The 70,664-nt window shown below is 31.9% G+C and overlaps 2 protein-coding genes and 1 long non-coding RNA gene across 4 annotated transcripts; 1 reads left to right on the top strand and 2 right to left on the bottom strand.

The window, feature by feature from the left end:
- Positions 1-13,787: 13,787 nt before the first annotated feature.
- On the bottom strand, positions 13,788-37,807 carry LOC127716445 (protein cramped-like). The gene is made up of 20 exons (XM_052222635.1): positions 37,431-37,807; positions 36,878-37,107; positions 36,199-36,299; positions 35,355-35,508; positions 34,561-34,629; positions 33,904-33,952; positions 32,617-32,652; positions 32,128-32,183; positions 30,914-31,110; positions 30,120-30,276; positions 29,147-29,775; positions 28,025-28,201; positions 27,124-27,258; positions 26,357-26,543; positions 25,154-25,473; positions 24,189-24,360; positions 23,538-23,594; positions 21,379-21,494; positions 20,460-20,594; positions 13,788-19,214 (listed from the first exon to the last, which is right to left on the bottom strand). Exons 1-20 carry the CDS (start codon positions 37,502-37,504, stop codon positions 19,089-19,091), a joined length of 3,177 nt encoding a protein of 1,058 aa, XP_052078595.1. The 5' UTR covers positions 37,505-37,807; the 3' UTR covers positions 13,788-19,088.
- Positions 37,808-42,586: 4,779 nt separating this feature from the next.
- On the top strand, positions 42,587-66,128 carry LOC127716221 (jupiter microtubule associated homolog 1-like). Of its 2 annotated transcripts, XM_052222334.1 has the most exons (8): positions 42,587-42,737; positions 48,384-48,649; positions 51,477-51,518; positions 53,662-53,736; positions 57,756-57,971; positions 62,344-62,356; positions 62,716-62,756; positions 63,483-63,590. In XM_052222334.1, exons 1-7 carry the CDS (start codon positions 42,682-42,684, stop codon positions 62,723-62,725), a joined length of 678 nt encoding a protein of 225 aa, XP_052078294.1. In that variant the 5' UTR covers positions 42,587-42,681; the 3' UTR covers positions 62,726-62,756; positions 63,483-63,590. The 2 variants fall into 2 exon arrangements, with proteins under 2 accessions (XP_052078294.1, XP_052078293.1); XM_052222333.1 differs by lacking the exon at positions 62,344-62,356 and having other exon boundaries at positions 63,483-66,128.
- Positions 53,746-57,749, bottom strand: LOC127716222 (uncharacterized). Its single transcript, XR_007988816.1, has 3 exons — positions 56,675-57,749; positions 54,722-54,881; positions 53,746-54,553 (listed from the first exon to the last, which is right to left on the bottom strand). It is a non-coding gene; the product is annotated as an uncharacterized LOC127716222 (long non-coding RNA).
- Positions 66,129-70,664: the final 4,536 nt, after the last annotated feature.

Genomic DNA, 70,664 nt, shown 5'->3' with positions numbered 1-70,664 from the left:
TATTCCTTGTTATTATTACTTTTTTCAGTTATATTTTCTATCTTTTCTGGCTTTCTTCATAGAAGGGCTGACAATCCTTATATGAACCACAGGTACAATTTTAAAACATTTTTGTAAAAGTAAACGACAGATTAAGTTACATGTAGATACAAGACATGATTACTATCAACATTTCATTTGAGGCTGTCAGCTATTTAATTTTGTGAATTATACTTCAAATTTGAACTGTCTTTAAACTGTTACAGGTTTATGAGTGCTTTTGTGATCGTACTGATCACATGTTTATCATTTATTTAAATGTCAATGTGTATGTATTCTTTATAGTAGCAGTCCATTTTGAAATGTTTTTTTTTCAACTTTTTTAGCAGATTGTTGCATTGTTCTCAAGCTCTCTTTGATCATAAGCAGTACATAGTTTAGAAACCTTAACACACGAATATAGATATTGAACATGTATATCAAGTGTGATACTATATTCCTCTATCTCAGAAATTAGACTTTAAAATCAATTACAAACAGGCGGGAAAGTTGGAAAGTTCACCAGATTAAGGCATATAGCTCTATAAGAATAAGAAGATGTGATATAATTGCCAATGAGACAAATATCCATCAAAGTGGATGGTAGCAATTATAGACAACCGTACGGTCTTCAACAATGAGAAAAACAATATTGAATAGACGACTATAAAAGGCTCCGATATACACTGTTATAGTGAAACAAGAGTTTGTTGGGTAATTATCCCATTTCGTGTACTCTGTCAACTTTATCTGTAATGTTTGTTGTTTAATTCATCCCTAGTAGTGTTTCCTTTTGAGTTATCTGCTGGTGGAAATTTCCCCAGTCTATTGATTTCTTTTCGGTTATCAACTATGTGGGGAAATGTCCCCAGTTTATTGATTTCTTTTCGGTTATCAACTATGTGGGGAAACTTCCCCAGTTTATTGATTTCTTTTTGGTTATCATCTTTGTGGTAAAATTTCTTGGTCTATTGACTTCTTTTTGGTTATCAACTGTGTGGGAAAATTTCCCCGATACTTGTTAACAAATAATATCTATGTTTGTTGAACAACTAAATAAAGAAGTGTTCATGTTCAATTTTGTTTTTATATTTGATGTCATCATCATAAAAATTTGTTGCCATTAGAATGCGGCTGCTAACTTCACATACATATTAAGATGTTTTGTTTCAATATTTTAGTCACACAAATGGAAAACATCGAAAAAAGATAATAGACTGCATTATATTTTTGTGTAATAACGTCAGTTTTGGTTGATTCATTCCATTTTTAACAGTCTTTGCTCGCAACCCCTGATCCAGAACATTTTTATGTCGTTGGCACCTTTCGGTTACAGAACATTTTGGATGGTAGGTTATAGTAAATGCTTTCCAAAAGCTTTAATGTAAAAATAAATTCAACATCAGGAAACGGAGAGAGAGAGAGAGAGAGAGTAAACCTACCGTTTCTTTTGTATGATATTTCATGCTGTATAAATTAATCCTAGTAACAACAACTTAATGCATAAAGTTTTCAATCTTTTCGACTTACTGTCAATCAATCAACTAAATGAGATCAAAAGGTATTCCGATTTCAGTTAAGAATAATAAAACTTTTTCCCGCTTGATTTTTTCTAACATGTATGACAAAATATGTAATAATAAAGGCAACAATAGTTTACCGATATTCAAATCTTGTAAATTGACTAGGAAGAGTCAAAGCAAGGTAACAAACAGCAACTGAAGACATCGCATGAACTTACTTAGTGTCAATTTCAGTCACTCTTTCTCATAACTCTGTTGGAGCAGTTTTCATGTAAGGAGCACACACTTGTTAATGAAGTCTGTATAGTGTGAACATGAACGAGCATAACGTATTCATTGAGATGTGTGAAAATATGCGCACATGTGTATGTTTTTGCAAAAGACAGCAAGAAAACCTCAATGTCTGGCCAACGGAATCACAAATATGTCTATTTTATGTGTATTCTTAGAAAAAAAGATAAATGCAAGATTGTGGATGCGAAAAATTGCACAATCTGCATTTCCACTTCATATCTGCATAGTTAACTTCATATAGAAACAGATGGGTGACTTCAAAAGAGGGACGAAAGATACCAGAGGGACAGTCAAACTCATAGATCGAAAACAAACTGACAACGCCATGGCCAAAATAAAAAGACAAACAGACAAATAATAGTACAGATGACACAACATAGAAAACTAACGACTAAGCAACACGAACCCCACCAAAAACTGGGGGTGATCTCAGGTGCTCCGGAAGGGTGAGCAGATCCTGCTCCACATGTGGCACCCGTCGTGTTGCTTATGTTATTACAAATCTGGTAAATAGTCTAATTCGGTAGGTCACATTCGTGAAAGGGGAAGGGTATTGTAGTTACGACATAAGGAACATATCCGATATCATCTGTGAAACGGTTATTCCATAACGGTCAACCAGCTCGTGACGGCGTCCGTAAAATTTACGAAGGGATGATTTCAACTTCACCATTTGGAACTAGGATCAATAGAGCAATATAAAGAAAAGAAAGCTTTCCAATTTTCAATTCTCCCATTATTACTTGTATCATTCATTGTAAACCAAAAGATGATAAACCAAGATAGTGGGGCGGCTTAGTACCGAAATTTGACAAAATCATGCAAATGGTGATACAAGCATAGGATTTGGCACAGATGTTCTTGAGGGTGTACTTTATCATATTAGAGGGGTAGCCAACATGCTTTTGATTTTTTCACGGCAGCCATCTTGAATTAAAAGTTGACACCATTTTGCTCAATAGTGGAGATTGAAAAAAATATCCTAACCATTTTCAACGTGACATAGGTCAAGACAACTATTTGAAATACAATAAAATGACATGAAAATATGTCAAACAGACAGCAATTGTAAAAATAAATCACCCCTTCCGGTTAGGGTCGTAAAAGTTCATACACTCGAGTGAAATAATAGTGGTAAGGATATGCGATAAACATGTCCGTTTGATATATCGGAAATTATGTAAGACATGCTGGAGGATTGATCAATGTAATAATCTACCATATTTTCCGATGTATTCCGTTTTATCAGCTACAGGAACACAATGTTGTACAAGTCAAGCCAGCTTTGTAACACTTACATCTACCAGAACAAGTTTTCTTGCAGCCACATTTTTGTAACTCCTGGCAAGATGCAGCAATCGCTGCTAATTGTGTCCAATGAGGAATTCACAACCCATCTGCGTCCCCCTTAACCCATCCCCAATCACCAGTACTAGGTAGATGTTGTTCAGGTGTGACTGCCTGTCCCCATACATGGCCACCTTGGTATGCAGCTCGTTTGGTATGCTCAATCAGTGCAGCTCTAGTGGGTGGAATTGTTTCATACTGTCTTTGTTTGCGTGCAAACACTTCAAGCCTGGATTCGTTGATGTCAAATGTTGTTGTAGTTCTGTCGTACATAACCACAACAAATGCCTCTATCAACTCCATATCAGCTTAACTGACCAATACAGGTTTCTTACTCAATCGCCCAAACACCTCGGTTACATCATTAAATATTTCCCACGTCTGCCATGCCGATTTCTTTCCCTTTCCATGAAAAGCGGAGACAGTGTCACATCCAGTGAAAGCATGAAAAAATGGCAAAGCTTCTGATTTAGGACCAAGAGTATGATTAATTTCGTGAATCGGAAGCCATCGCAGGTCTTTTCCTTTTCCAAATGCAACCCAAAGTTTTTCTACTTGTAGTGTTTTGAAAAGAGACACCGCCAAAACCACTACATCAGTGTCTGAGCTGATTATCAGTGAAGACTTACATCACTTTTCAAATACCATTGTGTCTGCTTCCTCGTGATTACAAGGACTGATATCATTATGGTCATCATAAGAATTTGTCATAACATTTTCGCCTTTTGTCACAAAAATCATTTTGTCAGAATGAATCGAGCAAATTTTGTCGGCAAGGAAATGAAACAATTCCGTCTTGTTTTCGTCCACTCGAAGGAAGCTTGACCAAGCTTTCGGAGTCTTACTGGTGCCGACAACTTTCCGCATGGTTCCAGCACCCCTCGCTGTAGGTGTTTGTGCTTTAAGACTGTTTTCTATGTAAATATCATAGATAACGTCTACTCTTGAATGTTTTGAAGTAAGTTGGATAATGTACGGCAAAATCACATCTTTTGCGTATTCATCAAAAGTGTATGTTCCACGCGGTGGTCTCGAATTGACCATAGCCGCACCATCAACTACTACCATGTCTGTCTGAGATTCCTCCCTTGATAAATCTCCCTTAGCTTCTAGAACTTCCATAAGCTGTGACTTAACGCCAATATTGATTTTTCCACTTTGAGACAAAGAAGGAGGAAATTTCTGATTTTCGTGACTGAAAAACTCTTCCAAGTCACATTGTCTGCTTTGACAGGATATGAAAAGCCTTGAAAACAGACTGCAATCTTCTCGGGCGAGGTCAAGCTTGCTTTTTGTTTCACATGAACTTTTCTTTGGTTGGCAACTGAACAACAGAAACTTGTTTTTCTTGATAGGTTCATAAATGCTTGCCGTGTTCTACATTCGGTTCTGTAGTCAGCATACTAATTGCATCCAGTTTGATTAATTTGTGACAGTTTCCCTGTGCCTGCTGCTGCTGTTTCAATATCTTGTAGATATCTTCAGAATCCTCAAGAAATGGATTTCCATAATCATTCATGACAGTCTTAAGACTTCTCGCTTTGTCAATGAAATCTTGTTGCATAGACATAGAATTGTCATAATGCCTGTCAGACAAGAAAAACTGTCGACCAATAAGTCTATTGAATAACACATATAAACTAGCATAAAGCTGTATACTAAAGCGTATAAAATCTGTTTACTCATTATGATAAACAACAATCGGACAAGTTTTATTTCTTGTAGATATATTGAAGAAAATAATCGTGGCATTTGTGATATTTTATTTTTTACAGAATAAATGATTACGAGAAAGACTTCATATCATACTACTGTACTAAACTTTGGCAACTTTTCACCCTCTATCAAACATTGTATTCGGACTTTTTACACAAATATTAGTTTCTCAAAACTGTTTTCTTAATTCTCTTTTTTTGTTCACTTTTAGGTGTTATATGTACGAGCACAGTGTTGTCTACATATGGAGTTGTTAATGAAGATATGACGACATATGGTTGGTCATATTTTTTAGCACTGGGTAGTTTTGAATGCCGAATACTAGCTAGTATGTTTTTGTTTTGTCAAATATTGCAAAATTAAAATTCTTTATATTTCTGGATTTTACCGCATGTGAAAATATACAAGCTGATGATACAGAAATTCGTATTTTTCTACAATGTTTTCTTCTATAAAGCTCATATATTTAGCTAATATGCATATACAATTACAAATAATAAGTTTCTAAGTCTTAATTCCTAACGAATATGTCAAACTATAAGTTCTCTCATGAAAAATAAATATATCCTGAAGGCAGCCAGTTTCTGTTACACTATTAATGTACTTTTCTAACTTCAGCTGCTCGGTCATGCATTCAGAAGCACATAGAAAATCATCGTGTACTAATGGCACATGGACATCTGACATTTCAAAACAACTTGCGGTTGTGGGTGCTTTAGTCTTTCTATGCGACAAGTATGTTGTTGTTCAGGCAGTCAATATATACATACTTCAACCAACATTGTTTAAAGTCATTCTTCAAAATCAATAAAAAAAGATGAAAATATTTTAAATACTTGAATGGATAAGTAATATTTTCTTTTCATTATTTCATCAAAATCTTCAGAAAATGTACTGCTATCAGATAATTGTCTTGACCAACAGCTTTGCCGTATACAGTGACTTTAAGCGTGATTCCTTTCGTTCGGAATCCGGCAGTTGCACAGCGCAAGTGCGAAGAGGAAAACCGTAAAAAAAAAGTAAGCAAATGGGAACTCTCTATCATCTGACTTATTATTCGCGTGATCAATGCTTTTGAGTTGTTTGTTTATCTCGGTATTTTGTAAACAGCTGTTAAACTTGTTATTTGAAAAATACACCCATTTGTTTAATGTCTTACCTTGGTTATTTATCGAGAAAAATTGCGTTCATTTAGACGATTATTAACAATATCAATATTTGCTACATTTCGATATAATATCGCCGGACTTTTACTTTTAATCTGAAATATTGCCATCTCATCGGTTGCCAAACAATAATTTCAAACAAAGAACAGTGAATTTAATTTATTGATATTCAAAGCCTTGTGCACGTTGAACTTGAGAATCGGGAAATTTTGGTTGACTAAATAACAAAATATTTTATGAAAATAACATACTTTGATATTCAGTTCATATAAAGTAGACATTTGTGGACCGTCTCTTTAACATTTTCAAAATATGGAGTATAACACTAGAAGTTTACGTTGTTGACGAATGACATTAACCATAAATTTCATTTCTAATATCCCTTGGTTGAAAGAAGAAAGAAAATAACAAGGATGCACTCTCACACCATAGCCGAAGAAACACAGATAACACCATAACTAAAGCGAAAAGGTAGGACAGACAAACAAAAGTCCTCAAAACACTACATCGAAATGTACGAACCCCACCTAAAACCGTGGTGATCGCCGTTTTTTTTTTTCAGGAAGTGGATTCAATCTTCCACAATAATTGATTTTCAGTCATATTTGATAAAACAACTAATATAGTATGTAATTATGTGATAACATAAAAAATAGCCGGATTTGTAAATGAAAAGCGCGTGGTGCAAACAGTATTCATTCAAATATTGAACGAGAATAAACTGTTTGGTATTACTATAAATTTTCACTTCGTACTATGAACATCAAAATTATTTATTTTGTAAAAATATTTCCTTTCTCTATTTGAACTCTACACGTATACCTAACAACAAAATTATTTTCATTTACCTGTGTTTTAAGTTATTGCAAATGGCTGATACTTTTGTTCGAGCATATTGTTTTTCTTAAATTGTTTAACATTTCATAGCGGTATAACATGTTACTTTTATTATTCTTCCCTTAGTTTATTTATTTTCTATTTACATTGTATCATAGGTCAAATTTATTTGTTCAGTGTATGTTCACTGGTGTTAATATGTCCTTTGATTGAGTTAAGCCATTTCAGTTGATATTTTATAGTGTGTCTTTCTATGTTGTGATGTTACACTATTGTTTCAGAAAAAGGGTGAAGGTTTGAAATCATTAAAACGTTTAAACCCGCTGCAATTGTTTGCACCTGTCCTGAGTCAGGAATCTGATGTTCAGTAGTTGTTGTTTGTTGATGTGGTTCATAAGTGTTTCTCGTTTCTCGTTTTTTATATTGATTAGACCGTTGGTTTTCCCGTTTGAATGGTTTTACACTAGTAATTTTGGGGGCCCTTTATAGCTTGCTGTTCGGTGTGAGCCAAGGCTCCGTGTTGAAGACCGTACTTTGACCTATATTGGTTTACTTTTATAAATTTTGACTTGGATGGGGAATTGTCTCATTGGCACTCATACCACATCTTCTGATATCTATTGTTAACGTGTCCTCCACTTTTATTCCAGCTGATTCGTGCATATTTTCAGAAGAATTGTGGGTTTGATGATAAACGCATGAAACTTTGCACAATAGTAGATATATATTTGATAGTCAATCTAAGCTATGAACCCACTCTGAATAATCCAATATTCAAGATGTCTGCCAATCAGTCTAAATTTCACAACCATGTCTAATTAAAAGCAAATAATATTCAAACCAAATCTTTTAAAAACATATAACATGTAATCCAACGTTTCTAGTAAGTCATGTCGTTATATTAGACTTTTAATTTTTTTTTTAAATTTCGGAAAATTTCAAAATGGCCGCCAAAAAGTGAAAATGAACAAAACTAAGACAAGGCTTTGCTTATATTCTATCGAATTGCATTTAGCAGTTCATATAATTTTCTAGGGATTGTATTTCCATGATACATGGATGCTGCTTGCAAGATAATTTAATCAGAGATCCTGTAAATGGAAACATTCGAACGTTTAGGTACCATCTGTGTCACAAATTATAATAAATATGTTTTACTTCTTGTCACAATCCGTTCTTTTTCCTCGATTGTGGTAACATCAAGATGAACAATAAAAACGACTTATGACCAAATTTCTACTTGTAAACAGTAATCATGGTAGCATCACAAGTGCTTCCAGTCTGCAAGAAACTACACACCCTTCCGGAACTCCTACAAATACCCCTAGTTTTAATGAAAAGGGACTTGTGTTGTTTATGCTTTCAATGTTGTGTTATTTGCTCTTTATTTTTCAATATCTGTGTTGTCAAACTGTGAAAGTCTTGTTAATCCATCGTACAGGCATGGTAAACCTTATTCCATTTCAAACGTTCACATTCGGTCAAGTTTTGTATAATTTACATGTAACAATAGTTTTTACATGTTTGAATTTTGTGATTCTGAGGGTTAGAAAGGAGACATTTATAAATCTACTATTACATGATATATGCCTAATTACTGGATATAACTCATTAATCTATTTAAACAAGAGCACCATTCAGGTGTCACTTGTTGAACAGGAACTGCTGGCCCTTCCTGAGCACCTGTAAACATCCCCGGATTTTAGTTGAGCTGGTGTTGCCCAAGGTTTAGATTTTTGTGTAGTGATTTCTTGACTGCTGTTAGTCCTCTTTACGTTTTTATCCATTTTCTTATCTGGTTTTGTTTTACTAATTATTTTTGAGTGCCTAAGTATCTTCTCCGTCTTTTTTATCATCTAAACAACAACATATTTTCAATGTAGTGTTCAAAATGTTTCTTAAGGACAGCCCATTTAGTATTTACATAACACAATTGTCCTCGCGCAACTTTATCTACCGTGACATTCGTTTTATATCTGTCAACCATATTTTATTAGCTCATTACAAAATGCTGATACCTTTGTGATAAGTGTCGATATGCCATTCACAGTCACTCTAAGTAGCACTATGGGAGAAAGGGCGAAACATTCCACGCCTTAAGCTTTCGCATGCTTTGAGAACGTTGTGTTTGCTTTCAAAAACGTTCCTGATGTAGAACATCATGTGGTTTACCTCACGTTAAATGATTTTAAAGGTGGACTGAAACTTGTTAATAACTATGGCCATTTCGAGACAAAACACCATTAAATGCTGTAGTTGTGCGATGTTTATTGTCAATCTGATTGCCCCACCTTCTCTTTTTACAGGTGTGTAATTCTACGCATGGGCTTAATCGACATTTCCATTTTCAAACTACGTTTGTAACATTTAAACTGTATAGTTAAATGACATAATATAGCACTCGGGTACTGGAAGCCATAACTGGAAGGCAAAATGCAACGATTCAATGAATAAGCAGTATAAGGAAATCTTTATGCACCAAGATTGAACATTCTCTTTATGATCTCACATCAACATGTCTAGTTCAATCTTTAATGTTACAGACCAGTTGTGGTTAAGTGGATTCTCAATTTCCCTCTTGTTACTCCATTCTTTGAATGTTACACAGTTCTCATCAGAGTCTCGTTCGTCGGTAAAAATTATGTCAGGATATTTTCATAAGAATGAGAAGTACACCTACTGTAACCTCATGGAAATGTCTTGTTCATGATGCATGAAAGCCCTAAAACAGAATCTGCTGTTCATGAAGTATTTTGTTCCCTTGATTGAACACTTGTTCAACCACTGTTTTCTAACCAATCACATAAAATTCTCAACGATACAATTTTTATATCAAGACCTAAAACAAAAACATTCTTTGTTCTGCTAGAAATATGTTTGCCGATTCCACTGTTTCGCTTTTGTAAAAAAAAAAACGATTGCTGACAAGTGATAATTGATACATGTCTCGGAAAAAAATAATACATTGTTGAATTGTATTCATGGAATGTCGAATCGTTGTGATAGATTTGATCTCTTCCTGAAACTTTGGTCAATGCGGACTGATATATAAAGGCGGATGACCATTTGTTTTGGCTCTACATTCGTGGACTGATGTCCTGACATATCTAATGTTTTCATTATCATCTGCTCCAGGTCATCTGTGTTATCTTTTTGTTAACTTATTCATACCATTTAAGGATAGATTGACTAATTGTACCAGGTTGGCATACATGTATTTCTGGTTAGACAATTGACAGACTGCATGTGAATAAAAAACAGTAATTATAAGATGTAAGTATGAAACGCATGGTTATATTTGGTTAGTATTAAGGATATTCATTGTATCTAATTCTATAGTAATATATGTATATTATAAACCAAGTTAGGGCAATAATACGAACAGTTGTGCTGGCGCATAATATATAGGTGAAAGTACCAGAGATTATAAGGGAAATGCATGTATTTTAAAGCATAAGGTTATGATGAATTTGCCAAGGTAGACTAAGAAGATGCTGAATGTAACGATTCTTTAGTCGTAGTGGAACTCTTGTTGTTGTCAATATTGTCCACGGCTGCTATAGTAAAACAACCAGGATTTGAGGGAGGAACCACATATTCGATGTTGAATGTTTCAAAGATGGAATCTTCTAGTACTGTAGATACATTGATAATTGGGTCATTTATAAACGATAAACGTAAACTACATTTTGGTCATTTAGTACCTCCTTTTCTGGTCCTAGCATTCATAAGAAGGCCTATTTACATTGAGATGGGTTTAGTTCAGTTGAATGTAATATTAAAGAAAAATAGAGAAAAACACACAGAAGTAACTTTGAAATGGATAGCGTCGTATTTGCCTCAATAGAATAACTCGACGGCATCTGAATATTTGGCTGAACGATTATCAACTAATGTTTTAATGACTGTGGAAAAAACTTTTGCCTACATCATGTCTTTTTGAACTACCAGCATGTGCAGCTTTTTTCAAATACCATTGTCATACAAACAGATTGTTGCGGTTACTTATTTAAATGCAACACCAAAATAATGATAACCAAGCACATGCCTTGTTAATGGCCTGGCAAGCCTGAGATTACTGCATTTTTTTTCAGATCATTACTATGTCCTCTTCCAATTGACCATAAAGAAAACTGTTCGAATCGAGAAGTATACATTCTAGTTAAGTCTAGCTTAAATATTGGAATAACGCCAGTGTCTATACGTGATCCCTCGTTGTTGACTACTGTTCTGCAAGAATGGTACCGTAGTTGCGATTCTCTACACTTTCCACACAAATGTTTTGATGGATGTCTTTAGTATATAAATGTGGCATGCACTTGGTATTATATGGCACTTAGTTTTACTGCAGGTACATCAAAATAAAACACTTTGTAACCTTCTATAAGGGATATTTGTTGATTTCGATATCTTATAGCAGCCATCTTGGAAAAGGCCGCAATATTGAAATTTCAATTTGAGTCCATAGCTTATGTTGTTTGAAGCACCTAGCACTCATAAAATGACAAATTTGAACTAATATAAGGGATATTTGTTGATTTTGATATTTTGTGGCGGCCATTTTGGAAGAAAGCCGCAATAATAATTTCAATAGTTATCAAAGGTACTAGGATTATAATTTAATACGCCAGACGCGCATTTCGTATACATAAGACTCATCAGTGACGCTCAGATCAAAATAGTAATAAAGCCAAACAAGTACAAAGTTGAAGAGCATTGAGGACCCAAAATTCCAAAAAGTTGTGCCAAATACGGTTGAGGTAATCTATTCCTGGGATAAGAAAATCCTTAGTTTTCCGAAAAATTCAAAGGTTTGTAACAGGAAATTTATAAAAATGACCATATAATTGATATTCATGTAAACACCGAAGTGCTGACTACTGGGCAGGTGATACCCTCGGGGACGAAACGTCCACCAGCAGCGGCATCGACCCAGTGGTGTAAATAGTTATCAAAGGTACCAGGATTATAATTCAAGGTGACCTTATATAAGTGATTTATGTTGATTTTGATATTGTATGGCGGCCATCTTGGAGATAGTCGCCATATTGAAATTGCAAGGTGGGTCCATAGCTTATATTGCTTGAAACACCAAAAACTACTACCATACCAAATTTGGTGCTTTTATCTTCAAACACACATTTTTTTCACCAATCTACCGGACTATTTCTAAGTTTTACTCTTTAATCCATTTTTGGTTATTTATACATAACCATTGGGTAATTGTGCTATGGTCATTTTTGTATTCTTGTCTTTCATTTTCGCTTATGTACTTCGTCTATAGAGTGTCTACATGCCATTAGTTATTAGTTCTTAGTTATTTGTTTTTATAGTGATTTAGATTATAACACAATGTTAACTGCTGTACCCCAATTTTTGACATTTGTACCTATTAAGTCTGTTTGTTTTGCTCACACATTGTTTTAAATATAATGGAATTCTACATGACTGTCATACAAGTGAGAGGTTTAGCTAGCTATAAAACCAGGTTTAATCCATCATTTTCTACATAAGGAAATGCCTGTACCAAGTCAGGAATATGACAGTTGTTTTCCATTCCTTTGATGTGTTTGAGCTTTTGATTTTGCCACTTGAATAAGGACTTTCCTTGGAGTTCGGTATTTTTGTTATTTTACTTTTTTCGACATCGAAAAATCATATTATTTACTGTATATACCTTGTATATTCCTTAATAAAATTGAGAATGGAAATAGGGAATGTGTCAAAGAGACAACAACCCGACCAAAGTGCAGAAAACAGCTCAAGGCCACCAATGAAAATCCCGCACCTGGAGGCAGGCTTCAGCTGGCCCCTAAACAAAAATATGTACTAGTTCAGAGGAAATGGACGTCTCACTAAACTCCGAAACATATAGATGAACCAAAATTATAAAAAGATACAGATGAACCAAAATTATAAAAAGAACATGCAAGACTTACAAAGGCCAGAGGTTCCTGACTTGGGACAGGCGCAAAAATGCGGCGGGGTTAAACATGTTTTGTGAGATCTCAAACCTCCCCCTATACCTCTAGCTGTAGAATAAACAAACACATAGCAATACGCACAGTAAAACTCGGTTTAAAGGAAGTCCGAGTCCGATGTTAGAATAGGTAACAGAAGAAACTAAGCAAAATGACAATGATAACACAAATTAACAAAGGACTTCTAGCAGTTACTGACATGCCAGCTCCAGACCTCAATTAAACTGATTGAAAGATTATGTCTTCATCAAATGAAAATCAAGCACAATCCCTCCCGTTAGGGGTTTAGTATCATACCATCATAAAATATATGAGAAGAACACAACCGGTATCATTTTGGCAAAGTATAAGAAAATTCTATCCAAGGAAATATATACAGATGATCCACCTTAAACTGTGAGCACAGTGATAACTCCTGTAAAATGATCAAATCAAATGATGGTATAATATGGTCAACTGCATATGGTGGCAAACAATCCTGCCAAGTATGAGAGCATTCTCTCAAATGGTCTCAGAAATTATCAAATGTCCATGAGGTACAATACTCCTGAAAAAAAGTTCGATCAAAAATTGACAATAAAATATGGTAAAACACCCATGATGGCCAACAATCCTACCAAGTATGCCAATTTTCTGCTAAACAGTCTCAGAGCTGTTGCGTTCACAAGGTGTCATTGTAACAATACTTATTTTTTTTAAATCTCATTTCTCCTACTAAATTGTCAAATCAAACTGAGTCTACATAGAATGGTCAAGTATTAAAACACAATGCTACCAAGTATGCAAGCTTTCTGTCAAAGAGTCTGGGAGCATTGATGTGTTTTGGACAGACTAAAGGATGCAAAGACAGGCAAATAATATTACCATATCAACTGTGGCGTGGGACATTAACAACAAACAGATCAATCAGTAAAACACTGTCTGTCTTCAAACAAACCTTTTATTATTGGTTTTTAAATAAAGCATAACATTTTCTTCTTGCTACTTATAAAAACACAAACAGATCTTCAAAAATACACTCGGTTTAAAGTTTTGTCAAATTACAGTATTTTCTTGTGTAAAACAGAGGATTAAACTTTGTCATAAAGTTAAACCAAAACTTTATTATCAAAGAAAACAACTTTTAGTTTGAGGCACTAACCATATTTTAACATTACTGGTATCTGGTAAGTTCTACAAATATTACAGCTGGTATCTATAATACACTGTCTTGCAAAATAAATGGGAAAAAATCTAATAACTTAACAGTATACAAAGTAAAAGATGTAATTTTTTTATTAAGCTGTTTTAAACTTTCCTACAAAACTTGAATCACTGTTGAAATTAAGCTTTACTCCATACCCGGATTCTAACCAAGTTGAATCATTACAATGACAAATCGTCTGACTATTGAAGTCTTTGATGACTAATACACCATATTAGTGTGCAAATTCAGAACGACTAATCGGAAACAACAGAATTTTAACTTAAACTTTTTTTGGCTAAAAGAAAAGTTTAAATTCATTTTAATTTTAAAGTCTGGGGCTTTTTTCACAAAACATTTTAGGGCTAAAACTGATCATAAGTTATACTGAAATGTTCAGGACTTGATAGTATTTATACATTTTTTGTGTAATGAGCCGCTGGCTACTTTCATAATGTATAGAGACAGATTTGTTTGTGTAACTTAAAACTTTGCATAGCACTTGATAAACAAAAAAAAAAGTATTTTTACACCACTTAACTGCTAACACAAAATGAAATCCTGTATTACTTCATACTCATATTAAAAAAAATGTCTTTCTTAAAAGTTACTAAATCAGCTGCCAACATTTTAATTTCCTGCAAAAATATCCACCATCTTCACATTCTTGTAATTACCATGTATTGTTTGACTTGATATATTTCTATATTTCTCATGGCTCTTTCATTAAAGAAGGAATATATTTTCTTCTTTTTATACAGTCTAACAAAATAAAATTTTCAAATTTCTACATGGTTTTTAAAAGATAGAAGAAAATTATATAATGCCAAACATAGGCTTTAACTTGCATTGTTCACCTTCAAGATTGAAGTCGTCTAATTCATAAAATAAATCACAGCTACAAAAATCTCAAGTTCAAATATTGATTCGCCAGATATTATCCAAATGAAATAATCCTCTACTGGATGTTAAAATAATATTGCAAAATATACATATTATGATGTCTGATCAGTATTGGGTTATTCCATTGATGTGAAAGGTAGGAAGGGAAATTCTAATAAGGGTGGGTCATTTATGGATTTAAGTGCATTTGGTGTAGTATGCATAATTCCTGAAAGAAAGTATGTTGGTTGTGAGAGGATTTTGCAAGTCCTTTCCCAACTTCCCTTTCATTATAATGGAATATCCCTTATACAGCAGAAAACTTTTCACTTTTTTGCAAGTGGTCAATGCTATCAAGATTGTAGAAGAAACCTTAAAACACTCCTTTGAAGCAGAAATGGAACAGATGAATGAAACAAAATGCTTAATTCTGGTATTTTTTTCTGGTTTTCCACCTCATTGATTCTTATCAATTGATTGTTGTTTGCTTGACTTCCAGGGCAACTGTTACATGAATATTCAGGAACATTACCAATGCTGATTGCAAACGCTATCCCCCCCCCCCCCCCCTCCCCCCTTCTCTTTTCTTTTTAAAGCTCTCTAAAACAATTTAGGTAGAATTGACCACTTGAAACAAATAAGTCCATATAAGTGCTTCTGCTGTATAGATGTAAATAATGACATTTATACAACATACAAAACTAAGTTACTGATGCCATTAAATTTGATTTTAAATCAGCCATTTTAGAAAATGATGAACATGTATATATTTAACAACAAACCTACTTGAAAAGCTGCCTTAATGTCAGGAATATTATCCCTGCAATGAACAACGGAAGTAACTATACGTAAATAATTAATAATGTGTATTGTAAAATATACTGCCTACCATCAAATAATTTGATAAATAATTCGTATTTTACTTGATAAAAAGTAAATAAATTTTAACTCTGGAAAAATCATCAAACTCAAGTAATCTAAATCGTTCATGTATGATTTTATACTGTGGACTCTTAATAATATAATCCTGTTATTTCTGTAAAACTTCAAGACACAATCTCTTCTATGTGAAAAAATTTCCAGTTTTTCAAATTTTTTTAAAATAGTACGCTTCTGAACTTGCAAATTAAATTTTCAAAAGAATCTGTAACAGAAATTCTGATCTTTTTCATGTGTAAATACTCATTAATGGTGGGCAGTACACATCTATTTGGTTACAATTATGGATTTAAAATGAGGAATATAGCAATGGTGGTATCGATATATAAATCTATACATTGTATGAAAATGATTGGTTCATAAATATACATCATTTATAGAACATAATGAACATTTAAATGTGTGATTTGCTCGTGTAACTTTAAAATTTACCATGCATTATATACTATATCGACATAGTCTGTGTGCAATCTTTAAACTTGTATCTTGTATAGATTAATGGACGTATGTAAAAGTATGTGACATGACCCCCTTTAAAAAAAGATGCTTTAGTGTAGTAGTAAGAATTAATATATCACACATGAATGAAGAGTTTATTACCAATATGTTTTTACGTCTAATTTCAAATAAACACTACTACTATTGCATGTAGGAAGACCCTGGTTTCAAATTACTTATAATTTTGACTCACAATGAGCATTGAATAATCAAAAACATGGGATATTCAAATACATATTGACATGGTTTGCTTTCAATGAGAGCTAACATATAAATGCAGTTTGCTATAGTAAAACTATTAAATAGTTAACTTTTTTCACACTTTTTATGAATGTCTCACATACAGTTAAAATGAAACGTAGAATTTTTGGCAAGATTTATTTATAAAATTACAAAAACCTGCAGTTCTAAAAGCATGCTGAATGTCTTAAAAATTGATCAAAGACTTTAACTTGCTAAGATTGTTTCTTAAACAATGAAGAATAGTCTATAATGATCATAAAAGTACATAGAAGTATAAATGGAAAAATATCTTTAAACCACTACATATTTATATATTTATATTGGGAGGTTTACTACTACAATAGGTGTTCAAACTTGCTATGAAGTTTCAAGGATTCGAGTTTAAAACTGCAAGAGGAGTTATCTACACAAAATTAGTACCGTCTTCTGAAAATTTGCTAAAAAATGACTAAGTTCCTAAGTCTGGAAATATGGGGAAATTTTCTTCAAATAAGTATATAAAAGCAGGTAGACTGTAATCTTTGTGTAAAGTATTAAGGATGATGATTGAAAACTGTAAGATTAGTTGATTACACAAAATCTGGTGTATTCAAAGCTCTATCAATATGCTTTAAAGAAGTGAACAGAATAATAAAAATGTTTAGTTCTGGGATGAAAGTTTGATGTATAACAGTATTTCATTTTTTATACTTAAATTATACCAAACTGATATGAAATCAACATGCATATAGATTTTATATTTGTGTACAATCTACAAAAATAATATTAAAGAGCAGGGAATATATTGTATGAATTGTATGGATCAAAAGTCAAGTTAGAAAAAGAAAAATAACAAGAATTGACATATTGACTTCAAGCCTGCTGCCATATATTTAAAAAGTGAATGAACCCTGAATCTAAGGTGAAAGTCAAAGGAAACCTGTTGACTTATAATGAATAAACAAATACAATGCTGTAAGCCTAGCATGGAAACCAATCCAAGAAGGTCATGACAAATACCACACAGAAATATTCAATGTAATGTAATTGATATTTGAAGAGTAATTCCCAGTCTCACCATTCACATCTTTCCATGCAAGCAAGACAAAAACTCTAGTTATATATCAATATATGTTTAGTAATTCAATTTAAATAAAAATTGTAACATAGATGAAAACACAAGTTTCACTGGTATCATACTTAAATACAATCAACACCTATTATGCAACATATCTAATGAACACAGTCTTTTTTTTTCTCACAAGGTAGTCCTATGAATAGACATACCTGTTACCAGCAAAAACTTTATAAATTTCACAAATTACTTGTATATCGGTCAAAAATAACAATTCATAGTCAGGTTTTAAACACAACCATAATCAAGACTATCTTAAATTAGATCCATTAGTTAAAACAAAAAAGTAAAATTTTGGCTGATAATACTTCCAAGTTCATTTTTTGTGTAGTAGAAATCATGAACACCTTGGCATAATTGTTGTCCTTTTAGCAACTCACAACTAAAGAAGATCACTCATATTTGCTCTGAACTAATGACCACACAAATATTATAAGCACTATGGGAAAACAGGGACTGTATCTGAAATATAACCATGATGAAGACAGCAATGTACTAGGATACACAAGTGGAGACATATATTCAAACATACATTCATGAGTCAGATATAAATCCACATTATGCATACTGTGACAAACAAATAAACAAACTTCTCTAAAAATCATATGGGGATATATATTGTTTTCTTGTAGGAACTAAATTCTTTATGAATTATACTCAAATATGCTATTGCCAATTAATGTCAGCACGAAACACATTAATACATTTTAAAGTCAGGATTTTCAAAATGGAAGACATGTTTTTGTAAACTTTCAATATTTATCTTCAAATTTATTCCATATAACGCAGATATTTTCATCCTTTTACTTCCATATCAAATAAAATTAAAATATATATTTTTGCAGCAAATACATGTATTTCAAAATAATCTTTTCTATCAAAGTATTTCATTGATTGATTGGTGTTTAATGCCACTTTCAACACTATTGTGCTATTTGTGGCCGTCAGTTTTTAATTGGTGGTGGAAGCCAGGGTACCTAGAGAGTACCAACGACCTTCGGTAGGAAAAGTCAAAGTACTTCATTTTTCATTAATTTTGAACAGAATATTATAGGTAACAACATATTTTAAAATAAAAGAAATCTCTACCATAAAAACTTGTGAATATGCACTTAAGCTTTTACAAATGGTTAAAAAAGTGGGTTCCTTAATTTTAGATTCACCAACTACATTCTGGGTCCATTGTTTGGTCATCTCTATTCATTAGCATCATGCATTAAAACTAAAAATACTTCAGACAGAAAATAAATAAATAATGAAGCACTTTCAGAGGCTGGGTAAAAAACATGTTTTGTATTGAGTGGACAGAAAGTAGATAAAAATGTAAAAAAACAGCATAAAACAAAGTCATCCATTTGAGATGGTCTTCTTAGAGTTGGTAAGGTCTGCCATAGGATCTTCTTGTGTTAAAGCCTGGAGGTCAGCAAACTTGGCAACAAAATCTAAACTACTTTCATTCATCAATGTATCTACCTACAAATATACATTGTAATAACAAGTTTATAAACATAGGCAAATAAATATCATAAAAAATTAAGCTATTCCTATTTGGTAGTCTTAAAGTCATGTTTCACATCTCTTTATACTTTTTTAACTTGAGCAGGCCGACCCATTTTGACATTTACCAAATAATTATGTATTTGCCTGTAATTTAATTACACACTTGACAACTATAATTATCTTCTTTTGATTGTTTGGTCGATTATTATCACTTTATACACAAATAAAACAAAACTTACGGCATAAATTTCATCGGTGGAAGAAACTCTTACACCTACCAAAAAGAACCACACTTTACAAAGTAATCCAAGAAAACTACCACATATCACTAGATACTATACACCTTTCCATTTTTTCTAATAACTTAAACAAGTTTCTCTAATTTCATGCTTTTTTTCACATTTGTGGACCAGTGTGAGAAAAATATTTCTCATCTCTAGAGAAAACTGTTTTCTCTGCAAATGATCGGACGAAATTTAATTATGACATCAAATTTTCTTGGTTTCTTATGAATTTCCTATTGTGACGTCATGAAAAAAAGGTGACCATGTCTAATGATGTCACATATAAGGAACACAACTTTCTGAAAATCTTTGAAAAGGATAAACTTTGTTCAGATATCGTAAAAATTTCTAGAGAAAGAGATTCCACCACTATAACTTGTGTAATAGGATATTTCTCCACTCTCAATAGTTAAATTTTAATTATCGAAAAAGTTCGGCAAGCCTTGCGCTTTAAATATTAAAATTTAACTGTCTCGAGGAGAAATATTGTGTAACACACTTGATGCAGTGGTAGAATCAATATATTATATCCTTGCTATTGCACTGATTGTCTTAATTGATCTTTACAGATTGATATTGAATACCTTATCAATTCAGATGAAACCCATCAACTGCATACAAAACACACATAGTGATCTAAATTCAAAACAAGGATAAACAAAGCCAGCATGAAATGTAAGATAGCGAGGAAAAATGAAAAAGGACTGTATTTTACAATTTCACAAATCTGACAATAGAAGTGGTAAAATATCAATCATATACAACAATACATGTCTATCATTCTACCATTGTGTGAAGCATAACCATGATAACCAGCTTTCAAAGAGCATAAAATGTAGGTCACAGTGACAAATGTGAGCAATTTCTTTATTCTATATATAAGAGACCTGTAACAGTAGTGTATCAATGATGTACCAATGAAAATCATACTTACATCAAACTTCCCCATAATCGATGAATCTCGAGAATTCTCAAAGAAAAATGTCTGTGGTTGTAAGGTTGCTGTAGATACTATAGGGTCTGGTTTGGCTGTCTCATTCAGTAACGACATAAAAGAAATATCACCAACCTGTAAATCCAACAAATATCATCAAAAAAAAATTCCTATCATAAAGTGTGAAGAAAAATAGATGCAAGAAACAAAGAAACTAAATACAAGGAGAGCAGAAATCATCTACAAATAAAATAATTTCAACTAAAATGCAGTAGTGACTAGATAATTGTTAAATTAGAATTGTAACATGAAATTAATAGCTTTATTGGTCTGTTCTTTTGCATGACTGATGTGACTGTGTCATTAATTTCCAAGGAAATGAGATGTGCCATTGCTAATATAACTTCCTATCAAATATCATTGACTTACTATCAGTGGTTCCCCTTATTCTGACCTAATAAAAAACTTAAACAACTTTGGCAAAATTTTGAAAAAGAAAGAAAATGAAAATGTACACCAACTAATTTATAGACTATAAGACTATAGATGTGTGTTTTTTTGTTTTTGTTGTTGCTTGGTTGGTTGTCACCTTCAAAAGTCCCTGTTAAGCAACCAACAATCAATCAATCAATTAAAAGCCCCCCCCCCCCCTCAACACACTTTTCAGTCTATTCCTATGCTGCTTTAGTGGTTCCTCTTAAAGTAACAATTGTTGATGTATCCACTGCCACCAGAAATAGCAAGCCAAAGTTTCACCTCTGTGACTTTGTTGCAGTATATCGCTTTACCATATTAAAATCGACATTAATAAATTTCTCAACTTTGATTTCAACAAGAATATTAAAACACATGAAATTAAAACCAGGGAATTGATTTTATCTGACAATGCACAATTTAAAACACCTTTAAAATTATTTACCTCTCCGTTCATCCACGATGATGTACACACAGGACTTCTAAAAATAGCTTTCACAGGTTCAGATTTAAGTGTCCTATCTTGTGCTGTCTCTTTATTTGCACTTTCGTCTAACAAAGCTGAAATAATAGAAAAATGATTATAGGTCAATTAATTCATGAGAACTTAACTAGAACAAACTAGAGGCTCTAAAGAGCCTGTGTCGCTCACCTTGGTCTATGTGCATATTAAACAAAGGACACAGATGGATTCATGACAAAATTGTGTTTTGGTGATGGTGATGTGTTTGTAGATCTTACTTTACTTAACATTCTTGATGCTTACAATTATCTCTATCTATAATGAACTTGGCCCAGTAGTTTCAGTGAAAATTATTTTGTAAAAATTTACAAAATTTATGAAAATTGTTAAAAATTGATTATAAAGGGCAATAACTCCTTAAGGGGTCAATTGACCATTTTGGTCATGTTGACTTATTTGTAGGTCTTACTTTGCTGTACATTATTGCTGTTTACAGTTTATCTCTATCTATAATAATATTCAAGATAATAACCAAAAGCTGAAAAAATTTCTGAAAATTACCAATTCAGGGGCAGCAACCCAACAACTGGTTGCCTGAATGGTCTGAAAATTTAAGGGCAAATAGATCTTGACCTAATGAACAATTTTGTTTTGAAAGATTTGCTTGAAATGCTTTGGGTTTAGATATATGAGCCAAAAACAGCATTTTACCCTATGTACTATTATTAGCCATGTCGGCCATCTTGGTTCGCGGGCAGGGTCATCAGACACAATTTTAAAACTACATACCCTAATGATTATTGTTTACAACTTTGGTTAAATTCATCTTAGTAGTTTCAGAGAAGATTTTTGTAAAAGATAACAAAAATTTACGAAAAATTGTTAAAAATTGACTATAAAAGGGCAATAACTCCTTAAGGGGTCAACTGACCATTTTGGTCATGTTGACTTATTTGTAGAACTTACTTTGCTGAACATTATTGCTGTTTACAGTTTATCTCTATCTATAATAATATTCAAGATAATAACCAAATACGGCAAAATTTCCTTAAAATGACTAATTCAGGGGCAGCAACCTAACAACGGGTTATCTGATTCATCTGAAAATTTCAGGGCAGATAGATCTTGACCTGATAAACATTTTTACCCCATGTCAGATTTGCTCTCAATGCTTTGGTTTCAGAGATATAAGCCAAAATCTACATTTTACCCCTATGTTCTATTTCTAGCAATGGCGGCCATCTTGGTTGGTTGGCAGGGTCACCGGACACATTTTTTAAACTAGATACCCTAATGATGATTGTGGCCAAGTTTGGTTAAATTTGGCCCAGTAGTTTCAGAGGAGAAGATCTTTGTAAAAGTTTACGGACGACGGATGCGGGACGAAGGACGCCAAGTGATGAGAAGAGCTAAAAATACTGTTATAGGAGTTGGAAGCTTAAAACGTTATCAAAGCCATTCAACCATAAAATGAGTCATGCCACTTTTACCTTATAGAGGAATGTAGGTCTGTCCAAGATGCCTCCGCCGCATATTTTAATTATTTTTTTACAGACCAAAACTTTAAAAAAAACTATGCATAGTCAGTATAATTTTGACAAACATGGTTTGAAAACTATTCAAAGTAAGAGAAAATGTTAATACACAAAGTAATGCAGAATTTCACTATTTCAGAGGTGACCAGTAAATCTATTGTCAGTGTGCATTCAGTGTGAAGGAAAATCTTGCTTCAAATTATTTTGAAAAGATTGCCCTGTAAATAAGTGCATCTTCTGCAGATTTCCATATGTATAATGCATTAATGTGCATCTAGAAGTCTTTTGATTATTTGTATTTTAGGCTGTTGTTTTATCTAAATGAATGTATACCCTACAATATCTTTTATTCATGTCATAACATAAAACATTTCAGAAATTCTTAATGGTAGCAAAATTTTCTGCTGGTCTGTATTAGTATGATCCATTTCATAACAAAATCTTGCTGCATATGACCTGTCATTTCATTACATTTCAATATCTATACATTCAAATGATAGTATTAATTCAAGTATTAATACAGGCTAAGCTTGTACAGTTATCATAAACCCAATGGTCACATCATAAACAATAATCATGATAGCATAAATGCACAAACATACATACGTTCAAATGAAGATCCATTTTCTAGAGCCATCTCAAATAATTTTTCACCATCACTCCCTGAAATAATATAGAATTAGTATTTATAACGTTACAAATAAAACCTTCTATTATCTTTAACATATTCAATTACAACTGGTCAATTAAATTTGACTTTAATCTACAGCTATTTTTTCACCTGTCAAGTTTTAGGATCAGCATTGTTAGGTTATGCATGTCTTTTCTGTTGTTGACTTGACCATGTTTACTGGAGTTCTTTCCCCCGAGTTTTTTTACCTTGTTTGCATTGCCTTTCACAATCCATATTCCATTTTTCACAAGATGAGTTTATGTTTATCATTGAAGACAATTGTCTGTTTCACTTGTTTCGTTTTTCACTCTGTATATGTTAGATATTAACCCAAATATTTTCATTTTGATATTACAAATGAGTTTCAAATTTTCCTTTTTCTTTTGGTATTTATTTTGTCCTTACATCGTTAGAAGAAAAAGGAAATAGAATTATTTTTAAATTTATTTAACGAATTTCATCAATCATAATAAGAAAATTCATGGTGCATCATTTCTACACACAAAACAACTCATTCTATTTCAAGATATAAAAAATGTTGCTTTTTACAGCTAATGGTCTAAATAAAGACATGATTAAAGTACCTGGTGTCCCAAAACCTGAGAAAGACATGTCCAGCAGATTTGAAATACTTGGCGGTGACAAAGAACCCTGCACTGTTGACGATGTAGTGACAACATCATTGTGACTTGTAGCTGCTGATGTATAAATGTTTACTGTGGTACCCGCTGTTATCTCTAATGAACTTGCTGTAATCTTAAAAAATAATAGAGCATATAACATCATTAATAATGCATGACTTTGAACACTGCTGCTTTGTTTATACTGACAAATACTTACAAACAGGCCATTAAAGCATATATGTTTAAAACTTTACACAAGCAAGAAAAAATTATACATCTTCTAGGCATGAAAAGACTGAATCTGGTATATGTATGCCAACAATACGCCAAATCTTTGGTAAGTTAATTCAGTTGAATTTGAGAACTAAAATGTTTCCCTCCAGATAAAACCATTGTAGCTATCTACATGTGCCATCTGCTCTCCCACTGTTGTTATTTACATGATTCGTGTTATCCTCTTTGCGTATTATTAACAAGTACATGTTGTTACTATTAGTTTACAAAAAATGTATTACTCTGTCCTGGGATTCACAACTTAATGATAAAAAAGTCACTTTTAAGTTATGCCTAATCATAAGTTCAAACCAAGGACTTGAAAATTTGTTTTTGATGCTTCTCAGCTAAGCTTTCAGCATGTAGGAACAAAGACTGGTCAGCCCAGAGTCAAAACATGTTCTCATCATGATAAGCATGTTAAATTTGCCACTGCACTTTAAACACCATTTCCTCACCATCATCATCATCACTATGTAAATTAATGAATAATTTAGTACAACTTAAGATTATGTATTTTGTTTTGGTTTTGCTGAGGCATACATAAGAGTCTGTTATACTGGTCTGAAGCAAATAAAAAATTAATTTTTCAATCTTTACGCTACAATATAAACCATAGCATTGTAATCTCCTTCTTTCCAACTTTCACTTACCTCAGTGGAATTCACATGGTTGATTTTCACTGGTAAATGTCCAGGGCCCATCATAATAGTCTGTAATGGTCCTGGATTCTGTACATTCAGCTGATTTGGTCCTGGATTTCGTATATTAACCTGCCCTGGTCCAGGATTGTGTACATTAAGCTGACCTGGTCCAAGATTTTGTACATTTAATTGACTTGACCCATGGTTCTGTACATGTATCTGACTAGGAGTAAGCTGGGACTGTACTTCTAACTGACTAGGATTTAAAGTAAGTGTAGTTTGGGAATGGGACTGAACATCTAACTGTACAGTTTTCACTGTTGTACATGCTACAAAGAACAAACAATAGTATTATTGATTGTTGAATAAGTTGAATCACTACCATGATTCATCAACTAAATCAAACTTAAGATAGCTTTTTAAGAATTGAAAAATCCTGGTGAAAAAGAAGTCAATCTTCAATATTTATTCATACATGTATATAAAGAAAATAGTTGAATATTGGTAACAGTAAATTGCCAATGTTTGAAGTTGATGCAACTTACACCTGTTGTTATGCACTTTGTATTATATATTTACATGGCATTCAGTTTAGGTTTAAAAAATGTTAATACACATACATGTAGTTCCCTCTTTTGATCGATACATGAAAAGTGTTGTGATTACAGAAATTAAGAGTTTGGAGCTTTGTCTATATAATATGAAAATTATTATACAAGTTCAAATATATCTGTTAGTATTTTGGTAATTTTAACAGCTGTTGATTTAATTTTTTTAATCAGCCTATAATTACAATAGTGCAAGACAAAAAACTTCTAAATAAGATTTCAATTGCCTACAACGTGGACTACAAGCTTCTATGAAATCTAATCCTTTTGTGTCGGAGGTTTTTGTGTCATGCAATCTCACCAATGTGAAGATTGTAATGATCTGAAGGTTAGACAATCTCAGTTATACTCTTTACAGTATTGTGTGACATTACAACTACAAATTACGAAATTTTTGAGACCATTTATTTTTGCAATTTTTAACAATGGGCGAAAATGTGAGATTGGAAATTGGGTTCAGGAAGCTGAATACAAATAATGCAATCAAAATTAAAAATACAGGTGGTTTTTTTTTGCAACAAATAATCTAGTCACAATTTTCCCAATATTAAAAACATCACAAATATTCCTGAATTTTGTGTATTCCTCATTATAGGAGACTTACCAGGAGGTGCAGTACTAACATTGGATAAAATAGGTATAGAGTTTGGCACATTTATCACAGTTTTTAAGTTTTGTCCGTTAGGTTGGACGAGAAAATAATTTGGTGCTTTAGGCAGTATTGTTCTCTGTACAACCATTGGCTTTCTGTTAATCTGTCTTATTTTCCTTCCACTTTTGTAGCCAGGTCCCTACAATCATAAATACTCATTCTGTAAATATGGACTACAAATCTTAATACTGATTAAATTAAAAATACTGAGAAGAGGTAATAAATTAATACCCAAAATCATTATTTGAATCTAAATGGCAAATTTCATGTTTTACTAACTCTCAAATTATAGTCCAAAAAGAAAATAGGAAGTGTACAATACAACATGGAACTGGTAATTTTGATGAAGATTCCTTGAAATCTAGTCATTCATTTAAAATAAATTGTAACTAAAAAGGACAGCCAGACTAATATATGAACCAATTATAGTTTTAATAATCCCTATAAATATTGTTTCACTAGGATTTTAGGGCTATTCCAGAAAGAAGATGAATGCAGCGCTTTGACAACAGTTTTTTATATCCATCCACTCATATTTTTTTCTTGTATTTGTACCATAATTGCATTTGTTTCCATCCTAATTACCCAAAGAAAATAATATCATGAGGTGTTATAACCTCGCATACAGCATGTGCAAATTTTCCTTGAATAGCCCTTAAAAAGAAAGGAAAAAATAGTCTGATAATACAATTCAGATTCTTAAAGTGTGTAATACTTACAAGAACATTAAAGGCTTGATTAAGTGACCTACTGGCAGGCACAGATCCAGGTGGCAGTGTATTTCTCTGTAGAAATGCTGTCCCTGCTACTGGTACTTTAAACACAGCCTCTTTACCTTGACTAGAATTTATTGGCTGAAAGAAATTATTAAAAATATTTACTTAAATGGCATATAAGTTTCTTCTCTTCCCCTTAATGTCAATTTACAGTAAATGGGCTATGTCACAGATTTTGGTACAATTTTGCATACAACCTTGGCTCGTTGAGCTTAAACTGAAAATAAAAAAAATGAATATTTTTAATTTTCTAAAACATTACTGTCAGAATGAATTCTTTCAAAATAGGTGAACCTTTGTATAGAAAGCACATCTATTTGCATAGTGTTGCCCAAAATATTTTTTGTCTGTGAATCGGTTTACTAAAAACACTCTTCCTGAGTGAACATCTTTTTGAACAAGGGTTGTCCTCTATATCATTTCTCAACATGCAAGAATGGAGCAGCATTTTACTGAACTTACGGTTATTATTTTTACCCATGAAAAGGATTAAAGTACATAAATTTAACATTTAACTCTGCAAATTTTAGAAATTCTGAAATGCATTGGATTTCAGGGTCAATTTGATACACAAATTTTTCTCCTTTTTTTAAAAACATGTCATTGCATGTTAAATTTAAATATCTAAAGCTAAAATTTACCAATTTAAAATAATAAAGATTACTTTAATGTCTCTCACTGGCACTAATTCTAAAGCCTGGACAAAAGAGATTAAAACTTAAAATTTTGATTGGCAGGTCCAAGTGACATGTACATACTTGGATATTGTAAACAGGCTTACGTAAAAATATTTTAAGTGGTTCACAAAGAAGGTATAAATTTAACTGTAATCTGAACTACTTACCTCTGCAAGTTTAAATGTTGTCTGTGTCCCAGCATCAACCAATCCATCACCCGAGCCAGACCGGGAAGACAATGGGTTTTTACCAACTGCCCTTTGACCTTTGACACCACAACCTTTTGTTGCTTTTGCTCTAACAGCACCACATGTATGACAAGGAGATGAGGATGATGAACTGCCCTGCAAGAAAAAATATGTCTTTAAAATTTGTTCATGTTAAAAATTTTGAAATAGATAAAAAGTTAAAATTTTGCAAATCCTTTGATTTTAACTTTTTATCCTTCACACAAGGGGATACAGTTAAAAATCCTTTTGTTAGTGTTGAAAACATGTTGAAGAAATCTTCAAAGGCAATAATGATATGTCCTACTTCATATTTTTTTTGTACATATGAAAATAAGAAATATAAACATGATAAACATGATAAAAATGATAAAGTATTTTTTGTATCATCTCTGCAATTAACCATTCAAATTATTGTTTCCATATTTTGAGCAAAAAAAAAATCTGAAAAAAGAGACATCATTCAAATATACATATTTGTCCACCACATTCTGTGTGTGCCTGTCCCAAGTCAGGAGCCTGTAGTTTAGTGGTTGTCTTTTGTTACTGTATATCATCTTTGTTTTTCGTTTGTATTTACATAAATCAGGCTGTTGGTTTTCTCATTTGAATTGTTTTGCATTTTGTTGTGTCATCGCCTTTTATAGCTTGCTTTGCAGTATGGGTTTTTCTCATTGATTAAGCGGTACCACAACCTAAGTTCCTAACATCTATGTCATTTGGTCTCTGGTGGATAGTTGTCTCATTCGCAATAACATGATCATACCACATTTCTATGTCACATTTCTGAATTTTGTAATTTTATATTTAATATTTTAGACAATATCAAAACATAACTGATTCCAATCTTCTACTTCCATCAAACATTCCATACAATTTAAGCGATTCCTTAAAATCTTTCCTTCAGAAAGAAAATAATCTAAAATAGCAAGAACATTATCATAATTTAAACTTGTCTTTCCATACATATACAATGGAAATCAACCAATTCTTGCCAACCAAACAGGTTATTCTCAACCCTGTAATCGCAAAAAGGATTTTATTTATAAAACATACATATACCTTGACATCAGTCATCTCCATGACAGCCAAATGCACCAATCGTCTTAGAGTATTCGTCAATTGTGTTTTAACAATGTCTTCAATTGTACTTTCCTTACAAAAATCATACTCTAATCGAATCTTATTGTCTTTGCCAATCATAAGAAACAACTGGGCAATAGTCAAATTTTCAGCACTAGTAGAAGTCCAACCTTTTTCAAAGGCTTCCTTAATGTTTAGGGACTCTTGGTCCTCTTTTTCCGACTTATCTTCATTGTCACTACTTTTCACAACTTCCGATTCAGTGCCCCCGGACAGATGTTTCTTCCTTGGAGGTGTACCATCTGTGGAGTCAGTCTCTGTTAAATTTTCAGTACTTTTGGAATTATTCCTTGACAGAGGTGTGTCTGGGAACATTGCGTTTTCCCCCTCACTCAGAAACGCTGCATCATTACTGTACACACTACAACACATGGACGAGGAAGGAGTCATCCCTGTTTTACTGTCTTTTACAGTTCCTCTAGATTTTGGTGATTCAAACATCCCATTTTTAGGGTCCATAAAATCTACAGAATGAGAATTTTCACTAAACACTGTCGATGAAGTTTTAGTACATTCTCCTTTTTTATCCTTTGAAATTATCGGAGAGTCTGAAAATAAATAAAATTTAAACAAAAGATGAGAATTTAGACAAGATAAACAGCTGGGACGACAGTTAGACAGTCAAATTCTGGAAGATAACACATTTGATGAAAAGATTACTAGTAAATAAAGAGATTTTCTGTTCAAAACTAACTAGTCTGTTTACTAAAATGAGCTGGCTATTTACTTAGTTGAGTACTTTTTTTGTATTATCACATTTTACAAGTATTTCAAACATGTACACAAAACTTCCCTGGAGAATGTACATCAGGTTCATGTATGCAAAAGTTAATGAATCCTGATTAAACCATAAAATACTGTTTTGAAAAAAAACTTCAAATACTGTACTTACTCATTAATTGCATATTTTCTCTGTAGTCACTGAACGTGATGTTGATTTTTGGTTCTTTTGTAGCTTGTAAAGTCAGTGGAGTAATATCACAGTCAGGGTGGGGATAAACAGTAAGTACGGGGACAGGTTCTGTCTCAGCTCCAGGAACATTCTCCTTCTAGTTAGTGTTAAGGAAAATTTATCAGTCAAATATATGAATTACAAAATCACCACAAATATGAGTATGCTGATAACAGTGTGCACAATATATAGATAAATGTCATTATGCTGTCATGTTCAGACTTACCCGTACTTACACTGCAGGAGGCAAACATTGAAATTAAGTATGTTTGCCATAGTACAAATGTATGACCTTACCTAAAAATCCTCCATTTCTAAAATTTATATTGATGTCATATTACAACATGTACAAGGATACAATGTGCGCTACCATCTATTTTCTTTCTTCCTTGTTTTCAAATTATCATAGTATAAAAATTTAATACCACAAAAAGCTTTTAACATCACTATGCTATCGCAAACAGAAATATTTTAAATCTTCTGTCAAGTGTGCTGAAATCTAAAACAATGTTTTCTGGTTTGACATAAGCTTTTTGGCTAAACATATTCATTTCTGTTGTTTTTTTTTCGGTGCCTGTTTTGTATTTTACTAATGTTTTTTTTTTAAATTAGTGTAAACATTACCATGACAATACAAAGTTGTAAAATGAAAGTCCAATCTACCATACATCATAATTCACACAAATATATGTACCAATAAGATTACATTTGCTGTAAGACTGGTAAAAGGATACAAGTTTTAATCTATGAGACTTCCATTTTTGACTTAAATATGTGATGACAGACGACAATGTTCTATTGGGTTTCAACATCAACTTAAGACGTGGATTAAATGCCATTTCCTGTATCATATTCCATGTGGCATTAGTCTTTGGATTCATTTCCACATGTATCTTATTTGGAATTCTGTCTGCAGCATTACATTTGTGCTCTGTAAAAAAATTAAAACATCACATTAGTTTTCTGTGCTACTTACTGTGTGCCTAAGCGCAGTGTTTTAATTTTTTTTCTTAAAAATCAATCTGGACTGTTGAGATATCTACTTATGATTTTCACTGATCTAACAGGTCATTCAGGGAAACTGTAGGTCAAAGGCTAACCTTGTCTTTTAACACTACATGTATGTCTGTAATTGTGATAAACTAAGTGCTGGCTTTTGTCATTTGACAGCTAACTATGACTGATAAACACTTTAAATGAACAAAAACAATATAATTTGACCCATATTTACATGTAATGCAAAATATTTACTACTTGTATCTGAATAAATTTCACTTACATGTATTTCATTTTCAGGTATATTTCAAATCTCACAGAACTAATTGTTTTAGTGCTGAGTCAAGTTTTATTCACTGAGAAATAAAAAAATTCTGCAGTTTATTGTCTGAAGTATGGGAGATAACTCTTTTGTCTATAAATAAATCTGATTCATTTTGTTAATATGTAAATACATATAATATATTAATAATTCAGACCTAATTAAATATTTGTAATCTTGCCCATTTTTGGATAAAATTTAATATTTTTCTAAAAATTTATCTTGGGTATGTGGTTTAATAGTTTTTACAATCAAATCTTGCTTTAATGTTCAGAATAATGAAGTATTACAACTGACCTGACTTTTCATCCCAAGAACATAAATATTTCCCAGCTGAGAAATCAAAATACCTAGCCATTCTCAGTTGTACAATGGGAGATAACTCTGTTTTCTATAAATAAATCTGATGGATGTTTTTATCATTTGGTGCAGGAAATTAAATATTATCCAGTTCAACTAAACCTTTCCAAAATAATAGCCATTTTTTGAGATGCTAGCTAATTCCATGGGAGATAATCAGTTCTTTCTAAAAATAACCTCTCAATCTAAAATTAATCTTAGGAATTTCCTTCCTTCAAAGCAAAATTTCTTCCCTTGATATTCCTCTATTACATCTTGGTATAGTCTTACCTGTTGTGTCGATGTTGTTTAGCTTTTTCAGTGCAAGGCAAATTGGTGTCTTTATTCTGAAATAATAATAATCATGATTATTAAATGAAAGCATAGTAAACATATAATTTACAAGACAAAATTATTAACAGATTCCTTTATTTTTAAGTTTATTTCTGGCAAATGTACCTTTCAAATTCCTGTTTTGGACTAACAATTTGGGTGAAATAACATACATGTTAGGTATACATAAATGAGACAGCAACCCAACAACAAAAATTTGTTTCAACCCATTTCACAGTTACACAACTGAGAAAAAAATCAGCAATTGTGCAAAACTTGGAACGATTTCTTATTGTCTCTGCCTAAGACAAGCCTGATTAAGAGATTGAAAATCTAAACAAGAGTGTCTTAATACTTCCTGATTTTACGCTGTCAATTTTAAGATATTTAATAGATCACTTGCCAAGTTGATCCAGTGATACAATCTATATGTATACTTGTACAAACCTTAGATTCTTGCCTCTTATTTTCACTGTTGTAAACCTATAATGAAAGATAAAATCTCATTCTACAGGTTTATAAATCCCAGGTAAAGAAAGGATATGGCGCATTAATTTATCACACAATATCACTATAAACACACTTGACAACAAGAATGTGTCCATTGTACACGGATGCCCCACTCGCACTAACATTTTCTATGTTCAGTGGACCGTGAAATTGGGTTCCGAACTATAATTTGGCATTAAAATTAGAAAGATCATATCATAAGGAACATGTGTACTAAGTTTCAAGTTGATTGGACTTCAACTTCATCAAAAACTGCCTTGACCAAAAACTTTAACCTGAAGTGGGACAGACGGACGGACTAACGAACGAACAGACGCACAGACCGAAAAACATAATGCCCCTCTACTATCGTAATTGGCATAAAAATAATTGAAAAGGAAAAGTACTTTTATTGTTGTTCTTCACCTCAAAGTCACATGGAACAATACATCACACCTCACTACAAGTTCAAGACAATCCATAACACTAGCTATAGCAGAATTCCTTGGATGCATATTATATCAATCAATGCTATAATTTTGGTGAAGAACACAGCTACATTACCCATAAAATATGACAAACAGTCTAAAGCAACCACTTTATTATAAAATCCCAAAGGTTTCTTTTTAACTGGACGACTTAAGAAGTTGCCTTCCTTACTATTTTCCTATAACTTGAGCTTGTTCAGGTTTGTTGGCAGATGGTGTTTTATACAAAGAATATTGTCTAACAGGAACCTCTTTGGACTAATGATTTTGCTCAGATAAGACTGTAAATCAGGTAAAAAGATATAAAAAGATTCTCTATATGTTATGAAAAAAAGATTTTCAGTTTAAACAAGGTTCCCTTTAGACAGGTTTCACTGTATGTGTACAATTGTATGGTAGAGGGAACCGGAGTCACTGAAGTAGATCTCTTACCATGATGAATAAAGATTTGATTAATGAGTCTGAATTAAAATTCATCCTTTCTGACTAGAATTTTTGCAAATTGAGATATAACTTAGCCAAACTAGATCATATTTTTACAAGTTTCTATTGAATTATATTCTGCAGATCATTGTCTAAATGACTTCTCACTTACACTGCCAAATTTTTATGGCAAATGTAACTGCTTGTTTGCTTTAGGATTGTTTTTTTTTTTTTTATTTTTAATTCAGTGGCAGTTCCATTGATGGCATTTTTTATTTGTATATCATTATAAATCAAACGTGTAGCAAAGTATTTAACTTCTAGTAATACATACCCATTATGTACAAGATCATTTAACTTGGCACCTGTTTTTTCATTGAGTCCTATTAAATATAAATTTGTCAAATATTACATAGGTATCTACATGTAAAATGTCTAAATTTTACTAGTCCAACTTTAATAAGAAATGAGTATCGAAGTGATTAAGTTACTTTTTATTCTTCATTTTAAATAACTGAAATATTGCATGTTTATAAGTAAGATAATTTGTCCTCTATTCTAATATTTTTTATTGATTCATCTATGTCAACACTCAACATTAACCAATACATAAGCAAAAACAAATATTCATTTTGTGGTGTATTGCAATTCAGTCAAAATTTCCCCCACAATAGTAAATCAAGAGGAATTTAAAACAATTAACATTCCGACAAAGTTTTTTCTGCATATTTTAGACTTTAAATAACCTCTGATGCTTTTGAACTTGTTACAATATCACCTAAAACTCTGGTACTGTGTGTACCACTTTTCATGGATTGAGGAACAATTCTATTTTTTGTCGATATTTGATTTTGTGGTATTGCAAAAGTTTGCTTACAAACCTATAGAAAATTCATGATTCGTTTTAACATTTAAATACGTGGTTTACCCATACCGACTAAATCCACGAAAAATTGGTATCCCATGAATAATAAAATTATTTCGCACAAACCTTTTATCCTCTTCCTAAGAACTCCATAGTTAATCAAACCATATATTTCTTGAGATTCTTTTTTCACATCTGCAACATTAATATTTTCATATTTAAATTTCAATGAAAAATAAATTTAAAACAGATCTAAATAATTATAGAAATTGGGCATAACAAACTGAAGAATAAGATAATTCCTTTCATCTGAATTTTTATTTTATATTTTTCATGAAAGATGCATTGAAAAATGTAATTTTCAACAACACTGATCAACATTCAGTAACTACTTTACATTTAAATTGGTGTTCGTTCTCCATTAAACAAATACAATTCCTATATATGCAAATATAAAAATATCTTTAAACTTAAACTGACCTAATCATAAACTTTAACAAAGTGTTGATGCTGCTGACGCGGACACAGCGCGCCCAAGTCCCACCCATGCAACTTCACAGAGACAAAAATGGCATGCTGTGCCATTGACAAAACCCAGAAAGATCCCTGAACAATGAAAGATGTCTTGCTTAATATAATCATTTTCATTTGGAAAAAATTGCTAAATTAAAAGACAGTTCATTAAACCAGGTATCCTTCATATTTCATTTTTCAATTGTAACTCGGTTTAGTTTTTCTAGTAGCAAGCTTAAGAATGTATAGCAGTTTTTTTTTACATGGTGGTATGTGATTTTTTTACATGGTGGTATGTGTTTATTTTACATGGTGGTATGTGTTTTTTTTACATGGTGGTATGTGTTTGTGTATTTGAGAACCAGAAAATAAATTCAAATATAGGCTTGTTTGTGAGTTTTAAATACCTTGAGTTAATGTGATAAACTTAGATATCTTATGCCAAGTTCTGTAATAAAAGTGGCGAACTTGATCTTTATTTTTCACAAGTGCTGGAGTGACTCCTTTCTTCTTACTCTTCTGTGCTATCAAGGTCTGAATTCCATCAAAGTCCTTTCCAACCTAAGTAAAGAAGATTTTGTTTTGATAAATCAATAATGTTTGAAATAAACATTCAATTATAATGGAAATTAAGTGTTTCTTCATTGTGCCTTAGCATGGAGTCTTTTTTTTTGGGGGGGGGGGGGGGGTTGTAAATAGCAAGATGACAAGCATCTGCTACCTTCACAATTTTACCATTTTGACTTTTTAGCATTCATTGATAATTTTTTCCCCCCTTGAATATATGCCAGTTTTATCAGTCATTTAAGTTGGTTTCAACTATAAATTTAAAAGGGATATTTGAAAAAATAACACCTTGCTGAGATGACATACATTGTGATCAATAACATCATCAAGCATTGTATTGCTACCTTACTTAGTTACTAAAATGTACAAGTGCTAAACTCATTTATGTAGATATTGCAAAATCTTCTAGAAACGTTATTTTCATTATTAATTTTGAGTCTCTATCTTACACGTAAAATTGATCATAAGTTATGCTGAAATGTTCATGACGAGTTTTTTATGTGGTTAGATTTTTTTTTGGAACCAAGTTTCAGAGTTTTTTCTGTATCACATGTAAATTTACTTATCTATAAAAAAAATTTACAACTTGCAATTAGCCAACTTTTTTATATTCATGCTGATAACGAAAAGGCTGCCATTTTGTTTAATGTTCTTCAACTTAATACACAATCAATATAAGGTAACCTCAAACAATCCGTCAAAGAATGCGTCCTTGTCATCAACGCTCCAAAGTTCCCATTGACGTTTCTGTTTTGTCTCTGGAGTATTTGTCTTTGTCTCTTTAGCTAAAAAAAAAAGAAATAAAAATGCATGTGTTCAAGAATAAAATGACATCAATGCAGTTTTAAGAGAATATTAAAATGCTAAATAAAATAAATATCTTTCTTATGGAAATGAATATGGATGCTGTATGTCAAATTTCATATCAATATGATCAATATGCTTTACCATTCCCCTTTGCAGCTTTGAGTAATAATTACACTTGCATATTGATGTTACTAGTACTGGATGCATGTGTACCTAAGTGTATGTCTGTATATATATATATAAAGTTACATTTAAAAGTTAATGCTACTTAATTTTAATAACAGGCTACAAACAGCGACACCCGATACTCAGAGTTACCTTTTTGTTAGAAACTGTCAGTTTAATTTTTTTTAATTTAAAATATGTTTTTTTTAATACCGGATAAATCTTATAATTCTTAATTTCTCACTTAAACAAATTAAAATGTTGACATTTTAAACTTTATCAAATCGACCTCTTTGCAAGAATTCCTTTGTCATGTTGATGTACATTTATAGATGTGTATTGAACAATAAAATTGATGTTAGTGTTTGATGTATTTGAATTAAATTAATACCAGGTTTCTTTGTAGGTGATGGAGGTGGACTAAGGTCTCTTTTAGGCTTTCTGACAACTCTTGACCTTGTTACAGCACCAATACGTGGGACCTTTGGTTGGGTATCTTGTGGTTGTTGAGAAGAATCTTGACGTCCTGTTTGTGGATGTTTACGATCGTTCGTTTCGCTTTTATGGTCTCCCTTGCTTTGTTTGTCTTCTTTCACGGCATCTTTATTATCAGATGTCGTCCTAGTATTTAAATAACGTATAATTATTGCATAAAATCAATTAAAACAATATTTAATTGCAATATAAAAATTCAACATGGCTGCCAAAATTTCCACAAACAGCGTAGAAGACAAAATCATAGCCTGCAGATTTCTGCTGTTTTCTTGCAAATTAAAGTTGCATTTAATATTCAATTTTTATCATTAATTATATTGATACTTTTTCTAAATATTGCAGTACATTTTAAATGTATATTTTGTTGAAATTAATTAAAAATAAATAACAAAAACATCGATTATATGTTGTGGTAAATCGAACAAAATGGCGGTTTCTCTCATACTTACCGATTTTTCTCTTTCTCTTTTTCAGTTGAATTCCCCTCTCCCTGCTCAGTTTTCCGTCTTTTCGTCATAGGCATATATATCTACCATGCACTGGTGCAACTTAATAAAAGTTTCATAACAAAACAACGTCAAAATCATAACAAATACACTAATAAAGTAAATGGGTAAACGACCCTTCCTGAACAAAACAACTTTGAACTGTCAAGTCAGTCGGAGCCGGGTTATCAAAAAGCAAAGTCTTCACGCGCAAAAGTCGACCAATTTTTTTTTCAAAGGAAAGAAAGCTTTATCCATACATTTTTGATAAATGCAGCAGCTTTTTTATCTCCAAGAATTATATCATTGCTGCAATTTAGCAAATTGTCCAGAAAATGATGTCATGTGACTTTTTCGACCAGTTAAATTTCTTTTTGATATAGTTTTCCAAAAATATTTTTTTGCTATAATGTTGCAGCTTATCAAAAATTCCAACTGAAAGAAATGTTGTGTTTTATCATTTTGTTGCAAACAATTAAAAGCTAGGTGTTAAATTATCTAAAATTATTGAAAAGGTTCTTGGAGACATTTTTATGCACATGTTATAAATAATGATGTTTTTTTCGTTGAATTTTCTATTATATATATATATATATACTGGGTGACAGATAGCATGGACTTGACAGAGAAAAAAATATTAGAAAGTTCCACCAATCTAAAACAAGAGGGAGCATTTTTTTTTATTTTTTTTTAATGACTTTTTAGTTTTTCCTTGCCGATGATCCTGTGAAATTTTATGAACTTCGGTTAATCATACATAGCTATATAAAAATCAGGAGATGAGGTATGCTTGCCAATGAGACAGCTATCCACCAAAATTCAAATGAAGTGGATGTAAGCAATTGTAGGCAACCGTACGGCCTTCAACCATGAGAAAACCCCATATCGTGCATGTATACTGAGTCGGCTAGCTATAGGCGATCGAACAGAAACAAGAAAAGTTATGGTGTAAAAAGTCTTGCATGGTGGATTTCGACAAGAATACAGGAACCTTATTATTATCAGAAATTGTAAAAGGAAAAGATTTATTTATCATACCATTTCAATATGGTGTAGCAATTTGCGGAATGCGGGTTGAAATTTTTACATTTTCAAATGCAAAAATTTTGATAGAAGCGAATTGATATTTAATGTTGTAAAGTTGTAAGAAAAGCAGAGAAGGGAATCCTAATATATAATGGTCATGTATATATATACAGGGGATATCATACTTGTTGTTCAGTACAAAACTTCAGGAATATAATATTGTGGCGAAGTCTGATGTCGCATTCGGAAAACTTTGTATATTTTCACCACATCATTAAAAAAACGATTTTATCAGTGAATGATAGTTTTTTCTTCTTCTCTATTTCAAACTAACCCTATGCTGTAAGGGTCAAGATCGGTTGTCTTTCTGTTTGATCAAGGATATCTAAGTTGATGAAGATTGAAAAGACAAGTTGGTTTCGATGGCGTAGGCGCTTTGAGGGGAGGGGGAGGGGATTGTGTTCCCCCCCAATTTTTGGAGAAAATGAAAAAGAAAACTGCATGACCAATTAGCTCCTACTTTGTTTCGCTTATCAATTTCAGAAATTTACCTCCAGTCTTTAGTCCACTCCCACGCCATTGTCTGCAGGTGGTGTATGAAAATCCGGCTTCACCAGTATGCGTATCGGGACCAAGCTTAAACTTATGATCACGATTCTTAGAGAACGTGATGCCATATTTCCAGATTGGACATCATTTTTAGATGATCCATTAATTTCAGTTGGAATTTTTCTGCTGTCCTATGAAATCTATCCCTAATTCAGTTCTATTTCAAAATTCTACTTCCTAGTGGAGACTTTACTGTAAATCCCTATAGGACTTCTGTATCCAAATTATAAAGCTAAAATATAAATAAACTTATTCCAGTCATTGTCATATAAATTGATCAAATCTGTTATATAATTATATAACTGCCGGAAAAACATTATATGTATAGTACATCTAAAATTTCGTGTCCAATCTAATCTCTGAGTATAATAAGTAATATAACCAATCACTGTGTAACCAATACCAAATATTCAAATCCCCCACCTCGATATCTTAACTTAAACCGAAGACAGAAAAACGTATTCTAGCTGACTTTTTCCCGATATAAGATATGTTTACAGTTGTTAATTAAACTTTAGTCATTCATAGTATATTTCTTAAATCCATTCGAACTTCATACAGAATCTTATCAATACCAAATCAAAAACGCAGTACAACTGTGATATTAAAATTTGCCAAAGCTGAGACTACTCTCAGGCCAAAGACTAAATTTTAATATAACGCATTTACGAAACTGAATGTCATCAAGTAGTATTCATAAATTATAACGTATTTGTCTTCGACCTTAAAGTCATATGATACTTCAATTTAAAAAAAATGTTGAATATCTTTTGTTTTTTTTTTATACTTGGATAGCTAAGTTTTGCCATAAAACTAGAGTTCGTGTGTTTTCTTGTAAAAGAACCTACTTTATCTTATTGTAATCGTCAGAAATGTACTGCTATAAAATTCAGATTGTCTTTCCGTACTATAATAAATTCGCCGATATTTTTCCGTATGCACTGACCTTAACTGCGCGACCTCTCTTTAGAACTTTTGCCACCGCTCAGCGCAAAATGCGAGAGAAAAACGACCGTGATGAAAGAATGTAAACAAACGCTCGCTTGAATGTAAATAGTAAAAATGTATTCTTAAAGTATAAATAAACAGCTGTTATGAAAACGTTTAATTAACAAATGGGAATTCAAGGAAAATATAAAGAAAAAATAACATCGCTCTATCAATTCTTTGTTTTTCACGTGCTCCATGATTCTGTGTTGACTGTTTATCAATGTCACCATCCGTTAATCTACGAAAACAAACTGGAAAGTTAATTATTTTTCGACCAAAATCACTGAATGAAATCTCATCTGTCGATAATACGTTGTAGAAGTTCGTAATAAATGTACAAAAAAAGTGTGCATAGATAATTTAGTTTAGTATATATGCATGCAGATGTGGATTTAGGGTGTGGGCCCATGGGGTGGGCCCACTTATGAAGCTAAATATAGGATAAATGCATAGACCTTTGACAAGTATCACTCCAAAAGTTAGCGAGCAAGGCAATTTCCCCCTTTTCGAATTCCTGGATCCACATGCACCTGGCTTGCATTGGTTCAATAATTTCTTTAACATTATAATTTTGAGAAACTCGTTTCATATGACTTTAAAATCAAATTCCAGTTGCAATCAGATGAAGTTAGCAATCCAATCTCATTTATGATCAATTATATCCAAATCTGGATTTTAATCAAAACTTATGTGCAGAGTTCAATTATATATATAACAACCTGATCCATACATCCAAAATACTCGCACTTTATTTCATCTAAAAAAATATAAATAAAAAAAACAAATCTCTGATATCAACACATTCCCAATTACACTTTGAGTCACAACAATTTATATCTCGTGGGAATGTGAAGAGAGTAATTATATGTCACATTTTTAACTTTGATTTTATTTTTTTTGTTTGAAAATATGTTCATTCACCATGACAATTCTAAGAGGTTAAAGTCACAGGATATCATACAATGGTATATGAAGATTAAATTATTCCACAGCATGTACTTCATAGTTTTTTCGGGATGTGAAAAGGGAGGGCATATGCGCAGCAGGTAGATGTACGGACAGAATTAACTCGTTCGATCTATACCATTGAGACAAATTAAGACTTGGTGGTAAAGACTCAAATCTACTCAAAAACCCAGGACTCCCTTTTAAGGTATGACGACTGGCGAAAGTCCATCAAAACACATTTTTGGTCTAATTGCAAGTATACTTGCACATTTACATTTCAGCTTTGGGTTTTCAAGTCAATTATAGCAGCATGTAATTAAATAATCTTCTGTTTTAAATCATCAACGAATTAGCAGAAGTTAATCGAACTTGGTTTCTATATATCTGGGGTCATTACAATGTTCCCTTATGTTGCCACCTTAGTTCAGTGGTTTTTCTTTGAGAACTTTTATGATTAGTAAACAAACTGATTATATACGCCCAAATATTTTCTTAAATTTATTAACAAGAATAATTAAATTTTTCAGTTTAACGTAATGTTAATCTGCATATCGAATAAACTTTAATCAAATTAATGAGCAAATTTAACATTTACTGTTAAAATAATGATTTCTTCTTATGGTTATATTTCATTTTTTTAGCAATAAAGAGATCAAACAGAGATCATGACAACATAAACTTCGTCTAGACTAGCAACATTGAGATTTCAGGCCTATGCATCATAAACTTATATCTGTGTTCTTACATGTTTGTCTGATGTTATTTGTTATGTTGGTACTGTAAGTGTGTCGGTTTTAAAAGCTCCAAAGAGCTTGTGAAATATACTGTATTGTATGCTTTTACCGACTTTAAATAAATTTTATTTTATTTGATATGCATCAGCCACTAATCTATGATGACTGCGACTTCAGGATATAGCATCAGCTTTTATCATAGTTCGTGTTACAATAGTAAAATTGAACTAAATAACCATCTTCAAAGAATAATAAATTAATGGTAACCAATCACACTACAATGCGGTCTCGAAATGGAAGATTTCTATAACTCCATTTACAATGTAAACAAACCCTCGTGGCTTTGTTTTGATCATTTGATTCCCGCGAAAATAATAGGAGCAAATATAGATTCTGATTGGTCGATTGAACTGCGACAAATCGAAATTCATACGAGGTCACGCCTACTGTAGTCATGCTTAGACATGCAAAAATAGCATTTGAATTCAGATTTAAACAGTGTATTATAAGAAAAATGATCTAAAATTCACATGAATTCACAACAAAGTTTACATATCCGTGTCTGCTCTAGAGTTCTTAAGTCTTGCAAATATTTTTTTCTATATAAAAATAGTCCGTCTGAAGGTGACTGAAGCTCATTTCTGATTATTGTTTCAACTATCAGAGGTAAATATTCTTTAAATCATTGAGACGAAATCCACAGAAAGACTGAAGAAAAGTATAAAATAACAACAACTCATTAAAATTGAACTATTTTCCCGTATTTGACCTTATTTAAGGTCATTCCTACGGTTACCTGGATGACATCATCGGTATGCGTGAATTCGAATCGCGCAACTCTTCACATCCGTCGGCACAAGACAAGTCTTGAACATAACCAGCAATCACCGTTTGCCAATAGAATCAAAATGACGACCACAGACTGTTACACAGGTGTTGGAGATGGTCAAAAGAATAGTTCAAGGTGTGACTGCTCGATAGCTTTATTAATAACAGAACTGTTTGATCACGATCGAGCAAAGAAACAGGCTACGATGTACTACCGGCAACAAATATTTTCCCCCTTTTTTAAAACAAACTTTTAAATTTGTATTTCACGTAATACTTGGTCAGAAGAATTATACACAAAAATAAAACAAGGTACCAGAGGTTTCAAATCACTATGACCGTTTTATTCTCGAGACAAGCCTCAGGCAGACTGGCTCTAAAAAGTGGTCTGAGCAAATGTCTGATAAATTATTTTACAAGACATGAATATTTATCAAACTAAAGTAAAATTTCAGACACTGGAAATTTCTTTAAATCTCGGGGTTACCTGAACCTGGCGATCACATTTCTGGTATACTAATGGCTTATCCTGATCCAAAGTCAAACTTGACACAACTTGTCTCTTAGTACTCTTACAAACACTTTCCAACCAACATCACTTTTTAACAAAGATCCTTCAGCAGCCATAGGCTGGGGGTGGGTCTGAGGGGTCCTGATCCCGAAATCCAGGGCTTAAAAACATGAAATCCCTAGGTCCCGAATTTAAAGAAATTTAAATCCCGAAATTCAAAAAAGTATTCCCGGATCCCGAAAGGATCAATCCCGAGCTTAACAACACTTGATTCTGGAGTCCCTATAAAGGTCCGACCCCCCCTCATAGGCTATATTAGAGAACACAAGTTACTTCCAGATACCTTCAATTGTCAGACATGATCAGATGCCAAGCCCAACCAGCAGCACTTCAGATGGATGGGGATGGCGTTGGTCTAATCAGAGATGTACATAAAATGCCAAGGTTCTGAACAATTTGTGTGGACTCATTTCTTGAAATTTCACATATAACATTAGACAATGTGATAGGGTTACTACTGTATACACCTAATTACTCATTCCAGTATTGTAGTATTTTTGGAAAAAAAAACAACCCTGAAAAATATTTCATTCAAGAATTGTGATCACCTAATTCAGGTGATCCAAATCTGGTACCATTAGTAAGGAAGGTTTGGTTGTGCTTGTTGCCATCACCAAAAAATCTTGACACATCGGGTATCCTGATCCTTGATCAGCAGAGGAATCTGAATCCCAAGGAGCAATTATGCTTTGTTTAGTGCAATTCATAAGTGTTGCATTATCTGGACTGATTGCCCTCGACCATAATCCTCTGTGGGAATCAGATCCAGATTTTACTTACCCACCGTTTACAGTCTCGTGTAATTGCTGATCGGGATGCCTGGTGTGAACTAGGTCTGTGAGCATGGCGAGATGGATACCATGGTGCCAACAGCTTAATTTTCAAATAGAAAAAAAATTTAAATGCCGCTGAAAATATGTCAACAGATAGAATATAAAATTGAAGTTAACAGAGCTTATTTCTATTCTTACCCATTTACCAGTCTTCTTGATAAATTCATAACTTCAAACTTGTATGATCATAGATCAAATGGTATTTCTTTTTCATGAATGTCTGACGGTGTTATTCAGTTAAGTAACAACAGGCATTGTGACATCTGACATGTACTACAGAGTTGGACGTGTTCAAAATATAAATTGTAGGTCACCTTTAACTTGAATAATGGTTTTTATACGACCGCAAAAAAATTTTGAGGTCGTATATTGGTATGACGTTGGCGTCGTCGTCCGGCGTCGTCGTCCGAATACACAATGGTTTTCGCACTCTAACTTTAGTTTAAGTGAATGGATCTCTATGAAATTTTACCATAAGGTTCAATACCACAATAGGAAGGTGGGGATTGATTTTGGGGGTTATGGTACCAACAGTTAAGGAATTAGGGGCCAAAAAGGGGCCAAAAATAAGCATTTTTGTAACTTCCAGACATAACTTGTGTGTTAGCATATGGATCTCTTTGACATTGTACCACAAGATTCCATATCACAAAGGGTCAATGCTGGGATTGATTTTGGGGTTAATTGCCTCAAAATTTTAGGAATAAGGGGCCAAAAAACAAGCATTTTTCTAGTTTCATGACAATAACTTGTGTGTAAGTGTATGGATCTTTCTGAAATTTTACTACAAGGTTCCATTTCACAAAGGGAAAGCTGGAATTGAGTGTTGTGGTAATTGCCCAAAACGTTTAGTAATAAGGGGCCTAAAAAGGGGTTTAAAATAAGCATTTTTTAGTTTCTAGACAATAACTTGTGTTCAAGTGTATGGATCTCTCTAAAATTGTATTACAAGGGACCATACCACAAAGGCAAGGCTGTTATTGAGCTTGGTTTGGGGGGAAAGGGGGGTGGGGGTGATGAATCATAAGGGGGGCGGGGGTCAAAAAAGGGGTAATTTTTTTTTTTCCTTTTTTTTTTGTTTTTAAAATTTACATTTTAAGTAAGTTATTTTTTATCACGAAGAGAAAGTAGGAATTGAGTTTTGGGGTTAATTGCTCAAACATTTATGAATAAGGGGCCAAATATTGGTCAAAAATAAGGATTTTTTTTTAGTTTGCAACAAAAACTTGTGTTCAAGTGTATGGATCTCTGTGAAATTGTATTGCAATGTACCATACCACAAATTGAAGGTTGTGATTGAGGTGGGGGATGATGAATCAAAAGGGGGTTGAAAAAATGTGTGGGAGGTAGGATTTTTTTTTTTCCTTTTTTTTTCTTTAAAATTTTCCATTTAAAGATGGTTGTTTCAGATTTATATATGAAAGAAAATAATAATGATACGGTTATATATCATGAGGAATTGAAATTTAAAATTATGTATATTGGAAATTTAGGTTACATTGGAAAGTAATAACTGGCTTTGGGGGAGGGGTTATGGCTCTAATGTTTAAGGAATAAGGGGAAAAAAGGTTAAAAAACAAGGGTTTCCATTTTAATAGACAAATAATTGAGTAAAGAACATTATTTAAAAGCAGTGTAAGGTTGGTAATTCAAACTCATTTAAATATCTCATCTACACTGCTTTTAAATTATGTAAATTGGAAATTTGCCAATAACTTTATTGTTAATAAATGCATTGGAAATTTGCCAACAATTTTAGTGTAATAAACTTCATTGGAAATTTGCCAATATAAAATTTTGCTGATGAAGGTTTTTTGTTTACCTTTAGCCTTGACTATGAAGTCATTTTCTATTTTTATAGCCTTATGATGTAGTTGAATTATTTAATACTTTTATGATGTGTTTAAATGGGGTTTTATCATGTTTATGGTTGCAAATTTATTGTTTTAGTATAATAAACTCCATTTAAAATTTGCCAATAAAAAAAATTTTTGTTTATTTTTAGCTATGATTATGATGTCATTTTCTATTTTACTTTTATGGTTGCAAAGAAATTTTTATTTTTAGATATTACTGTTAAATGATGCTGATTAAGGTTTTTGCTATGTTTAGCCATGACTATGATGTCATTTTCTATTTTAATATCTGTTATGATGTATTTAAATGGGCTTTTATGGTAACAAAGGAATTTTATTTTTAGATATTACTATAAAATGTTGCTGATGCTGATTAAGGATTTTGTTTAATTTTAGCCATGACTATGATGTCATTTTCTATTTTAATACCTTTATGATGTAATTTCCATTTTTAGATATTACTGTTAAATGATGCTGATTAAGTGTTTTTTGCTATGTTTAGCCATGACTATGATGTCATTTTCTATTTTAATATCTTTATGATGTATTTAAATGGGCTTTTATGGTTACAAAGGAATTTTATTTTTAGATATTACTTTAAATGTTGCTGATTAAGGATTTTTGTTTATTTTTAGCCATGACTATGATGTCACTTTCTATTTTAATACCTTTATGATGTATTTAAATGGGCTCCCATGTATTTAGATTTTTGATTATTTATACATGTTACCAAATTGGTCCACATTGAACAAAAACGGTCCAAATTTCAAACTTTATTACATTACATCAAACATTGAATTCTACATATTCTTTGATATATTGAAATTAACAAACAATTTAGTCTATGGATATTCCACCATAATAGGTAAATTAAATTTTTTCCAGTTCTTACACCACATTCATCCTGTGTCAGAAACCTATGCTGTGTCAAATATTTAATGACAATCCAAAGTCATAGCTGTATCAAGCTTGAATTTTGTGTCCATACTTGCCCCAACTGTTCAGGGTTCGACCTCTGCGGTCGTATCAAGCTGCGCCCCAGCGAAGCATTTTATTGGCAATTACTGTTAAAAAGTCTGCAAGCTGGGGTATCTGATCTCTAAATCACCTAAGGCTAGGGCTTTTTAATTTGGTGGTTTATGGATCAGCTGACCCTATTTTTCTGATTTTCAGGGGAAAAAATGAAAATAACATTTCATGGTTTTTATTCCTGACAACCCTAACAAATACATCATCCTTGAAATGTAAATAAAAACATCTGCATAGCAGCTACTTTCTGAAATTAAATGCCTTATTTAAGCATGTTTAATGATTCTAAAAAATGAAAATCAAGTAGTGTGTTTGTGTTCCTAAAATAGACAATCAAAACTGACCTTGAAATGTTGTTTGCACAAATAATTTTGTTGAACGAAACCTATGTTAAAAGGCCATTTGATAACAATAAGTTTGTTTTCCTTTTTTTTTCATAATACTGTAAAAAATAAAGGCAACAGTAGTATACCGCTGTTCGAAATTCATAAATCTTTTGAGAAAAAACCAAATCCGGGTTACAAACTAAAACTGAGGGAAACACATCAAATATAAGATTTTTCATCTAGATAAAATGGAGTGTCCCAACATGAAGGACATCAAGTTAAAAGTAACAGATATCCACAAACAATTTGGAATTTTATTGTTTCATAGATTGGGAAAAAAAATCTTCATTCATGTGGATATCAAAAGCAGGATTGCCTGCAAAAGGATGAAACTGATATCCTTGTTATTCCTTTGGACCGGTCTACTTCGTTTATGACACGGATGGTGAAAGTGTTATTTTTGTGCGACGTGTTTGCATTTTTTATTGCACATGTTTTCATGCTTGAAGAGCATCATTCTCTGTTTTTTCTGAAATTTAATAAATAGCAACAAGTAGCTGGTTTTTTTTCGTTCGTGAAATGATTATTTTTTTTTCCGTTTGTCTGTGGACATACCCTTTTTACAAATTTATAGGACAATGGCATGCATTGTATGTTTAAAACAGATGAGCAATTAATGTTTGGAACCAAAAATTAAAAAATAATGACAAAAAAATATTAGTAAGCTAAAATATTTATTTAATCTATAGATATTTTTTCTTCTATTTTTAAAGTGACTGACTGACACTAGTTCTTAACATTAAAAATCTGTACACCAACAAATTAAAAAAGCCTGTCCTTATTTTAGTTCTTACTGTTAAAAAAGAATAAAAACTAAAATGCTGTTAACCAATAGCACTTGCAAACTCCAAATTGACATAAGTAACATGAGTAATAAGTAAATACCACAAAATAGACAAAAACATGCATGTGATGCTAATGTGTACTGTCTTAAACTACTGTATAAGTTACACAATACTCCCAGTACTTACTGATACAGATTAAGGAAAGCAATCACAATAATTCTCCATAATTCTGTTAATCTTGTATGTTTTGTTGGAAAGTTTTTATGTACTTAGAATGAACATGATGAAATGGTTATAATTATTGTTTTGTACATTTTCCCAGAGTTCTGAGACCTCCAGGTGGTGGCTCCAGTGATATTTTTGGATCTGGTTCTGTAGGACACACCAAATCTGCTGCAGAAGAACAAAAGCAGAATTCTGCAAAAGCTGCTGCAGGTTCTAATATATTTGGTGGGCCAATTGACAACACTGACGACGCGTCTTCAGTTAGACATATCAACAGGAAAGCACAGCCATCCAGTCAGTCAACTATTTTTGGAGGAGCACCTTCAGCAAATGCATCAGATTTGAAGAAAAGAGATAAAGAGGGTAAAGCATTAGATCAGATGTTATTCACCATTTTGAAAATTTGTGTTCAATTTTTCCAACTACAGCTTTTAGAAGTCATTTATAAATTTAGACAAATTTAACAATTTGCTAAGGTTTAACTAAGCTAAATTATCATTTTGATGAAACCAGTCCAAATTTATGGATGACTTCAAATTTTAAAACTTGCACACAACATACACTTCTGAAAAAATGTATATTTTATGTATATATGTATAATGTAAATTGATGATGTTTCGTTGGATGTTGAGCTCACACTGTATTTTGTATAAACTTACATTTTGTACATAGTTTACATTGTTCTTACTGTTTTGCAGGGTTCTCAAAATGCCAGTGACAGCCTCATCACAGGCAAAAATATTTAAAAGTTTGAGTAAAGTTTAGTTGTTGACCTCAAATATACTTAAGAGCCCTGCATCATATAAATTGTGTAACATATATGAACAAATCAAATGGCTAAAGACATACCGTTTAAACTTTGTCTTTTTATTAACATAGTTCTTTTATTTTACCCTCAGAAAAAGTTTACACATGTACATTGCAGGTAGAAACTAAAAAATTATAACTGTAAGCCAATGAATCTGCAGAACTGGTACCGTTCAAGAATTTAATTGTTGAAAAGCAAGAAAATTCTTCTGAACAGCAACGTTTTAAATTTTAACAACTTGCAGTAAATGATAAAATTGCTATTTTTATTAGTCTCAAATGATGTAATTTCTCCATTTGACATTACACATCTACATATACAAATACAAATTTTCCCATATTTTATATATTTTTTTGCATTTTCAATTGTACAGCAAAATGTGTTGAATGGTCGAATTCTGCATTTTCACAGACTTATGCAAATATGTGAAATAATCCCAAAAGATTTAACAAGCATTGTTTCTTTTTAAAATTTGATACATTTAGATTTTTCAGGTTGTCATGTCTGAAATATATTGGTTGTAATCACCAGTAAGGAAAATTGAATAGTGCCAACACTGTGTTTAAAAATAGCATTGAAACAACATGAATCATCATCTTTTCATTCAATCCCAGATTACAAATGGTGTACTTAACTTCTAGTAGTAAAATGATATCATATGTGTAATACTTGACTCGCTGGCTTCATGGTATTTTCTGGTTTGTGACCAAACAAAAAAATCCAGCTTTACAGACCATATAATTGTCTGACAAATTGAAAGATACTCTGAACAAAAATGTTTTGGCCAATCTGGTTTAATGAATAGTGAAAATGATAACCTCATGCACTGATGAGATAATGACATTTTCTTATCAAAATCTTGAATACACAAAGCATACTTCCAATAAAGGCTATTCAAAAATTTATTGGGTGAGGCACTTAGATTAATTAAATAAGGACAGTTGCATTTTCCTTAGAATTTTGTAAGAATTATAAGTAAAATGAATGGGAGGTCCGGGTTTTAAAAAAAATGCCTCCCAATCTCACCCCACCCCACCCCAAATGTTCAATTATAAAACAGCCCTAAGGAGAATTGATAGTTTACAGGTCAGTGTTTTGAATAAAGCCTGACCACAGGTCTTCATATAGTAAATATCTGTGAGCTCTTGTTGTGAAAGATTCACAGAGGTCAAAAAGTTTTTGGAAAATATTGCCTCTTACATCATGGGCTTTGTTGACTTGAATATATATGTTCTTTAAAGGGATTAAATGTCATGTCCATTCAAAAGATTTTTATTGATTTCATATGTCATTGTAGACTAACATGACTAAAGATGTTTGCTGCTCACATTTCAAATTTCACCAGATGAGTCCTGCCCCCTGGTTCTTGGATAAAAGCCTGCTTCGTCATGTTTTTCTATGACAATGATTAGCAAGATTATTGTGTTATATGGAGCGGACTCAAAATAATCATTTTATCCATTTGCATGAAAAAAGTTTTGCATGAAAAACATAACATGTTTTAACTAGTATTATGTTTAATGCACTTTTTTTTTAAAAATTTATTTTTAAATAATCTTTATTTCACAACTGTTATTGAATAAATCTGAGTGTTAGAACCACATATGTAAATGAAATTAGGAATCAAAGCTCGAGCAGGGCTTTAATTCATAAGCGTTGTCTAGGATAAAGTATACATTGAAAACCCACGAAACCATGTCTGAATTGGGGAAAAAAAAAATTCCATCTTGAAAGAAGGCTGACATACTGACAATGGTGAATCTGCAATAAAACTTTCAAGTGAGCAGATTGCTGCAGTCCTTGTTATTTATTTTTTAAAGACCAGACAGTAAAAACTGGCATATTTATTATTGTATGAAAGTACATTCATTTGTGGAATTTAGTTCTTTTGGTTTGGGGAAAAAGATATTAATCAGTTGAAGATATGCATTTCATTTGATATTAAATAAATTACTAATAACAAACCCCCAAAAATCAATAAAGAATCATTAACCTATATAAACAAAATATCTTCTAACAATGAATTGCATAAAAATTATAGAAAAAAATAAAGGTCTCAATATTGCCGTTGTACAGCATACTACTGAACAAGTATGTCTACAAATGCCAAGTTCAAAGACTGCCATGTCGAGTTACCACTAATGATCAGACCAAACTTTTTTTCCAACATTGCATGATCTATGTCTAGAAAACATTTTTTCAGGATTTATTAGAATAAAAAGGATATAAAGATGGTTTGGGAGTGTACCATATGTAACATGCTGTTGTTTCTTCATTATTTTGAGATTGAAATTTGTGATGCATATCAACTAAGTGTGAATTGTAAATGTATCTCAGATTTATTCTATCATTTTTGTACTAACATTTTGGTTCTCATTGCAGAGTACAACTACACTAATAAACACCATGAAACAAAGACTAAAAGTAAGAATCTGTGTGAATTAAATTGTATGATGGTTTTTAAATTTTTTGGGATAGCAGATTTGAGAATTCATTGGGGCTACTTATGGGTTGCAATAATTCTTCCACAATATGGTATCAGTATCACTCAGTTGTTTTTAATTCAGCCCCAGAATGATTATGTATCAAAGAATTTAAATATCGAGCATGCAGGGCTTGCTTTTCTTTTCCATGACATTCACAATTCATTGAGATTCTAAATTTTTCTTTTGATAAATTGTAAATATTTAACTTTGGTAGATGTAGCTAAAGATAATTTCTTGGGTATCCTATGCATTCAAAGAACACAAAGATCAAAAGACAAGAAAATTCAAGGGAGAAACTTTCAGGAGTACTTCAGATAAAACATCACTCATAAAAGAATCATTGAAAGCACTTTTTGAGGACATTATTGAAATTGGTGTCCTTACCATTATCATGATTATATTCCTCTCACTGTTTAGTTTTTGTCGCCTTGACAGCATTGGCACATCTCATTTCCAAGGAGATTATTTGGCCCTGCCCCTCAGTCATGGTCTATTGACTTTGAAACTTTTGCTTAGTTTACATGTATTAGTTTTTGATTAGGTCAGTTAAGTGGGAACCACTAGTGGTAGGTCAATAATATTTGGTATGCAGTCGTATAAGCATTGGCATATCTCATTTCCATGGAGATTATTTGGCTCTGCCCCCTTAGTCATGGTCTATTGACTTTGAAAATTTTGCTTAGTTTACATGTATTAGTTTGTGATTAGGTCAGTTTAAGATGAACTGCTAATGTTAAGTCAATGATATTTGGTATGCAAATTTATTGGCATTTGCAAGTGTCATTTCCATGGAGATTATATAGCCCCACCCCCTTATCATGGTTCATTGACTTTGAAACTTTTACATAGTTTTACAAGTTAATGTTTGTGTTTAGGTTTGTTTAAAGGGAACGACTTATAAGAAGTCAATGGTATTTGGTATGCAGTTGTATTAGTATTGGCACATCTCATTTCCATGGAGATTGTTTTACCATGTACCTTCAGTCATGGTTCATCGACTTTGAATATTTGCAAATTGAATACTTAATGTTAAAGTATTGCTATTTTAATTTCAACATTCGCATTATCAAAATTACAAAAAGGTGAAACATATCTCTGTGATAACAGTTGATTAAATAAATTTGTTATTTACATTAATTACAATTTAAAAAAGATTATCGTATTCTTTTGAATAGAGGTATTTGAAATAAACCTGAAACCTGTGGTAATTTATGTAACACAAACACTAGGTGATTGGTTACAGAGTGAGACACCAATAATGTAAATTAACCAATGAGGGACAGGGTTTTTGTTTTCAAAGAGGCTATGAACATCATGAAGTAATGGTATACATTGATATATGTTAATATTCTGGCATGTTGAGCATTCACACCTATTAGACTTAAATTTATTTATTAGATTGAATGAAGGTAACATATTTGATACTAGCTAATTTGACTAACTTGTACAATGTGTCAGTGCCTGCCTGACAGTACAATCAAATACTGATTCAAAGCAAAGCATTCTTTTATGCACTAAATTCTGATAAATATAATCATTGTAGATTGTGCAAATTTTGCTTGAAAATGATTGCTGTCATTGTCTGCCTTTTAAGAATTGTTTCTTTAGGTTAAATTTTAACAATTCTAACAGCATGCAAGCATGATGGGTTAATGCATGTTTAATAGAAAATAATGTCATGGCTACATGTAGTAGCATAGTTTTCAGTCGCAATCATATTAATTACTAAATTAGCCTTCTGAAATGCAGCATGGGTGGTACGGTATTACTGCAGAAGCCATTCAATTATTAACCTATTGTTGAAAATGGTCAATTCTTTTTCAATTGTTCGGAAAAAAAACCTTTTTATTTTTATTGATAGCTGTAGATTTCAAATTATCTATTTAAGATGAAATATTGGCTGCTACCTCATTAGTCAAGCAGTTACACTGGAACAATTTTAGTTCAAACAGTTAACAATATTTTGAAAATTTTTTGTTACAATCTATTAGTAAAATGAATTGGCCACTTGGTAGAAAATCAATGAATGGTTTCTGATGTAAATGTATATGTTAAGCATGCTCTTCATTAACTTGCTACAGGTGAAGAATTTCCTGCTTATGATAGATCTGTATATGCGGCTCAGATGACCCCTCAGAGAAGGAATATTCAGCAAGGTATTTATTTATGACAAGCTTGTAGAGGGCCATTAGGGGACTAAAAGTTTAGGATATGGTGACAAAACCATCTTTTTTTTGCCAGCAATTTGTTGACACGAGTCCAATGGAAAGGGAGAACCACAAAAAAAGTATCCTTGAAATTATAAAGTTGGTTTATAGTTATAGGATTCTTCAAATCTTTAATTATACCCCACGCAACGAGTTGCGGAGGGTATAATGTTTTTGACCCGTCAGTCCGTCTGTCCGTCCGTCAGTCCTGTTTCTTGTCATCGCAACTCCTCTCAAAGCACACAACAGAATTTCACGAAACCTTTTTAGATAATAAGGACATACTATGTAGTTGTGCATATCGACAGGAAATTACGATTCAATTCTTTTTCTAGGAGTTACGCCCCTTTGAACTTATTTACTTTAATGTAATACTGCAACAGTTTGTCATTGCAACTCCTCTCAAACCACACAACAGAATTTCATGAAACCTTTTCAGATAATAAGGACATACTATGTAGATGTGCATATCGACAGGAAATTACGATTCAATTTTTTTTCCAGGAGTTGCGCCCCTTTGAACTTATTTGCCCAATATACTACTGCAACCTTTTGTCATCGCAACTACTCTCAAACCATACAACAGAATTTCATGAAACTGTGTAGATAATAAGGACATACTATGTAGATGTGCATATCGACAGGAAATTACGATTCAATTTTTTTTCCAGGAGTTACGCCCCTTTGAACTTATTTGCCCAATATACTACTGCAACCTTTTGTCATCGCAACCCCTCTCAAACCACACAACAGAATTTCATGAAACCTTTTCAGATAATAAGGACATACTACGTAGATGTGCGTATCGACAGGAAATTACGATTCAATTTTTTTTCCAGGAGTTACGCCCCTTTGAACTTATTTGCCCAATATACTACTGCAACCTTTTGTCATCGCAACTCCTCTCAAACTACACAACAGAATTTCATGAAACTGTGTAGATAATAAGGACATACTATGTAGATGTGCATATTGACAGGAAATTATGATTCAATTTTTTTTTCTTACACTTATTTTATTTCTCCAATGACAATGTGGGGACATGGGGTATGTGAGTGCGCTCACTAAGGTTCTTTAATTTTACAACCATTGAACTGAAGTCCAGTGTTCTCCCCAGGATTTTTGGATAGCACCAGGGTAACGCGTGTGAACAGCTTGGTGAAATGATTCATACAATCAGTTGTGTCGTGTGGCGTCGCTATATTTCTAGTTACTGCAGTTTTTATGTCTCTTGTTTTGTTTTAATACTGTGGTACTGTGTTATGTCAGAATATTATTGGTTAAAAAGATCAATAAACAGTTTGTATTCTGTTTAATATTTTTTAAAAATAAATAAAAAATGATTCATTACATAATATTCATCTAAATTTAAAGTAATTAAATCTTTTATCCATGATCAATAAAAATAAAATATCATTCAAACAGGAACATTTATATTGTTAGATATACTGTTCCCAGATTCAAAAGAGAACAAAAATGTTCAATTTAAAAAAACTTTCTAGTTTCTAGAAAGAAAGTTGTTGTATGTGAAAGGATTCCTGTCATAAGGAGATATAAAATTAACAAGAACAAAATTGTGTTTTAATTTGAACCAGTTTCTATCTTAAATTTTAATAAAAAGAAATTTTTCATAATTTTAAAACATTTTGCCATAGATTTCATGTACATGTAAATATTAACTTTTCTTGTCTTTGGTGATAATCAAACATAGATACAGACTTAATACTGCACTGAAATCTAAATCTTTATTTGTCATGATCCATTTAAAAAGAATTCCTAAATCTATAAATTTATCTTATGACTATATATACATGTAGATCTATAAGTAACATATTCAATGTCAACAACAAAGTCTCCCTATTTTCCCGCCTAAATGACAGGAAGTAGATATAAATAGATTTAACATGTTCTTATGGATTAAAATAGCAAGATCACTTCTGTTATTCATTAATGATCATATGGATATAGATATCCAGTTTGAAGGTACAGTCATGCATTTTATTTATAAAATAGAATAGATTGCAGTTAATTGTAAATAATCATGAATATTCTACATGAACTAAGGGAGCTACCATTTGATTTTTTTGGGGGGGGGCTAGGATGAAATTTGAAAAAAATAGGCAGGACAGGAGTTTTGAGTAAATAAAAGGACCGAATAGAGTAAAAAATAAAAAGGCAGGACAGAGATTACAACTTTAAAAAAAGCAGGACAAAATTTTTCATCCTAGCCCCCCCCCCCCCCCCCCCCCCCCCCATAAAAATCAAATGGTAGCTCCCTAACTGGGTCATGTGATCCTTCCCCTTTGAATTACTTGTTGACAGTTTGAAACCGGAATATCATGCAATAACTATGTCACAATTAAAGATAATTTTGGCCATGGTTTAATCAGAGACATATAAAACTATAATATAAGTATTGAGCTAACTTTAAAATGTACAAAAATATGTACCGTCGTGTGTACAACTATCGGGTCAACACGGTTTGTGTACAAAGTATTTCCCTACTTGTCAGGTGGTGAGTGAAGCCTTAAAATAGTTATCTATGATCATAAAGTTATGATCTCTAAATTAAAACAAAAGAATCATGTAAAAAATGTTAATTACATCAATTAAATCCAATCAACAAAGGTTAACCTCAAAGGTAAATCGATCACATGGTGTAAACAACCCGTGTTGAACTGGTTTGAACTGGTCAAATTTCACCTGGAATTTTATACCACACGGAATAGATTTAATAAGTCGTTTAACACTTAACCGATTTACGATTTTTTAACTGAAAATTTTAGCACCACGGAGAAAAATTATACATCGCGGTAAGAACAATACCACCGCGGTAAAAAATTATACATCGCGGGCCCGCTGTCCTTTAATGGCCTGGGGAGAACACTGGAAGTCTGAAAAATCCTTTAAATGATAAGTCACCTAATGATATTAAAAAACTTTAAAATATGCAATGTCCACTTAAAATTTGGTGGTCATCATCTCAACTTGCTTTTCAATGTTTAGCAAGTTTATTCATTTCAATGTATAATTTACCTTGTACTTTGGAAGGAGATTATAATAAAAAAAAGCTAGCCTGCTTGTTGTTTTGGCTGGATTAGCTTTGAAACAGAGACTGACCTAAAGCCCCATCAAAAGTAATTGAGGTAACTAAGAAGAAATCTGCCAATGTGACATTGGATAAAAAAATATAACAAGTCTGTCAAGCAATCAAAGCCTCTTATTAGTCTAATTACAGTTGGGGGAAACATTCTAACAAAGTTTTAAAGGTGCCTGGTATAAATCTTGATGGTGACACAAAGGTCAAGCCCGGCAGTATAAAGTTAGCCAAACTTGACCTCATTCATGGCCAGAAGGAGATTTCAGTCCTGAATTATACTCTTGTCCTCAATTTTAAAGAGTGGCCATTGTTAAAGATGCATATAGATGCAGATGAGCAACACAGGCTCTATATAGAACCTCTAGTTCATTAACGTCTTACCATGTTATAAATACATTTTAGAGTAAAGTTGGTTTTTTAAAAGATTATTGAAGGAATGTATGAATCAAATTTTTGCATAATATATATTATGCACTATTACTTGTGTAATTCCCTAAATTTGATTGAAATTAGGTGTAGTAAAATTCTAAATTAACTGGTTCTGACCATTGACAGGTGTTTTATGCAAACTATTTGATGGAGGATTTATAAGAATTAAAAGAAGTATTGTGGTAAACAATAGTAGTATTTTTTTTTGTAATCCCTGTAAAAAGTGATCTGAAATGAATTTGCTTAAGTGTTAATTAGGCAAATTGTTTCAGATTCATTGTTGTTTAAAAAAAAAATAGTTGTTGAAATATAATTCAAAATCTACATTGGAGGCTAATTTTATTTATGTAATAATCACATTACTTTGGTTCCATGCACTGATAATAACTCTGTGATTGACAGTTTCTTGTTGCTGACTTAGTAAATGTTTATGATTTAGTTTCAAGCTACAACCCAATAACAAATGAATCCTATACTGACCAAGAAGATCCACAAGACCAACAAGCTACAGCGAAAAGACGTGGACAAAATAATGTTAATCAAGTCTCCAGTTTTAATGTCATCACTAACCAAACATATGAAGATGACAACAGTTATCAGCAAGCCACACCCCTTAAACCTGGCAAAAGAACATTGAGTAATTCAAAAGACGAAGGTGTGATTTTGTTTTTCTTTTTGTTTGTTTGTTTGTTTGACAAATCCATATTCTGTTTTATGTAGTTTGACGCTAGAATCACGTTAGAAATTTTCTCTGCTCTACAATTGATTTAAAATTTTGAAAAAAAAATTGTCATTTTGGATACTTTTGTTCAAAGAACAATGCAAATATGTGGAAAGACGGCAATAGATTCAAATGTGATTATTTTTTGATTCAAGCAAAAAATTGAACCTTAAATAATAACAGCTAGATGATTTAAAAAGAAAGTAATAATTAATTACCTTTCAGGTTTGCATGGTGGTAATGGGTTTAAATTCACTCTTAAAATTATATTTTTTTCTTGTGGATGGGATTTCTTGTAGAGCTCTGATTTTAGAACACACTTAACCTTATTATCATTATTTTAATTTTAAAACTGACCTCACTTTGTTTAATTTTGTTTTAATTGTACCTCTTATTGGATGTGGTAGAGGGCAAGTAAAAATTTGGCAGTTACTAGAGTTTGGATCCGGGAGAATTTTATCAAGAAAAGACTTGTTTGTGTGGTCATGAGAAATCTAGAAAATCCAGTTAATATACCAATTAGCTTTTGATAATATTTTTGCCCTATAAATCCCATAATTGATTGGGAAAACTTGACTTAAAACTTCTTTTAAAAAAAAAATATTTTCAATTGTCAAAACTTAAATTCTGCACTCTTGCATAAAAGCCTTAATTTACTAATTGGTCCACATATAAAAGGAGTTATTGAGGCTACAAATTGAGAACAACCCAATAAAGTAGCTGTCATACATCTTCAGTCCCTCGCACACCTATTGCAGGTAACCTCTTTTTTAAGTAACCACAATTCATTTATACCTGAAGTATTTCACCTGTATGTAAACAATGACATACTTGCAAGCAAATGGATGTCAAGGATGAGGTATGGTATGAGCCATTATTTAGCCTCTGAAATTACAAAAAATAGCAAAGTTCTTCAATTCTTTTAAATAATGTCAATTCTACTGAAAAATGGACAGGGTGGTGTAATTTTAATATTTCTGTTCAGAAAAGTCCTTTTTAAATATAACTATAGGGTCATTTTCATGACAAAATGAATGTATTTGACACTTTTTAGATTTTTATAAAATTATTTATTAGCCAAGGTCTTACCCAAAAAGATATTTTACCCACATTAACATATTTAGATACGACATCTTGTAGCAAAATATCATTTCTGGTCAGGCTTTAGCACATATCTTAATATAAATAATAAGATCTCTAAATGAAGCTTTTTTGACAGTTTTAAATTTTTCATGAAATGTGAAGTTTGAAGCCCTCAGACAATTAAAAAACATTAACACAATGAGTTAACTGCCCAATGTTTTGTGAATATCTGAAGGATGTATTTTGAAATTTTGTTTAATAACATTTGATTAACAAAATCCGAGCAAAAACAAGGGCATTATCATACCTCTCTTTCATCCAATCAGTATTGAGTTGTACAAATGTAGTATTGTGTGACTTCCTTTGCATGATCTTGCTGTGACTTGTCCAAATAAAGTGTGTGACTTCTTTGCATGATCTTGCTGTGATTTGTGTGTTGTTTTACCAACTTTGGTACTGTTATTAAATATTCAATAGCATGCAATAGATAGTAGCATTAACTCTGTATTTACTTGAGGCAATATATACATAATTGGGTGTTATTTCAGATTTTTATGAATGTTTGTATGCATTTGAATTAATTTCAGAGATAAATAAAAAATCAATAAAAAGTAGAAAAAATAGATCTTAAAAGTATATATTTAATACAAATGTTTACCTTTTTAATGGATTTCCATTCGATAATATTTTCGCAAGTTTAATAAACAGTTAGTTAAATATTATAACCAATATTTACCTGAAGTTGGAGTTCAACATGTCCAAGTTATATGCAAAATTATTATAGAAATCTGGCATAACAGCATTTACTGTTACTTGATCTTAAATGTAATGATTTTAAGTTATGTTGCATGTATGATGAGGTGTATATTCATTACTAATATGTAGTGTAAAGATACGCAAAATAGTTGTAAACAAAGGAATCTGGCAGAGATATGTTGTCTTGTAGACAAATTCCCTGCATGAAGATATTAATGGAATACACATAATCTATAGTGTTCCACTTTTATTATATATGGTGTGAAAATATGTTATATGATGTATTTAATATCTTTCAGTTTTTATTAATACACCCTTGGCCTTCAATGATAACCATGTACCATTGTTTGTCCTTCCATCCAACCACCTCTTGCCATTACTCAAGACATGAAGAAATATTTACAGAACTTTTACACAAGGCTTGGAATACAACTCATTATACAAGCTTACTTTTATGTTAATAACTCTCAGATTTATTGTTTAAGATAAATAGGGCTTCTATTTATGTTGAAAATTTAATGACAGTTTATGAAGATGTCTCATGATGTCTTAAGTTTGCTTTTTTTAAATTCAATAAGACAATGTTTGGTTTTATATATCAAGCTCCCTTTTGGTTTTTACAATATCAAGATTAGTGATATAATTTGCACATCTCATTATAAATGTAACCTGAGTTAGCTCTCTTGGATCTGCACAAATTTTTACATAATTCTTTTATCATGCTGACTAGAGACATACAACTTTTTGATTTTAATAGTCTTTTGAATTTTTATTTTTGGAGTCATACATTGTAGGTATTTAATAGTTTAGAATTTACAAATATTTAAATATCCTGCTATATAAAGTTAAGTTTTCTATATTGCAATTTTCGAAAAGCAACCTCTTTTTAAATTAAAAAAAAATAATAATGATATGACCTTTATTGACTCGACTTATTATGGTATAATGTCAGTTCACACATTAAACAAAAACAAGAGAATGCTTTGATCAAATGAAATGAAGCTTTTATGTAATATTTTAATTTTTGGAATAGATCTCCCTTTTGATTTTGATTTTTTTATAGGTAAATGTCATTCCCGAGTTGCAGGATTTAAACATAAAATTGAAGGTATTTTTTATATGCCTAAAGTTATCTGGCAAGTTTTTCTGCAAAGAAAAAGTTTATCAATTCTTGTTTGTTATTCCAAAGTTATTTGAGTTTTTACATTAGATTTACGCAATTTTTCAAATGTTGCACACTAACTCGAGTATGCTTGGATCAATTTACTTCAACACTTGCACTGTTGTTATGTATTTATACTGGTTATTATATGAAAGAAAAGAAGTCAGTGAAATTAACATGTCTGATTAATTTGCAATGCTTCAACATGAAACCCATTCTCCTTATTTTATGATGAAATTATGTAAAGAAGGGGCATTTAGACCCCAGTTTGGACCAAAGGAAATAAAGTGTATGAGAGCTATTATAAATTTTCTCATAAAGTTTGGAAATATATAATAGAAAGAACACGAATATCAATACACATGATTTTTGATGTAATACACATGATTTTTGATGTCATGACATCACAATTCCATCAAAATATGCACCGTTTTCATATAAACGAAGAAATTTGCTGAATTTATGCAGTTTTCCATATTTATTTCCTGTATAGAAACATCTTGCTCAGCCAAGAAACAATAAAATAATTTTAGAGGAGCTTTATTATAGCTATTTATATAATCTCACCAAATAGAAAGTTGTTTCTTGAGTGTACATGGACTTTTCCAGTCAACTTTATAGTTTAAAAGTTGATGTAAAACAATGAAAATGAAAAATGAAAAATTTCGTCATGGTTACTCGTTAACTCTTTAAATGTGCATTTTATTTTTTATTTTCTGAACACCTTGTACCGTAGTGAAGTTTGCACAAATTTAGGAACATGTATGGTAACTATTCAATTGATTGATTTTATTATGAGGTACGTAATTTATTTTGATGGGAAAATTTGATCTACAGTTTTGTTAACAAAATATTTTCTGTTAAGAAATAAACAGAATATTTTTAATTGTGTTATTGCATAGTCTTTAATGGTAATGTGGTCTTGATCCACTGATTTTGGAGATATAGAATGGTTAGTTATTGTCTAGTTGTACAATGAAAACAAGGCTTCAAGATTTGAAAATCTCAGACTTGGATTGTTTTTATCGCATTTCAAGTTGAGTTGAGGGTAAATGAACCACATAATTAACTTTATGAAGAAATGTTGTTAGCATCAAAGACGAATCTTTATTCTGTTTATAGCATGGTTGTACTGCAAATATGACTGCAAATAAATTTGTTGTATAAAGTGATTATTATATATATATATATGTATATATATATTTTAGTTTGTAGGTTGTAAACATTAGATAAAGAATTTGGAATACATCTTATATACAAATGTTGTTTTTCCATTTCCATTAAATATTTATTTTTTCATTAAAGGAACAGCCAACAGGTAAGTAATGTTGCTAATTCCAAAATGTGAATGAAATATACAATATAGGTTTTAACATACATCAGTGAAAACAGATGATATTTATATTTCAGCAAACAAACAGTGTGAGCTCAGCATATTAAACCTCAAATAAATGATATGAGTTAATACTTCAAGAACTGATTTGAAAATATTACACCTTTTTTTTTGTTTGAAAAATCTAAATGGCAAGACACGTTTTGAATTGTTTAAATATATTGATAAATGTCTAGAATTATTAAAAATTTGAATTATAAAGAGTTTGGTGTGTTGCCCATTTTTTCGACATAGAAATATTTAATATTCATGTTAGAATAAACATTTTTTATTTTTCATTTCAGGAACTTATAACCCAATAACTGGAGAACTTATCGGTGCAAAGGTAAGATATTAAAAGGGAGCAGGTAGTTAAGCTTTTGCAAATAGTTAAACCTTAAAATCTTGCTTTTGATTGCACAAATGTTACAAGATAAAAAATTGATTTATGGCTAAGTTTTAGATATCTTTACGCCACCATTTCAGTATGTAGATGAACTTTGGTATTTTAGGCCAGAAAATAAATCTGAAATTCTCATCACTACTAAACCATCCATTTGTTAAAATTTTCTTTATAAATGATCATATAGAAATAAAGAGATGAGGTATGATTGCCAATGAAACAACTAGCCTCTAGTCTGATAATGATGTGGATTTAAGTAACTATAGATCATCATATGGACTTAAACAATAAGCAAGATGATAATGTATATAAAAATAAGAAGATGTGGTATGAATGCCAATGAGACAACTCTCCACCAGAGACCAAATTATGTAGATGGCTAGAAACTATAGGTCAAAGAACGGTCTTCAACAATGAGCAAAACCCATACCTCATAGCACGCTATTAAAAGCCCCAAAATAACAAATGTAAAACAGTTCAAATGAGAAAATTAACGGCCTGATTCAGTTTGCTATAAAAGGCCAAGACATGACAAATAGGGAAACAATTCAAATGAGAAAAACCAGCAACAATTCAATTGAACTTGAAGAATGTATATGTTATGTTATGTACCTATTAAAAGTTCATAAACACTTCATAATTCTCATTATACTATGTAACATATTTCAGGATGATGCACCACAGAGAAATTCCTCAAGAGTTATAAACCCCCCAGGTGGAAAATCAACAGGCTTATGGTGAAGATAAATACTGGTCAAGTCAACAGAGTCTCATTGATATATGACTGCTTGTTCTTAATTTAATATGCAAGGGTTATGACATGCTCACCAAGGGACTAGAAAGTTTTATTTGTAATTGTTTGAGACTTGTGTTGAATCTGGTTGTTTATATTGTTTCTATATTGTATAAATGTGAAGCTACCTGACTTCCACATCAGAAATGTAAAATATGGTCATTTTGAAAATACTGGCAGGATTCAATATGTCAGTTAAATGAGTCTTTTCTTGTAAGATATTAAAATCTATGACTGATTGTTGTAGCTTGTATTTTTTGCTGTCTGTTTGGCTGAAAAGAAATGAAATATGTATATAGCTCCTTCCTTTTTGTGAGAAAGTATTACATATTTACTTTCAATTATCAAATTAACACAAGAAATCTTGGATCAGATTTCAGCATTTTTTTCTAGGGAAGAAGAACTGGGATGTATATATACCAAACAAAAACACTGACATATTTTTTCCAACACAAATCAAATGAGTATGATTTGTAATTACAGCATAACTTGTGCATCAGTCTTTTCAGTGTAAATATTAGCTATTAAGAATTAATGGTATTTAACAGATTTTTGGTCTGAATGAATTGGATTTGTTGTCATATATGAAACTCTGTTTTTAATTGTGTTCACTTTTAAAATTGTTAACATTCCATTGCCGTGTAAAAAAAAGTACACCTTGCATATGCACCTCAAAAGTGAATAAAAAACAATTGTGAAATTTTTTTTTTTACTTGTGGGAATTTTAGCAGAAGCGTGGTCATCTATTAAAAATGGTGGGATTCTGTCTTTCTAGGGAGTTCTTTTTTTCAGATTTGGAAGTCAGAAGACGAATGTTTAAGCAGATATATTGTGATATTTATTTATTGTCAAACCAACCCTATTTTTATACTGTATGTGTATAGACTTGTTAAATAGCATAGGGATCAAGGTTTTCATTTTAATTACAGCTAACCATATATCTTTTGTGTTTACTCCATAACAAATGCTCCATGGTGTCTTCAGTTTTTTTTTTCTTTTAAAATTTTTGTGCTTTGGAATCTCAAATTTTTAAGATTTATGTTTATTTTGAAGATTGTACAAAGTACAGCTGTGGTAGAATTAAAAATTATTTTGTTTGTTTACATTTAAAAAGAATAGCATTTGCTTTTTAAATGCTTTGTCAGAATAATATCTAGTGTTCAATTTCATGATATATAATAGATCTGTACATGTTACCCTTCTAAGATAAATGTTTGCTTTTCTTATATAAATGTGTAAATTTTAACATGATCAAAAGTTTATTCATAAGTGCATGTATTTTAAAATGTCTTACTGGCATTTAATTTGCCAATTCAGAATATTATGAACAGTTTCATATATTATACATTCAAATGGTATAACTTGAATTTATTGGCTTATGGCCATTGTTTTTGGACTTTTTAACCAAAAGAAGTGCTTAATATACATTTTGGGATTTTTTACCAACAAAAATAGAATTAGGAACTGTTTTCAATTAAAACGTTATGAGTTTTATGCATGTAACAAATGTTACCATAATTTCTTATATTCTGAAATGGCAAATTGTTCATATATAATTATGGTAGCAATATATCATCTTTGCTGCAAGATGAGGTGCAATAAAGATATTGTTTAATGTCAGCATTTAGGTACATCTTCTCACACTTAGTAACGTGTTTGTAGAATATATTTTGCACCTTTATAGCGTCCTTGCCATTATGTGATTAGCCAAATGTTTTTGACATATATCTGCTCAGGGCGATAAAGGTTTTCTTTGAAGAAATGATTTAAATTTTGAATGGATCTATTTATTCATTTATTTTAGTTTTTCATCTCAGTTTTTGTGTTGCTTGTGCTGATAACATGATTTATAACAGTATTGACAAACATCATGGCAATTTCGATCTCATGAAGACAATTTGAAAAATATATTTGATGATACATACTTGATAGGCAAACCCACCAATGAAAGCCATTTAAAAGTAATAAAGCATATATATTATATACACATAATCTTTAAACTATTTTTGTGTTCCATTGTTTTCAAAAATAATTGAATTAAACACAAGAGTGCATTTGTATGAGAAAAACACAATGGTGATTTTTTTTTTTAAAGCAATAAAATATGAACTGAATATATTTTGAAGTTTGTGCTTAAATGGAATGCTTGGTTATGATTGTTGTAAAACACTGTGATTCACAAGTGCTTCTGAAGAAAATTGTATTTATTATTTTCAATTATTAGACTAAGCATAGATATGAACTAGATTGCTTAAAGTAAATTATTTTTTCTATTATTATTAATTAATTTTGCAGTTAGGAAAATTATCAAATTCTGCAGGTAAAAGATGAAAATTTGCCAATATTTGAGACTGAACCATTATTTGTTCGTATTGTATGGTAAATGTTGCTGCACATGTTTTTTTGACATTTGATATGATTTTTGAGGACCAGTGCTTTATGTTTCAATTCTTTTTTTACACCAAAATTATGTTAACATCTAACAATACAAAAACATAATAAAAAAAACTTTACCAAAGTAATTTTGTAGTCTTATTTTTGAATTTAAAATTTGAAAAGTTTTTTGTCTCCCCTGGACATAGTTGATTGATTGATTGGTGTTTAACGCCACTTTCAACACTGTTGTGCTATTTCGTGGCGGTTAGTTTTTATTAGTGGAGGAAGCCAGAGAAAACCACCAACCTTCAGTAGGAAAACTGACAATTCTAGTCAATTGAGATTGGAGTCAGGTGCACCTGCCCTGTGTGGGATTCGAACTCACAACCTCAGTGTTGACTGGCTAGTGATACAGTAGTTTGACTACTTAGACCACTTGGCCACCAAGACCCCTGACATAGTTGAAAGACTAAGGTGTGCTGTTTCTGGTCTCTGTGTCAACAATGTATTAGTTTTGTGTGATATGGTCAGTTTATGTGGAACCACTAGTGGTAGGTCAATGATATTTGGTTTACAGTTGTATTAGCATTGGTGCATCTCATTTCCATGGAGATTATTTTGTCCTGCCCCTTCAGTCATGGTCTATTGACTTTGCAACTTTTGACTTAGTTTACTTGTGAAAGTTTGTGATAATATCAGTTTAAGATGAAGCACTAATATTAAGTCAATGATATTTGGTACACAGTTGTATAAGCATTTCCAAGTCTCATTCCATGGAGATTATATGCCCCACCCCCTCATCACGGTACATTGACTGATACTTAGTTAACAAGTTTAAATATTACCATTTAGATTCATCATTTGCATTAGAGTCATTAGACTATCAAAATTACAAAAATGTGTGACATATCTCTTTGTTTATTGCTAGATATGGTGAAGAGGAGAAAATGATTTCAAAGAAATTTGTTTTACCTTTATTTCTACCTATATTAATAAATATTAAATAATGATTGATTAGGATTGAGAGTTTTCCTGGCAAAGGTCAGCAGGTCTCTCCCCAAACTCCAGCTTTCTCCACCAATAAAAACTGGCCGCCATGAAATAGCCAATAATGCTAAAAGTGGTGCTAAAGATTACAATGAATAAATAAATCCTTGTTTATTTCAGATGTTTCACACACAGATCATAGTTTTGTTAAACAACAATCTATTTATTTGAATTTTAATTTGTCTATAGCAATTTTTATACGACCGCAAAAAAAAATTTGTGGTCGTATATTGGTATGACGTTGGCGTCGTCGTCGTTGTCCGAAGACACATTGGTTTTCGCACTCTAACTTTAGTTTAAGTGAATGGATCTCAATGAAATTTTACCATAAGGTTCAATACCACAAAAGAAAGGTGGGGATTGATTTTGGGGGTTATGGTACCCACAGTTAAGGTATTAGGGGCCAAAAATAAGCATTTTTGTAACTTCCAGACATAACTTGTGTGTAAGTGTATGGATCTCTCTGACATTGTACCACAAAGGGAATGCTGGGATTGATTTTGGGGGTAATTGCCTCCAAATTTTAGGAATTTGGGGCCAAAAAGGGGCAAAAAACAAGAATTTTTCTAGTTTCATGACAATAACTTGTGTGCTAGTGTATGGATCTTTATGAAATTGTACTACAAGGTTCCATATCACAAAGGGAAGGCTGGGATTGAGTTTGGAAATGATGAATCATAAGGGGGTTCAACAATTCTGGGGGGGGAGGGGGGGGATTTTTTTTTCCTTTTTTTTCTTTAAAATTTTCCATTTTAAATTGGTTATTTCTGATTTATATATAAAAGCAAATTATAATGGTATGGTTTGAATAGGTAAATTAAAAATTTTTAAGTTCTTAGACCACATTCATTCCGTGTCAGAAACCTATGCTGTGTTTAATATTTAATTACAATCCAAATTCAGTGCTGTATCCAGCTTGAATGTTGCCCCAACTGTTCAGGGTTTGACCTCTGCGGTCGTATCAAGCTGCGCCCAGCGGAGCATTTTATTCCCGCATCGTTTTATGATGAATCCAGACATGACTGTAATATCCACCGCTGGACATGAAAAAGCTTAATCATATGAAAATGTTGAATACCTTGAAGCATTGATTAATGTTTAAGTCTTTCATAATATAAAACTTTTCAAATATTAAGCAGGTTCCAACATTAAATTGACGTCGACACCTTATAAAATAGAATATATATTTTGAATAGAAAAAGTTGTTTTCTATGTCCAAGGATTGCCAAATTTCTAAGAATGAATCACACAGTCACTATTTGAATGCAGCATTCACTAACTAAGTAGTTAATAAAAACTGGTCGCCATTTAATAGCCAATAATGCTTAAAGTGGCATTAAAGACCAACATTTTTTTTTAATTTGACTATAGCAATTTTTACAACATCGTTTAATGATAAATCCGGATATGACTGTAATATCTGCCCCTGAACATGAAAAAGCTTAATAAAAAAAAAATGTTGAATACCTTGAATCATTGATTAATTTAATTCCAGAAATAGTTAGAAAATATGTCAACCATTTGTTAATCAAGTTCCAATGCTAACTTAACGTCGACACCTTATAATATAGAATATCTATTTTAATAGAAAAAGGTGTTTTCTATGTCCAAGGATTAATTGCCAAATTTCTGAGACTGAATCGCACAGTCACTATCTAAATGCAGAATTCACTAACTAAGTAGACATGTCTTTGACACGCAGAACTTTGCATCACTTACAGTGTCTGTAAAGATTCTATGTGCAAAACTGACACAAATTGCTACAGAGTAACGTTCATACTAACCTTAAGTCGTCAGGTTTCAGTTCTGTAGTTCCCAGTGAAGACATTTATTTTTACGTTCACACATTTGAGGTTCACAGTTTTCTGTCAAAGGTCGTGATTCTCTACTGGCACTCCGGCTTTCTCAAACTACATATTAAAACTGGTCGCCATCAAATAACCAATAATGCTAAAAGTAATTCAGACGTTTTATACACAGATCATAGTTTTGTTAAACAATGATCTATTTATTTGAATGTCAATTTGCCTACAGCAATTTTCCCGCACCTTATTATGATCAATCCGGATTTGACTTTAATATCTGCCGCTGGATGTGAAGCAGCTTATCAAAATATCAAATAAAATACTTTTTGAATACCTTGAATAATTGATGAATTACATATTTCAATACTGCAATACATTTAGAAAGTCAGTCAACTATTTTTATTTTTATTTTTTTTGAAGAATTACAAGATAAAGCGATATGGATGGGGCCTTCGTTAAAAAGTCAGCATATGAAATTAAGGAGATGTGGTATGATTGCCAATGAGACAACTATTCCCCAATGTTCCATCGAAGTGGATGTAAGCAATTATAGGCAACCGTACAATGAGAAAAACCAACAATGAGAAAAACCCATACCGTATAGTCGGCTATAAAAGGCCCCGACATGAAAAAATATAAAACAGCTGGTCAATTGAGGAAACTATCGGCCTATATTATAACAAAACAATTTATGAAAACAAATTTGACAGACACGAAACAACGACAACCACTGAACTACAGGCTCCTGACTTTGGGACAGGTACATATAGAATGTGGCTGGGTTAAACTAGTTTGCTGGAGCCAAACGGCCTCCCCCTTAAGCCGGGACAGTGGTGTTACGGCACAACATAAGACCAAACTATAAAAATCAGTTGAAAAGGGCTTAAATCATCAGATCGATACAAAGCAGAAAACATCTAAAGAAAACACAGACTGGACATTGGCAGTTAGGGTATCTATAAATCCCACAACAAAAAAGACACTAAATAAAATATGAGAGTACTCGCAGTTACTAGTCCAGCTAGTTCAAAGACAATAACAACTAATAAAGAAATCATGTATCTAAAACTAAAACATCAATCAAAACACATCCAACATCCAATGGATTTAATGTAAAGACGTCATTAACAGTCGGAGAAAAACACGACCTTGGGCAATGCAAAAATATAGGTATCGACATATTTTAGTATCGTGAATGTACATATATTCATAGCAATAATATTTAGGATAGTTTTAATTTACTGATAACAAAATCAATATTTATACCAATAAAAAATTCGTAAGGGTTCCGCGGAACCAAGTGTCTCGCCTACTTTTGCTGTTAATCACTGGCTCAACAAAAATGAGGAAAAAAATTAATAACAATATAACTTTCGATACAATCTTTTGATTGTAAGAAGCTTCTGTCCCAATTTGGTAAAAATCCAGGATAGTTTATGAATCTAATAAATGTTTTAAATCTTTAACTGCAGACTGTATGTAATGGTAACTGGAAGAAAAACTAAGTCCATTTATAAGTAAAATATGGATAAACAGGTACAAAATTTTTTTAAATTTCCTTCAAGATACTAGCTTTTGATCATAAACAAGCTTCTGACCAAGTTTGGTACAAATCCAGGATAGTTTAAGAAAGTTATTAAAATTTTAAAAACTTTAACCACAGAGTGAAATTGTAATGTTAACTGGCAGAAAAACTAAGTCCATTTATAAGTTAAATACGGAAAAAATGGAATTTTGTTTTTTTACAAAATTTACTTCTTGATACTATCTTATGATCATAAACAAGCTTCTGTCCAAGTTTGGTAGAAATCCAGGATAGTTTAAGAAAGT

Source organism: Mytilus californianus, unplaced genomic scaffold (genome assembly GCF_021869535.1).
Source record: "Mytilus californianus isolate M0D057914Y unplaced genomic scaffold, xbMytCali1.0.p SCAF_9, whole genome shotgun sequence".
NCBI classification, from domain to species: Eukaryota; Metazoa; Mollusca; class Bivalvia; order Mytilida; family Mytilidae; genus Mytilus; species Mytilus californianus.
This window is presented reverse-complemented; position numbering and strand designations above follow the sequence as displayed.

Coding starts and splice junctions, on each gene's coding strand:
- LOC127716221 (XM_052222333.1), top strand. CDS start 42,682: ATGACGACCACAGACTGTTACACAGGTGTTGGAGATGGTCAAAAGAAT. Junction 53,737..57,755: donor GAGAAGGAATATTCAGCAAG/GTATTTATTTAT, acceptor TTTATGATTTAG/TTTCAAGCTACAACCCAATA. Junction 62,757..63,482: donor GAGAACTTATCGGTGCAAAG/GTAAGATATTAA, acceptor AACATATTTCAG/GATGATGCACCACAGAGAAA.
- LOC127716445 (XM_052222635.1), bottom strand. CDS start 37,504: ATGCCTATGACGAAAAGACGGAAAACTGAGCAGGGAGAGGGGAATTCA. Junction 34,630..35,354: donor GTTTATCACATTAACTCAAG/GTATTTAAAACT, acceptor TTAATGTTGCAG/ATGTGAAAAAAGAATCTCAA. Junction 27,259..28,024: donor CAACATTTAAACTTGCAGAG/GTAAGTAGTTCA, acceptor AATTTCTTTCAG/CCAATAAATTCTAGTCAAGG.